The sequence below is a fragment of the Garra rufa genome, chromosome 15 (assembly GCF_049309525.1).
Source record: "Garra rufa chromosome 15, GarRuf1.0, whole genome shotgun sequence".
NCBI lineage: Eukaryota > Metazoa > Chordata > Actinopteri > Cypriniformes > Cyprinidae > Garra > Garra rufa.
Window position 1 is genome coordinate 21,789,475 of NC_133375.1, and position 72,089 is coordinate 21,861,563.

At 37.3% G+C, this 72,089-nt stretch overlaps 3 protein-coding genes across 3 annotated transcripts; 1 reads left to right on the forward strand and 2 right to left on the reverse strand.

Moving 5' to 3' along the window:
• Positions 1-14,453: 14,453 nt before the first annotated feature.
• ocstamp (osteoclast stimulatory transmembrane protein) lies at positions 14,454-18,478 on the reverse strand. The gene is made up of 3 exons (XM_073819830.1): positions 18,438-18,478; positions 15,141-16,140; positions 14,454-14,840 (listed from the first exon to the last, which is right to left on the reverse strand). The coding sequence occupies exons 1-3, from the start codon at positions 18,476-18,478 to the stop codon at positions 14,454-14,456; spliced, it is 1,428 nt and encodes a 475-aa protein (XP_073675931.1).
• Positions 18,479-18,979: 501 nt separating this feature from the next.
• LOC141286812 (Na(+)/dicarboxylate cotransporter 3-like) lies at positions 18,980-57,460 on the reverse strand. Its single transcript, XM_073818917.1, has 13 exons — positions 57,178-57,460; positions 54,545-54,810; positions 53,899-54,062; positions 53,490-53,556; positions 53,026-53,205; positions 33,148-33,273; positions 31,229-31,321; positions 31,023-31,127; positions 28,578-28,675; positions 24,051-24,163; positions 23,758-23,919; positions 19,703-19,840; positions 18,980-19,620 (listed from the first exon to the last, which is right to left on the reverse strand). Exons 1-13 carry the CDS (start codon positions 57,283-57,285, stop codon positions 19,444-19,446), a joined length of 1,797 nt encoding a protein of 598 aa, XP_073675018.1. The 5' UTR covers positions 57,286-57,460; the 3' UTR covers positions 18,980-19,443.
• An 8,493-nt stretch (positions 57,461-65,953) lies between these two features.
• Positions 65,954-67,350, forward strand: LOC141286830 (melanocortin receptor 3-like). The gene has a single exon (XM_073818938.1). The coding sequence runs from the start codon at positions 65,954-65,956 to the stop codon at positions 66,929-66,931; it is 978 nt and encodes a 325-aa protein (XP_073675039.1). The 3' UTR covers positions 66,932-67,350.
• The last annotated feature ends 4,739 nt before the right edge of the window (positions 67,351-72,089 follow it).

Sequence of the window (72,089 nt, forward strand, 5' to 3'; positions counted from 1 at the left end):
TGTACTTTAGGGTATCAGCATCAGCCAATTAAAAAGTTGATTAATTAATTAATTAAAAACATTAATAAACCAATATTCGAAAACATGACTGCAATTTAGAGCTGGGCGGTATGACCAAAAATTTATATCACGGTATTTTTCAAAATTATACGGTATCACGGTATATGACGGTATTTTTTTTTTCATGCATGACTAGGTGTTAACCACATTTCCTAATAAATTAGAGAATAATTACTGCAGTATATTGGCTTACATTGACCGGACTAGTATTAACCCAGGTTTGATCGGTCTCACAAAATGCTGCTGTTCACAAAGAAGTGACAGTGGCACTCATAATTGTAATGAGGTGAAGAAATCAGAATTCATGATTTGCAGTCAAAATACACAACACTTTATTGTGCATTCTTCACAAGTTCACATTTACAAGTCTACGCGTTTCTCTTCCAGCAGGAGGCGCTGTCAGAATGGTAGTATACAAAGTAGCGCAACAAATGATTTTGAAACGTGCAGCGCTCATATTTATTCAATGGATAGCCTTTTGAAGTTTCATCGCAATTCTTGTCTTTCAGTCCCCACATTTTAGACCACCTGAAATCATAATTATGACTTTCATAACCCCCTAATAACACTGCAGTCATCAATGAAAATTAAGAGACTTTCAAAAACAAACCTTACACAAAATACGTTTCTTTTTTATTTTATTTTCCCACCATGTTCGGGGCACAAGAAAAATATTAAGGGACTAAATTAATATCAGCATATGAAGTATAATCGTCTCTCATTGTCTGAAAGAATGCACATCAGATGCTGAAAGTCAGTTTTTACTTTCACTTTAACATATTGATCAGTTTCCACGTTGCTTGTGTGATATCCATTGGCTTTAAAACATAAATATTAATAAAAATACAGTATATAGAAAAGACATATCTTTAAAATATTGCGACGTAACACCAACGTAAAGCCATTGTTTTTCTCTCACTGAAAGCTACATCTGTCTGCGCACAATGCGCCGATCTCTGCTCTGCAGACACACCCCCTCTTGAAATTTCGGCATTACAAGTTTTGCAAATCGCTAACCCTGGGTCTTTCTCAGATATACTGAAATACATCCACACCTCAGATGTGTTGCTTCAGACAAGCACGTGCAAGCTGCGGTTTCTGTTTGCGTCAACATACGTGTTCCTAGCGCTTTGTACGCACACACTCACCGGTATTGGGGTATATGAAAAATGAATATCATTAAAAAAAAAAAACACCGGTATTCGGTATGAAAAGGTATACCGCCCAGCCCTACTGCAATTACAACTATTAAAGCACTGCATGCTCACTTCTGCAAAATTCCAAATGGGTTTAAATATTTGTGACCCTGGACCACAAAACCAGTCTTAGGTAGCACGGGTATATTTAAAATGTAAAATACATTCTATGGGTAAAAATTATTGATTTTTATTTTATGCCAAAAATCATTAGAATATTAAGTAAAGATCATGTTCCATTAAGATATTTTGTAAATTGCATACTGTAAATATATCACAACTTAATTTTTGATTAGTAATATGCATTGCTAAAAACTTCATTTGGACAACTTTAAATGCAATTTTCTCAATATTTAGATTTTTTTGCACCCTCAAATTCCAGATTTTCAAATAGTTGTATTTCAGCCAAATGTTGACCTTTCCTAAACCATACATCAATGGAAAGCTTATTTATTCAGCTTTCAGATGATGTATAAATCCCTACTTTGAAACATTTACACTTATGACTGGTTTTGTAGTCCAGGGTCACATTTGTCAAAAATAAAAAAAATAAATAAAATAATAAATAAAAAAATAAATAATAATAATAATAATAATAATAATAATAATAATAATAATAATAAAGGAAAGAACATGTTTTAGAGCAATATTTAATTTGTTATATTCTTTAAAGAACAATATTTAATTTGTTTTATTCTTATTAACCATTTTTGTATTATTCTTGTATTTTGGGGGAAAGGAAAGATAAAATGAAGTGTTCAGTAACAAAAAAAATCTTAGTGCCATTTGAAATTTTCTTCTAAAATTAGCATTTTTATCAGGCTCCTAAGTGTAGGTTCAGTAATTTCACTTTATTGGCAATTAATAGGTTTTTTCCAAAGCCATTAAAGTGAAATAACTGAAAATAAACTTAGGAGCCTGTTAAAGGATAACTATTGCCAAAATGCAACCTGGGCTGTTTTTGTTTTTTTTACTGAAAACGAGACAAACTTTTTGAGATTGACCGTGATTTCGTTTTGTGGTCAATGGCCGGTGAATGGGAATACTAGGGGCATACATTTGAGCGCATCAAAATCGATATTTTCACAACACTAAGAAGGCTCGACACACCATGAAACTTTGCTCGAAGTATCGCCTGGGTCTCTACACATGAACTCGAGCATTGAGAACATTGTTTGTGTACACAGAGTTTACTAAAAAGAAAGTTTTTGAACAACTCACTTTCACTGTTTGAGTTTCCGCTCGCGGCCGTCTTGCCAGTCCAGAGGTGTCGATCTCCGAATGGGAGGATGGATAGCTCCTAAAGCATATTTCCATATAAATGCACGGCTAATTCGTTGTTTTGTCGCAAGTGAAAAACAATATTAACCTTCTAGTTGTAAAAAGAGCCTCATATAAGCCTAATATTTCGTCCTATGGAGTCCATTCATTCGCATTCGGAGATCGACACTTCTTGACTGGCAAGACGGCTGCGAGCGGAAACACAAACAGTGTAAGTGAGTTGTTCAAATACTTTCTTTTTAGTAAACTCTGTGTACACAAACAATGTTCTCAATGCTCGAGTTCACGTTTAGAGACCCAGGCGATACTTCGAGCAAAGTTTCATGGTGTGTCGAGCTGCCTTAGTGCTGTAAAAATATCAATTTTGATGCGGTCAAATTTATGCCCCTTGTACTCCCATTCACTGGCCATTGACCACAAAACGAAATCACGGTCAATCTCAAAAACGGCTCGTTTGTCGTAATTATGCTTTTAGATACATGTTTGTCTCATTTACAGTAAAAAAAAACAGCCCAGGTTGCATTTTGGCAATAGTTATCCTTTAAAATAAACGCTCATTTTAGAAGAAAATTTCAAACAGCACTTAGAGGCTTTTGCATCTGAGCTCTTCAAACAGTCTAACAACTTTAGATCTATTATTTTAAAGATATCCACTTGTCAGCCACAGTGACACTTTTTGGTCCTCAAATGTGTGAATTAAATATCAATTTAACACTTACTTAAAAATAAAAACATCTGTTAAAAACTGAAAGGCTTGTAAAAACCTTTATTCTTTGTGTCTAAGAGGCAAAAAATTTATTTGCCACCACAGGCACAACGATCCCGATTCACAAGGGAAAAATCCAGGAGGGCAGCATTACTGTTTGCTGAGCACAATTAATTACAGCACATTAAGCATATTGTGCTGACCTACTGCCAAAAAAAATATACCATACCGAAATCACAGCGAATCAGTAAAGGTGATGTCAAGGTGTTCCCTCTGACAAATTTACACAACATGTACACACCCCATAACATTGTTGTGACAGTTGGAGATACACCCTTAACAGCATTACTTAGCTTGCTTATCCTGACATGTTTTAATGTCTAATAACAGTCTAAGGCACATTTAATTACTTTAAGATATTTAACTTAATCATGACAATGCCAATGTAATAAACAACAGACCAACTCATTCAACTTATATGCAAGTTAAAAATGATGGCACACGAGCTATAATAATAAGGGTTTTGTTGGAAACAGGTACGTTACATTAGATTTGACGAACATTTGAGGCATTACACGAAAGCAAAAACGAAATAAGTAATTTAGCTATCTAGCTATGAAAATCTAAAGTGTGGTGTGAATCTATGAATCAAAGCAAAAAAAGGCCCATAACCAACAATCTAATGTGATCTGCCTCTCAAAAGCATTTTGGGACATCATAAGCTTGTACATCTTATTTGAGAATAGGAGCACTGCTACAGAGCCCAAAAATGATGTTTAGGTATCTCGCTATGTTTTGAGACACAGCAATTGCGCAATACAGACGTATTCATATATTATATATATATATATAGCCATCATATCACCTACACTGATGGACACACGGCGTCAGGAAGCACGGAATAACCAATAACACAGCGACATACAGCAGCCGCCTGCTGTAAGCGGTCTGCCCGCAGTACAGCTCCGCACACAAACATTACCTTGAGATGAAACCTCTGTTTACAACCCGCTGATATTCCGTTCGCTGTCAGGTTGAGCGTGAAGCCAGAATGACCGTGGCATCACATCCGGCAAGTTTCACGTCAAAGCGCTAAATTGTCATGTCAGAATCCTGGCTCGCTCGCGCTAAATCCACCTCAAGTGACGTGGAATGTGCTCGGGCTTTGCTTCCGCGTTCAGCCTCTGCGCATGACGCAAGGTACCTGCGTGAGCGTCATTTAAAGACGGCACACAGGTGCAGTGGCCCTGGGATGGTGAAAGAAAAGAGTGTAATTAGACAATTACCAGTATCATTATTGAAATTCCATGTATATGAAGAAAAAAACTGTAGTTTATAAATAGAGTTTCACGTTTCACGACAGTGAAGTAGTAAGATTTTCCTCTTTGTTTTTTTGTTTTTTTATTTTATTTTTTATACTCTGGCAGTATTTAAATGTATTGTTTGCACAAAAACTGTTGTTTATTGTGAATTTTTTAATGCTTATTATAAATAAAATTTATTTTGATGTTGTTTATGTTAATATGCGTATATAATCAGGTTGTTTCATTTTTACTTTATTTTCAAGGACACCTCAGACATATGGGCCCGGTTTCACAGACAGGGTTTAGACTAAGCCAAGATTAGGCCAAAGTTCAATTAGGACATTTAAGCAATTTTCATAAACGTGGTTAGAATAAAAACATTACTGGTGTGCATCTTGAGACAAAACAAAGGCACTAATATATTAAAGGATCAATCAGTGCAATTTTATTTTAGTTGAAACAGCTCAGATTTACATTTTAGTCTAGGACTAGGCTTAAGCCTTGTCTGTGAAACCGGGGGATGATGTTTTACACATTGAACACTACCAGTCAAAACGTTTTTTTAGAGAAATCTGCTCACCAAGCCTGCATTTATTTATTCCAAAGTACAGCAAAACAGTACAATTTTGAAATATATGTACGATTTAAAACAACTCTTTTCTATTTTAATATATTTTAAAATGTAATTTATTCCTGTGATCAAAGCTAAATTTTCAGTACCATTACTCCAGTCTTCGGTGTCACATGATCCTTAAAAAATCAATAATATGCTGATTTGCTGCTCAAGAAACATTTATTATTATTATTATTATTATTATTATTATTATTATTATTAAAATATTTATTTTCTCAAGAATCATTGATGAATAGAAAGATCAAAATCTGAAATAAAAAGCTATGTTTTCAACATAATAATAATAATAATAATAATAATAATAATAATAGCATTTCAGAATCATTATCCTTTCGGATGGATTATGTGACTGGAGTCATGGTGCTAAATAAATCAGCTTTAAATCACAGGAAATAATTACATTTAAAATATATTTAAATAGAAAAACGTTTTTTAAAAATACTAAAAATAAATGCAGGCTTGGTGAGCAGAAAATCTTTTGACTAAAAAAACTTTTGACTTTGAAAGTTTTGAGAATGACACAAATATTAGTTTTCACAAAGTTTGCTGTTAAACTGCTTTTAGATCTTTGTTTCAGTTGTTTCTGTGATGTACTGAAATATAATTACAAGAAATTCATACATTTCAAAGGCTTTTATTGACAATTGCATGACATTTATGCAAAGAGTCAGTATTTGCAGTGTTGGCCCTTCTTTTTCAGGATCTCTGCAATTCGACTGGGCATGCTCTCAATCAACTTCTGGGCCAAATCTTGACTGATAGCAACCCATTCTTTCATAATCACTTCTTGGATCTAGTCAGAATTAGTGGGTTTTTGTTTGTCCACCCGCCTCTTGAGGATTGACCACAAGTTCTCAATGGGATTAATATCTGGGGAGTTTCCAGGCCATGGACCCAAAATTTCAACGTTTTAGTCCCCGAGCCACTTAGTTATCACTTTTGCCTTATGGCACGGTGCTCCATCGTGCTGGAAAATGCATTGTTCTTCACCAAACTGTTGTTGGATTGTTGGAAGAAGTTGTTGTTGGAGGGTGTTTTGGTACCATTCTTTATTCATGGCTGTGTTTTTGGGCAAAATTGTGAGTGAGCCCACTCCCTTGGATGAGAAGCAACCCCACACATGAATGGTCTCAGGATGCTTTACTGTTGGCATGACACAGGACTGATGGTAGCGCTCACCTTTTCCACTCTTCATAACATTCTGGAGTATGCAAATTGCTATTATAAAAACTTAAGCAGCAACAGCAAATATTTCCAATATTTATGTAATTCTCAAAACTTTTGGCCACGACTGTATATGTATATGAGTAAATGCCGATCAGTTAATTAACTTTCTTTTTTAATACAATTAAAATAGTTCGCCCAATATTATTATATATAACTCATTAGCTGACTGAGCGAGGAAATACGAAAGTGCATGACTTAAATCACTCCTGCGAAATGAGCAACAACTTATGTAGGCTAAAATTCCTCCATAGCCTCCTGCAATTCCTTTGAATACCACGTGGTGTCCCTGTTGCAACAAAAATGAGCTTCTTAAGCAGCACGTTTATGGAAAAATAAGAAAGTTATGTTTGAGAAGCAGCTAATGTTTGGCATTTGAGACTATACTGGTTTTTCATTTATGATAACATTAAGTCTAAAAGGAAGAGTTCAGCCAAAAATGAAAGTTCATTCAGCATTTTACATAAAAAATGCAGTTAATCTGAATTCAACTCATATTGTGTAAAAGCAACTAATCATCGGTGTAAACTGAGTAATCCTATGTGTAATCCTATGCCTCATTCCTAGTGAATGCAAAGGCTTGTGCACAGAAAAGTAAAATTTTGCAGACACGTGTTAATCTCATAAACAGTGTAGGCTGTGTGCAAAACCGAGGCAGCTATGTATTAAAACAGACAGTAAATGTGTTATATAAAGAAATACCATTATGAAATCTGCTCAGACTTTTACGAAGTTAATTGTAAAGTGATCTGAACCGAGTGTCAGTACAATGAGTATTTTTGAATGTAATCTAGATAGTATCACCAGACTGCGTCACTACCTGTGTCACTCACTGCAGCAGTAATAAACCCAATCTGAATCAACTCAACCTGTGTGTGTCCGCTGATTCATTCAATTCCACACTAATATGTGGATAATAAAAGCTCTTCCCTCTTTGGATCCATTTTATTATTATATAAAAGAAATCTGGTAATGTTCTTGTTTTGTATTTATGTGGTGTATTACTGTTTCTTCATTTGTAGTGAAAGAGTTATATGCTATTTAAAGGACAGCATGTTGGGGTGTATTGTATGAGGAAATGGATTTGTAATCCATATTATTGAGGAAAGTGAGTTGGCTTTCAGAAACAATAAAAACCATGTGTTTTGTCAAATTTTCTTAAATGACAAAACAGTCAAGGTTATGATTGATGTATAGGGGTGAGCGGGGCACAAACTAACGCGGGGTTAATTGTAACACGCGTGGTTTAAATATTTCCACACACGCTAGCATAACCAAATTTATGGTGTTTACTAGTTGCCATAGCAACACTATGCAGAGAAAAAAGAGCGCCAGAATTCAAACGCCTTTTGAAGATATCGCTGAATATTTATTTTACCATAGTAAAAGTACATTTCTGGCTGAAGTAAACTTTTCATTTCAGTTTTAAATATTCATTTAAAATTAGACAAATCTGCTATTATTTTAATCTCCAATTTGTTATTTATCAGTTTAGATAGTTTATTAATGCTTGACAAACCGGCAGAAGACACTAACCTGTTTTAAACTCCAGTCGCGCAGATGGGGAAAGATGTAACACTGTGTTACAATATTCCCCGCTGTTATTAAACTATGCTATTCTATGACATTAGCGGTGCAGTTTACACGATTTACTTCTAAGGATTTCGATAAGATACCTCAAGAAACAGGTGAATAAAGGCTGAAAATCAATGTTTAATGTTCAGAAGTTATTATTTCAAGTAATGTAAAGCATTTTTGCTCGTTTATGTGTGTTGTGTTCTATGAGAGCTGTGTGTGGAGGAGTGGAGTGTTCTTCTGAATGTCTAAATGTGTTTCATCTATCTGTCCACATTGTTTTGAACTACTGTACAGCTGTGTGTTGCGATCAGGGCCGTTCAAAGCATTGTTGCAATGTGTTCATTTTCAAACTCCAAAATTAGATCATTTTTATTTTTTTTAAAAAAACGTCATTACTTCATTTGAAAAAGTTAACTCATGTATTTTACTGACAAAATATTTTAGTTTGTTGTGTATATTTTTTTCATTCGATCAGATAACATTTTAAGCTGTCATATGGTCGTGTTACAACGTGTCCCTCAGATGTTACAATGTACCCCACCTACGGGGCATGTTGTCACGTTTCGCTTCCTTTCTTTTGAGGCAAATAACGAAAAACATATACACTGTAAATATGAAACAAAGCGATATATTTGTACTAGACAAGTGTGAAAATAACGTGGATAAAAAATTGTACTCTGAACCCCACGTGGATTTACATAAACCGCGAAATTCAAAAAGTGTTAGGTTGTGCCCCGCTCTCCCCTAAATATTTAGTTTTACGTTGATAAGATGAAATATGTTTGTGACTAAAAACGAAATAGACTTATATGAACAGTTAACTATAATATGAAATGGTCAATATGAAAATGGTCATTATGCTTCAGGCTCAGCTCCTTTTCAGTGAAACTGGATGAAAAAAAGGGACATTCTAAAGACGTTCAGAAGAAAAGAAAAAAAAAAGATGGACTGACAAAAATCTTTAGAGTGTATTTTTGTTTCATCCAGTTTCACTGAATGGGAACTGGAGCTTTCTAAAACACACAAAAGCACATTAAAATCATCATAATAGTACTCCAATACAGTTGAAGCAAAAAGTTTACATGACCTTCTTTTTGCAGAATCTGCCAAATATTAAGTATTTAAATAAGAGGGATCATACAAAATGCATTTTGCTTTTTATTTAGTAGCCTACTGACCTGAATAAGATATTTCACATAACAGATGTTTAACTATAGTCCACAAGAGAAAATAGTATATTTAAATTTATAAAAATGACCCTGTTCAAAAGTTTACATAAACTTGATTCTTAATACTGTGCTGTTATACCTAAACACAGTTGTGTTTATGTTGTTTAGTGATAGTTGTTCATGAGTCCCTTGTTTGTCCTGAACAGTTAAACTGCCTGCTGTTCTTCAGAAAAGTCCTTCAGATTCCACAGTTTCTTTTGTTTTTCAGCATTTTTGTGTATTTGAACTTTTCCAACAATGACTGTATGATTTTGAGATCCATCTTCTCACACTGAGGACATCCTCCAAAATTCACTTGTAGAGGCCAATTTTCAATAAGATTTAAAGGAACACAGATATGGAATAGATTTTCTCATATGGCGAGACAATGCACCTCAATTGAGAGCTTTTAAAAGAGTTTTAAGAGGTCTGTTGATGAACTAGCTTCTGCAATTTGTTGATTCTATATTTTTCAGTATATTTTCATTTTATTGAGAAAAGCTTGTTGTTTTATCACCAGTATTACCAGGACATTTTTTTGTATTATATTGTGTTTGTATTCTTTGGCTATTTTTTAATTTTTCTTTGGTGGAGGCTTTAGATAAGCCATACTGGCTTTTTGCCTTCTCCGGCACTGAATATGCATCAGTATGTCTTTGGTGTTGTATTTCTTTTAATTGTGCAAATAAATAAATTGAACTGAGGGACTTATAAGTAACTATTACAAAAGGTTCAAAAACTGATGCTTCAGAAGGAAAAAAACATGCATTAAGAGCTGAGGGTGTAAACTTCTGAACCAAATGAGGATGTGTACATTTCTTATTTTACCTAAATATCTTTTTTGAGCTGTGAATCATTCATGTAACAAAACAGTATTAAGAATCAAATGTTAACTTTTGAACAGGGTTATTTTTATAAATTCATCTATTATTTTCTCTTGTGGACTATATGTAAACATCTTTCATTTTAAATATTTTATTCAGCTCAGTACTAAATAAATGACATGCATTTTGTATGATCCCCTTATTTTGGTGGTTCTGCAACTTATAGTGAATACAATACAATAGGACTTATCATAGTTTTATAGTATATCCTTTTTGAAGCTCGAAAGTTTTACTGTCCATCCATTGCAAAATGGAGTAAAAATTTCTCCTTCTGGCTTTCACAGATGAAAGAAACCATCTTTCATTACTGGGTAGCATTCTCTGGTATATTGCCCTGAAAGTCTTATTTTCAGAATCAGAATCATTCAAATCTACTTTCTCATGACCTGTTCCTCCATTTTCTGTGGGAGACTTCATTTTCTGCCTTTCATTTCTTGTTTTGGTCTGAGATGCTACAAATTTCCATTATCATCCATTATGTGAACTTATTAAGGTCTCTCGCTGGCTTTCCTCTTAAACATTTGAATGCTAAGAATTACTGTACCTTTTCAAGATCTGGCTCTGAATGTCTATCTTTGTTGTTGTTGTTGTTGTTGTTTTTTGACTAATGCTTGCAGTTTCTTTTGCTGAAAATGGTTTTATCTGTGTATTAGCTTTAAAATGTCACAGCGATGCGGATGGCTTAAAGCGGCAGTTGCTATGAGACAGATGATAGTGGCTCTGTAGCGGAGCTTTAAGTGTGCTGTGACAGAGGCAGGAATAATGTGCCGCTCATGAAAGTGACCACTGAACTTACCCAATGGAGTTGGACAAAGCTACAAATTGTAAAGGTATTTTTTTCTCTCATATGCACTTTTTGAAGGACTTGAAAAAGCTGTTTATAAAGTCTAGATAAAGTGGCAGCTATTGTAGCCATAGGCCTTATGGCAAATATCCCACCTCCACAAACACACAAGAATATGGTGTTCACCTCTGACAGTTTCCAACAGACATTTAGAGGCTGAAAGAGGGGACACAAACGAAGAATCATTCTTTGGATACCTTGACACTTGCTCTCTATTTCTGAGTTTGTTTAAGACTGACCACATGTGTTAAAGTAATTAAAAATATATCAGTTGAGTCAGTATGTGGAGTTGCTGTGAGTCATATAAAATGACATTAATGAAATCACATTTTGCTTCAAAGAAACCCCGGGTATTAAGACTTTCATGGCTTAATATATCGTAAATGATCATAAATTACTGAAATATGTAGTAGAAATACTATGAAATATTTACACTATTTTAAACAAACATGTTATTTTATACATATTTCGGACTATGGGAGGGTGCTAGTATTTTAATTATGTCAAATGGTTGCACTCAGCGAGCTACTGGCGCTACCTTTTCCTATTTTTACTGCAACACAACTTGGAAAATAAAATACTGACAGATGACCACAGCTACTGAAAGAGCTTACAGGTGATGATGGATATAAGCCTAGGCTTAAACTAAATGCCATACCATCAATTGGTCTAAAAGTCCCAGATATCGAGTAAAATCTGTGCTGAGAAACTGCTTTAGTGCTGGCTGCTGCATTATGACAAGCGTTGACATGTTTACATCCTGCCAGGATGGCATCGTTTCTTGTCTGCCGTTTGTAAGCTCTTTCAGTAGCTGTGGTCTACTAAATGCCTCAAAGGCATGAGGGCTGACGTGGAGAGAACAAAGACGCAGGTCTTTAGGAAGTTTTATTCGTCCACAGGCATCTTCCCATTCTTTTCTTCTCTTCTTATCGCTAGGAAAGCATTGAAGACTTACAGTGCTTTTTTGTTGCCCTTCGACTGAAAATTACAGTCAAAAGCTGCAATGTAGTACCAAATCACTATTTTATTTTCCTTAGTTTTGTTGCAGTAAAAACAATGACAGGTAGTGCCAGTAGCTCCCATTTGCAACCATTTGACATTATCAAAATAAATATATGTATAAAAACACGTGGATTTTTTTTTTAAATAACATAAATCTAACATAAATCGGGGCAGCCATGGCCTAATGGTTAGAGAGTCGGACTTGTAACCCAAAGGTTGCAGGTTCAAGTCTCAGGTCCGGCAGGGATTGTAGGTGGGGGGAGTGAATGTACAGCACTCTCTCCACCCTCAATACCACGACTGAGGTGAGTCCCTTGAGCAAGGCACCGATCCCCCAACTGCTCCCCGGGCGCCGCAGCAATGGCTGCCCACTGCTCCGGGTGTGTGTTCACGGTGTGTGTGTGTGTTCACTACTGTGTGTGTGCACTTGGATGGGTTAAATGCAGAGCACAAATTCCTTGTATGGGTCACCATACTTGGCCTCACTTCACCTCCTTTCCTTTCCTTTCCTTTCCATCTAAGAGACATTGTTTACGTTATATTAAGCCATATAAGTCTTAATACCCAGGGTTCCTTTTAAATGTGTGATAGCAAAACACTGTAGGTGTTATTGTTTTCTCTTCAATCAATTACCCTTAGTAAACCTAAACTTTCTTTCACCTGTGGAACAACAAAAAACAAGACATTTCAGTTGTTTTTGCTCATACAGTCCTAAACAACAATGGAAATCCATTGAATTTCATTGAATGGATATTGGAGACATTTTTCAAAAAATCTATTTGTGTGTTTTTTAAGTGACTCTTTACTTTAACCCTACAAATTAGATTAAGACAAAAATTGTTGTTTAATATGAGTCATTAGTTACTGTGAAATAATGCCAACACTGATATGTTGTTTAAAATGGACAAATTTAAAATCCAACAGTATGTGCCAAGAACACATAATGTAGCTTTGCATGACCATTTTCAACCTCTCTGTGCCTTTTCATTTTAACTGCAAATCTTATAATTTGCATGATACAAACTGCTAAAATCAGCCTGCAATCATCAGACCCTTATTAAAAATGAACCTCATTGTGGGTTCACATATTCAGATGTACCTGTTCAGTTTGACGTCAGTAAGACTTGAGATCTTTCTCACGTAAGAGAAGGAAAAACATTTTTTTTCTGACATAACACCTTATTATCTACCAGTTAGTCATATAATAAAATGCTAATAATATACAAATGGTATCTGAATTCAGTTTTCTGTATACAATATGCACATGCAGTGTAATATACACACATAATAACCACTGCAGTCCCCTAAGCATTTACAGTTCCTTCTTACTGTGCTGTGCTTTGATTTCCTGTCCATTAGTGTCATGTTTCCATCATCCAGTCCCTCTAGATCAGGCAGCACTAACCTGTACTCTATGTCACTAACACGGTCTCTTAATGGATTGTGAACTGTAAGGTAAAAGCAGAAAGCTGTTTTCACTCTGTTAAACACCAAGGTATTTTTTCCCGTTTATAGCGTCATAGGTCAGATCACAAACCACTTCACTGCAGTATCCACCTTTTTTTTTCTGAACACGTCAGTCTCGCCTCACTTGAACGAGGCTTTAACTTTCCAGTTTCTGGTGTTTATAGTCAAATTAACATTTTCCTAGCCGATAACATAATGTTAAACCTATGAAAATGTTTTTTTTTAAGCACATGGTGAAATGCAGTAGTTTAATTGCTTTACAGTGTTGCAATGACCGTCTTTTTGCAGTAACTCACCTGTCAAAGGTGACGCAAGGTTTAGCTGCGATGAAAACACGAGGGCACTTCTTTGGTTTTACAGCATTTTTGTGTATTTGAACCCTTTCCAACAATGACTGTATGATTTTGAAATCATCTTTTTACACTGAGGACAGCTGAGGGACTCATATGCAACTATTACAGAAAGTTCAAATATCTGATGCTCCTGAAGGGAAAACCATGCATTAAGAGTTACATCAACCTGTGTAGATTTTTCTTATTTTGCCTATATGAGATTTTCTAGAATCTTTATTTTTTTATTTAGTACTGCCCTTCAGAGGCTAGACAGAAAATAGTTACATATTTCCCAGAAGACACCATAGGTTCAATTTACCCTGATCTTCAAATTCAACACCCCCCTCCCCCGGGATCCACCCACCTCAGTTGTCCTCAGTGTAAAAAGATGGATCTCAAAATCATGAACAGTCAATTTAACTGTTCAGGACAATTAAGGGACTCATGAACAACTAAGGGAATAACACAGTATTAAGAATCAAGAGGATGTAAACTTTTGAATGGGTCATGTTTATAAATTCAACTATTATTTTCTCTTGTGGGCGATCCCTCTTATTTTGGTCAAATAATTAACATTCTAAAAGGGGATGTAAACTTTTGACCTCAACTGAAAATATGACAAAAAAAAGTTGTTGAACAAAATGTATAACTCACAAATTTGATTATGTACATTTATTATTTAAATACAGTATTTACAGTTCTGTAAAAATGTAGGATAACATGCACTCTAGTATTACGTGTATAGCTGATCTGTTATCCCAGAGAATTCTTTATCTTGATGGTTGGATTCTATAAAGAAAACTTTGTTTTGTCTGTCTTTTTGTTTAGTTTGAACTTTCTTAATAAGGAACTCAACCCTTCTTTCCTCCTGCTGCCGGAAGAAAGAAGCTGCTACCTTTCTCCGAAGGCGTCGTGCGTAGACCTCCAGGGGCAGCAAGGTGTAGCTGAACAGATATAGGAACACCAGTGCCGTCACTACACTTGGGTTCAGCTTGCTGGATTGGGCCTCGCACATGTTTGGATCAGAGTGAATGAGGGCTGTGTAAGTTCTGTTAAAATTGAACAAATCTACCTGACAGTCTGAGCTAAAGATTTGACAGAAGCCCACTTCAGTTCCAACCTGAGATGATTAGAAAGACAGAGGGCAAAAGAAAAGAGAATCGTTATTTTTCACAATGGTGAACAGTAACTTTGACAAGTACTTTGACTTTATCAGAGCTTTTTTGTTAACTTTTGCTTTAACTTAAAGGGATAGTTCACCCAAAAGTAATAATCCTGTCATTTACTTTGCATCAAAGTGTTCCAAACCTCCATAAAATTACTAAAAACTAAAAACTGTCAATGAAGTCTGACTTTGACTTCCATATGGAGTTACAATTCATCAGGATATATGTAAGAAGAAACTGGTGGAGTTGATTACCTTGAAGTTGACGTTGATGCTGATGTTGGTGGATGGCATGTTTGAAATCCAAGGACCACCTAATTTCACCAAGTAATACAAGAAATCGTCCAGCACTATCAAAAAGATTGTCATTAGCAGATACAGTGTGATCACCATTGCTGGAGCCAGACATTTGAAAAGTTCCCTTTTAGTTATTCTGAAACTGGTGGAGTTTACTCCATTTTTCACATCCTTCGCTTCAACCACAATCCCTTTTTCAGCTCCTTTCCTCCTGAGCCCACCAGTGACATATGTGTTGTCAAATCTTACAGACGTCAGATAAGACCGAAGGTACATGACAGACTCAGCGAACAAATACAGAACAAAAACAGCAGCGAAAATCCTGCTGAATAGCAGCTTCAGGTCCTGTACTTGACTTTTAACTTCAGAGAAATCCTCCTGCACCCGTTGACTCAACACATGCAACCGTCCCTTCACTTCAGAGACATTAATATGTGTAGTGTGATCAAAATCACGCAGCGTTTGGACTAAACTCCCATCCACTCTTTCCTCAGCTCTTCTGACTATGTTATCCTTAATGGTGTTGATGAGCCCTGAGCTGCTTAGAAGACTTTGAGAAAGTTTTTCTGATGCGCATTTCACAACATGTGTGAGTGTTGCGATGTTGGCGGCCATGTTGGGTAGGACGTACAGCACCACGATCATCACGGACGTGGACAGCAGCAGTTTACGGCCTTGTCGGGTGAACAACGTCGGGAAGATTAGCGTGAAGGCACATCGGAATGGATGAATGAGAGATGATAGGATAAACACAGCTGTGGCATAGATACCAGCTGCAACCAATGCTGTCTGGATGTCATATTTTAAAAGGTCTATGAGCCAGTGGAAAAGCAGTGAAGCAGTTATAGCAGCCAATGAGAGACAGAGAGCAAGTAGGGCGAGGAGGTGACTTGCACTTTGAGGAGTTGGAGAAGAGTAACACAACCACAGCGCCTCCATACTGCTTCTCATTGAGGCTCTAACACATACAAACACATAAATAGTGAAGACATGATCAATTAGTATCTAAAGTTTGAAATCAGATGAAAGGAAAATATTTTTCTCTATAGGAGAACTGAGTGAGTCTTCACTGGCTTATACAGCTTACTGCAGTTTTAATAGAATAAGAACCATTTAAGCCAATTAAACCACTTAAAGTAGACAGGGGGAAAAATCATATAATTTATTCACCTTCATGGCTTTTGAAACCTGTTTCACTTTATTTCTTTAGTGAAACAGAAAGGAAGAATTTACTTAAAAGGGTCATGAAATGGCTTTTTTATTATTTCGTACTGTTCTCTGAGGTCCACTTATTATGAAAGCCCATTTCCGCCACTGAATAATAAAATAAAAAAGTAGACTTTTTTCTCAGAATTGTGTGATTGGGATTTTGAGTTTATATCTCGAATTTCTGATGTTTTTTTTTTCAATTGTTTGATATGAACTTGCATTTGTAAGTTATAAAGTGAGAATTGCCAGAAACAATTCTGTGACATAAAGTCGCAATCCTAAAAAATAAAGTCTGAACTGTAAGATATAAACAAACAATTCTGACGTTTTTCTCAGAAATGCAAGTGTACACTTCAAAGAATTTTCTCGGGATTGCGAGTTCATATCTCAAAATTGTGACTTTTTTTTCCTAGGATTGCAATTCTCACTTTATAACATGCAATTTGCAATTCTGACTTTATAACATGCAATTGCAAGGTAAGTCAGAATTGTGCGATATAAACTCTGAGAACATATCAGTCATTTTTTTCCCTCACAAAATCACATTTTTACTTTTTATCTATTTTTTCTCATAACAATTGCGAGTTATAAAGTCATAAAAAATAGTTATAAAGAGAAATAAAGTCACAATTCTGAACTGCAAGATGTAGACTCACAATTCAGATTTTTTTTCTCTCAGAATTTCAAGTAAAAATGCCAGAATTGTATTTATATCACATATTTTTTATTTTTTTCATCAAATTTTTCTCAAAATTCTGACTTTATAACATGCAATTGTGAGTTAAGTCAGAATTGTGAGGAAAAAAAGCCATAATTGAGAGTTTATAACAATTGCGAGTGTTATAAGGAGAAATAAAGTCACAATTCTGAGAAATAAAGTCAGATCTGTGAGATATAAACTTAAACAGATATAAACAGAATTTGTATCTCAAAATTGTGACCTTTTTTCTCAGATTCGCAATTCTGACTATAACATGCAATTGCAAGTTATTAACTCAGAAGTGTGAGATTTAAACAGACATAATCTCACCATTCTGACTTTATAGCATGCAGTTCGCAATTATGACTTTATAACACGCTATTGCAAGTTATCAAGTCAGAATTGTGACAACACATCGTTTTTTTTTTCCTCTCAAAACTGGACTTTTACAATTCTGAAAAAAAAAAAAAAAACAGGATTGCGGGATATAAACTTGCATTTGTGAAAAGAAGTCAAAACTGAGTTTTTATCTTGAAATTCTGACTTTACAACTCACAATTGCGAGTTTATATCATGCAGTTCTGCCTTCAAATGTATAAACTCACAATTCTGAGGAGAAAAGTCCAAATTGTAAAAAGTCTCATTAACCTTTTTTATTCACTGGCGGAAATGGGCTTCCATAACTTGTAAAGTTCAAGATTAATCAACATTTTTACATAAAAAACATCATAATTTAGACGTGCTAGGCTATTTCCTGTCCTGTTTTAACTCCCCTCATCAGAACACTAAACAGACAGTGAGTCTGCTTTTTCCTTGCAATTAAAGTAAACGGTGACTATGACTGTCAAACAAGATGTTCTATGAATAACAAACCAAGTTACATTAACAACTTTTATGATACATTAATGGTTTATGGTATTTTTGCAGCATGTCTGCAAAAATTTTTGCAAAACAATTTTGTTGGGCAAAATCCTATTGAAGATGTTCGAAAATCTAAAATATCAACTGACAAAAAAGACAAACAAATCACAAGTTTCATTCTGGAACATCTGATTACTAAACCCATTCAACTTTACCTTACAGCATGTTACATTACACGGTATTGTAATGAACTGCTTTAGTAACAGCAGAAGCAAAATCAACAACTACAGATTTAACAAATATAGTTCAATAATATTTCTCAGTATTCACATGAGCACACAAACACTATAATATAAAATGCTACAGCTAAACTAATATATCCACTTTGTCAAGTTCCATTTGCTTCTTGCTCAATTATGGTGCTAATCAATAAATGTCTCTATTTAGAGCCGTATGTCTTTATAATTGCAGAAATATTGACATACCTGAGGGACAAAATAGAGAGATGGTTGTTTCTTAAAGGCATCATTACTGTTGGGTAAATAGAGGTTTGAATAAGATCATGGATTTATCTCAGCATTAAAAGGTCGGTCATCATCACAGGCCAGCTTCATATTGAGCTGGACACTGAACACACACATATTTATATGCACTCAATCCTATGACTCTGAGCTGGATGTTGAACACACATGCACACTGACTCATTCAGTTGCTCACATTCACATGAAACCCAAAAACACAGGTCACACTTGACATGGTCACTTACACAACACCACATGACATGGCGGAAACAAACAAAACTGCTCTTTTCGTGAACCTTAAAAGGAAGATATACAAAAAAATTTGATTAAAAGGGAAGTCCGTAAAAACTGTGCTTGCTGTTTTCAAGTGGTTTTCATAAAACTTAATAGTCTTCTGTGCTTTTACATGACCATTTTTCGTAATCCAACACAGTATTTCTTCCTGTTTTGTTCTGGCAGTCATATTTTCTTTCTATGGATTTTTTTTTAGTTTCGATTTTCATCAATAACTCTACATTATTTTGATGGATCAATGCTTTAATTGGGTCTTATGGATAATGAACAGAAGATCACAACAATGGAACATAAAAATGTTACATAATTAATAATTACTGGATATATGGCATAAATACAACAAATTTACAATACTATACAAATAACATTAATACAAATTTACAAAACAGATGAAGAGAATATTATTAAAAATATTGAGATTTGCAATTGAGATCCTGTTTCCTACCAGATTATATCTACATAAACATTATTTTTAAAAACATTTTTAATTTTCCTGCCCTAAATCGTTGAAGTGGCATCAAGGCACAAGAGGGCAGTGCTGAGCAGGAAGTGAGGTCATGATATTGTAGATCAATCCACAAAGGGAATCCCTCAGTTAAGCAATTTCTTCATTTCTTTTTAATCTTGTATCTACAGTATATACAGAACCTGGACAGAATGTGTCCATATTCGTCTTCTAGCCTGTCATGTTCATACCTGCTATAGTATGTGTAGCCACAGTTGCTGTGGAATCATTTAAAGATCTTGCCCAATCCGGGTATAAGTGTAGATCAAACATATGAAGACCCCATGTGTTCATGGCCAGAGACACACAAAGAATTCCCAGGATGTTCATCACAAACCCTGTTTTTACCTGTGAACATTACACACATCTTAACAACTGAAAACAACATCTGTTTGCAATGACGTAATCTTTTTTTGTAGTTGTTTCTCACCATATCTTTGACCATCAGGTGTCCGGAGGCAAAAGCGATTGAGTTTGGAGGTGTGGACACAGGAAGCATGAAAGCGTAAGAGCAACCGGTTGTTGCTGGGATCATGAAGTACAGTGGGTTGACATTCACACGGATGGCCTAAAAATAAAGTATTTGGTGGATATGATATCACTATGTAATGTTACATATGATTTTGTTTGTGTTTTATAAACTATGAAAACAAAATCATATAGGCTTAATATTGAGACATTTGTGTCACAGTGAGAAATGAAAAATGTATGAATTAGTGCTGTCAAAATTAGCGCAGGGGAAAACCCTTAAATGCATACCTCGGGTCTTTAGCGACCCGGGACGTCATTTACTACCCTCTCCCTCCTTCATTTTTTAAAAAAAGTTTGACATCAGCTTTGTTAGTGTTCCTCAATCTATTCATTTTAAACAATAAAACAAGAAAAAAATAATTAAATATAAAAGAATGTCTGTTTTCTGATTCATATTTTTTTGTAAAAAGTGTATAGGGTCGCTAGCAACCCGAGGTGTGTGATAGTGTAAGTGTATTTTTTTTGTGCGCAAAAATCTGTAAATATCTAATGACTTATGATCTAATGATAAGCTGCCAGCGATCAAAATAATGTTTTTGAAGTCATTGAAAAGGATAGTTTTGCGAATATGGTTGAGATGGTGAATATGAACCAGATGCTGAACGTACTGTGGAAGTGCGCCCTGACGATTAAAGCGATGGTAAAATCGTCTACTCAAATTGAACCCTTCTAAGTTTCAAAAGGTAACGAAATATGCTTTATTTTATTTTTCTGTAATTGTTCTTAATTTTTCAATTTTTTTTTTTTTTATATATATATTTGGGCTTTTATGCCTTTAATGGACAGGACCTCGAGACAGGACTCGAACTCTAGTTGCCGTGAGCACAGTTACCTTTTAAAGGTGCCATAGAATGGGAAACTGTATTTACCTTGGCATAGTTGAATAATAACAGTTCAGTACATGGACATGACATACTGTGAGTCTCAAACACCATCATTTCCTCCTTATATAAATCTGGTGTTTGCAAAAGACCACTGAAAAATAGGTCAATTCCAACATACCGACTATTACGCAATAGTCCCGATCGTTAATAGCTACGCCCCCAACATTTGCATCGCCCAATCATCAGTTACATCAGTAAAATAAGGCAGGCACTGAAGGGACATGGTTAGCTTAATGCTAGCGGTAGCCTCTTACATTGCAGTACATAAGATTTCACTTACCACATAAACAGAGAGATGACTGCGCTGATGATGCCGAATGATTTACAGATCCTGAGTATCACTGACAAGCACCTGAACTTGTGTGGTAAGTACTTGTGTCGCTGCATTATAATGTTACGCAGAGCACATGCGATCACAATAGTCAGAGTAAAATGTGGCCGATTCAAAACGGCAGATTCAACAAACCGCATATTAAAAGCGGCTAGAGCTCCGTAATTAAATATATATTTCCTCCATGTGCGAGCTACTGAGATGAGCCGCTCTGTGAAACAGCCAATCAGAGCAGAGCTCATTAAAATTCATGAACCTTCCAAATAAGGCAATAACAGAGCATTTCATTCTAGGGACAAATCCTAGGGTTGTAAATGGACCTGTAAAACCGTTTCTGGAGACTTTTTGCCCTTTCCTATGCCATATGCCTTCTATGTAGATATCCAAGAACAATTGTAAATATTGTTTCAATGCATTCTATGGCACCTTTAAAGTCTAGTAAATGTTAAAATTGATAGCTCTCAAATATGCTGTAATGTCGAATAGCTATAGTCAATGGTTAAATATTTGGGGGAAAAAATTTCTTAGAGACCTCAATAATATTTGTATCAGTGATAATCACCTTTAATCATAAAAAATATTTAATAAATATTAAAAATATACTTTCTTTATGTTGTTTCTACATTATTTGAAGATTGAATGTGAAATTATTGCCATATAAAAGTATGTTTAAAAACGTTTATTTTTTTTTCTTAAAAATTAATTGCGATTAATTTTAAGAAAACAAATTTTTGTGATTAATTAGTTACATTTTTTTTATCAATTGACAGCACTAGTATAAGTATAATTACATTAGATAAAACACCAAATTAAGTGCCATCTTTTAATAAATGATGATGGAAGCTTTTTAAGCAATTGTTGCAAATTGTTGTATTTTTATAATTGTTTCTTAACTTGTCCAATGGTAATTTATGGAAGCCCATTTCTGCCACTGAAAAAAAAGGTAATTGTGACTTTTTATCTTGCAATTCTGAGAAATGAAATCAGAATTGTGAGATATAAACTCGCAATTGCAAGTTATAAAGTCAAAATTGCGAGTTTATATCTAGATAAAAAGTTTTTACCTCACAATTCTGACTTTATTTCTTACAATTGTGAGTTTATATCTCCCAATTCTGAAAAAAAAGTCAGAATTGTGACTTTATATCTTGCAATTCTGACTTTATAACTCGCAAATGTAAGTTTTTATCTCATAATTCTGATTTTATAATACGCATTTGCGAGTTTATATCTCACAATTCCAAAAAAAAGTCAGAATTGCAAGTTTGTAAAATGCAATTCTAACAAATAAAGTCAGAATTGTGAGATAAAAAGTCACAATTAGCTGTTTTCGGAAAGCCGAATAGTAATTACTTCCATAGTAATTTCTTAGTGAAAAAAAAAGATAAAAAAATCTACATTTAAAATAAAGTCTTTTAAATAAATGACTACTTTTATTTAGTAAGGACGCATTAAATTGATTAAATTGATCCACAAAAATGTCATATAATAATAAAAAGAAACATTTCTTGATCCTTAAATCAGCATATTAGATATAGATTAGATAAGATTAGATATAGATTTCTTAAGATCAAGTGACAAAGTCTGAAGTAACGACTGCTGAAAATTCTGCTTTGCCATCCCAGGAATAAATTACGTCTTATAATATATTAAAATAGAAAGCATTATTATTATTTTTTTTTTTACTGTTTACTGTATCAAATAAATTCAGCCCTCGTGAGAAGTTCACGTCCAGAACAAAAATGTACAGGGAATGTACTCAAGATGTTCATGTCTTTCTTTCTTCAGTTGTAAAGAAATTATGTTTTTTGAGGCAAACATTTCACGATTTTTCTCCATATAGTGGACTTCTATGGTGCCCCCAGTTTGAACTTTCAAAAATGCAGTTTAAATGCAGCTTCAAACAATCTGAAAAACAGTCGTTTTTTTAATTATTATTATTATTACAATTTGTATACTTTTTAACCTCAAACAATCTTGTCTTGCTCTGCCTAAACTCTGTTTTTTCCAGTTCAAGACAGTTAGGGTATGTCGAAAAACTCTCATCTTATTTTCTCCCTCAACTTAAAAAAATCATCCTACATCGCTGCAGAAGTACCGACCCAATGTCTGCAAAGTAAACATGCAAAGAAGATCAAACACCCTTAACAAAAAAGGTAAAACACTGATGTGGGGCAATTTTGAAGTTGAGGGAGAAAATGAGATGGGAGTTTTTCGACATACCCCAACTGTCTTGAACCAGAAAAAAAAAACACAAGATGAGTGTTTGAAGTTAAAAAGTATATAAATTGTAATTTAAAAAGAAAATAAACGATCGTTTCGCAAGATAAGACCCTTCTTTTTGGCTGGGATCATTTACAACCGCATTTAGGATTGTTTGAAGTCGCATTTAAACTGCATTTTGGAAGTTCAAACTCAGGGCACCATAGAAGTCCACTATATAGAGAAAAATCCTGAAATGTTTTTTTTTTTCTCAAAAGACATAATTTCTTTATGAATGAAGAAAGAAAAACATTAACATCTTGGATGACAAAGGGGTGAGTACATTATCTGTAAATTTGTGTTCTGGAAGTGAACTTCTCCTTTACGAGAATTCTTATGTTTGTACACTGTGTGTGTGTGTGTGTGTGTGTGTGTGTGTGTGTGTGTGTGTGTGTGTGTGTGTGTGTGTGTGTGTGTGTGTGTGTGTGTGTGTGTATATATATATATATATACACAGGTATATCCATATGTCCATACCAGTTCAGCAATGACAGGGAGGAAGATAATGATGGTGGCTGTGTTACTGGCAAATTCAGTGAAGCAGGCAATGAAGGCAGTGATGAGGATGACTGCGACAGCAGAAGGGACCTGGACTAGAGGCTGCAAGTGATTTCCTATCCATGCTGCTAACCCTGACTCCTATTGCCAAAAAAAAAAATCATGGGTGACATGGGATTAAACAGTTTAACATTGCCTTCCAATTAATTATCAACAGATCGACTGAATTAGAAACTTTTAGGTATATAAGTGAAAAGCAGATAATAAGATACCTCACAGCCTTTGGCCATTGCAAATCCACCACCCAGCAGCAAAATAATATTCCATGGCACGCACTCTTGAGCTTTTCTCCATGACAACAGGGGCACATATGGTGTATTAGAGGCTGGAGAGGTAAAGACAGAAATGATCATTAATTATGACCTCAAGCTGACTGACCATCTCAATTGCAAACCATACGTGAAAGAAAGATTTAATAGTAGGATGTAAACAGATATTTAATTCGGAGGGGGTCAAGGAATCTGAATGATCCCCGGTTAATACACAAATATATTAAACATTTATAAATATATATAACACCAGACAGTTCCATTCTACAGCTCACTCAACATTCATGTTGTTGCACAAAACAGGAAATACTGTGTGTGCTTGACATCTGAATGTGATTACATCGTTTGAACTGCACAAGAGAAGAAAATTGATTTGGAACTGGTGAAAAACAAACTGCATCTGACAGGAGATGAAATGCAGATTTTTACTTCATTTGATTGCTACTAAAAGTGCTAAATGTGGACCAGAACACCTCATGCTGCCACTTTTCACAGCTTTCAATATAAAATACCGCCTATGAGCAACAGAGGGATTTATATTTTATAAATACGAATTAGACAAAATATTTACCCCCTAACACACACACACACACTCACACACAAGTCTATTATTACAATATTCATGTTTTACATGTGGTCTAAAATAAATAACTAGATGTGCACCATTCAAAATATCAAATAAATATGAAAAAAGTATTCACAATAAAGAAAAAAATGGTTTTATCAATCAATATTCACTTCATTATTGTTACTATGATGAATCAACATCTGAAGTTCAGCACAAAAACTATATTTGCAGAACATAAATGCACTGAGCCAAAAATACAACATTAAAAGCAGAAATAGTAGAAGAAATCTCACCAAAGCTGGTGACAGTAATAGTGCTACAGCTGTTTTTCTACTGCTCATCTAACCTAAGCAAGGTCATGGGGTTCAATTTCCAAGAAAACTACAGTATAATAAAAAATTGATAGAAAAAGCCTCTGCCAAACGGAAACTTCACACTACTGTTCCACATCTAGAATCAGTTTAAAGTTGCAGGGGGGTTTCATATCAATACCATAGAAGATAGGGCTGTGTAAAAAATATCAATTAGTCGATTTTAATCAGTTCTCATTTTTATGAAATGATATTGATTCTTAAATGCCAAGAATCAATTAGCCTAGTCTGTTTTCAGTTCATGAACAGGAATATTTTAGCGCGACTCCTATCTTATAAATCGTAATAAGTTTTGTGCTTTGTTACTTCTGATATGTGACCCTGGACCACAAAACCAGTCTTAAGTCGCTGGGGTAAATTTGTAGCAATAGCCAAAAATACATAGTATGGGTCAAAATTATTAATTTTTCTTTTATGCCAAAAATCATTAGGAAATTAAGTAAAGATCATGTTCCATGAAGATTTTTTGTAAAATTCCTACTATAAATATATCAAAATGTAATTTTTGATTAGTAATATGCATTGTTAAGAACTTAATTTGGATAACTTTAAAGGTGATTTTCTCAGTATTTTGATTTTTTTGCACCCTCAGATTCCAGATTTTCAAATAGATGTATCTCGGCCAAATATTGTCCTATCATAACAAACCATACATCAATAGAAAGCTTATTTATTGAGCTTTCATATGATGTATATATCTCAGTTTTGTAAAATTTAACCTTATGACTGGTTTTGTGGTCCAGGGTCACATATGAAACAAAGTCTCGTATTTAAAATTCTGTCCATTTTATTGCAATATTCAAACAATAAATTCGGTTTAGTTGCTGTTTAATGTGGAGTGACATAAACATGAATAAGCATCTGAAGGTACAGTTAAGCCCAAAATTATTCATACTCCTGGCAAATTCTGACTAAAAAAAAAATTTTTTAACCAATTTTTTTGACCGGAAATGACACAGACTACGTACAAGAGGCATCATTGTGGAAAAAAAAATATTTCTCAGCTTTTATTTACATTTGAACAAAAAGTGGCATGTCCAAAATTATTCATACCCTTTGCAAACTGCCAGTCTATGGGAAAATCCAAAGTTCTATACCATTCCAAATAGTCCAAGCTGTTCTGAAGCATCCTAATTACCCTGATTCATTGGGAACAGCTGTTTTAATCAACTCAACAGGTGAAAAACAGAAGCTCTCTGCTGCTGGTTTGTGGACAGTCATGGCTAAGACAAAGGAGCTCACTGAGGACCTGCTGCTGCGCATTGTGGCTGCTCACAATTCAGGAAAGGGCTATAAGACCATATCTAAATGTTTTGAAGTTCCAGTGGCTACAGTGCAAAGTATTATTAAAAAATGTCACACCTGTGCTGGCCAGGAGGATAGTGAGAGAGGTAAAAAAGAATCCAAGGATCACCACCAAGGCCATCCTGATGAATCTGGGCTCTGCTGGTGGCAACATCTCAAGGCAGACAGTCCAACGGACACTGTACACCGCTGGGTTCCACGGATGCAGACCAAGGAGGACACCACTTCTCCAGATAAGGCACACAAAAGTCTACTTGGCCTTTGCAAATGCTCATCTGGACAAAGAAGAAGACTTCTGGTCTTCTGTTTTATGGTCAGATTAAACAAAAATTGAATTGTTTGGCCACAATGATGTAGCCTTCATTTGACGTAAAAAAGGAGAATCCTTCAACCCTAAGAACACCATCCCCACTGTCAAACATGGTGGTGGGAAGCTAATGTTTTGGGGGTGTTTTTTTAGCCGGTGGACCAGGGAACCTAATTACAGTAAACGGCACCATAAAAAAAGGAGCAATACATCAAAATTCAAAACATCAGGCAGTCTGCAGAGAAACTTGGCCTTGGGCACCAGCGGACATTTCAGCACGACAACGAACCAAAACACACAGCAAAATTGGTGAAGAAATGGTTAGCAGACAAAAACATTAACGTTTTGCAGTGGCCCAGCCAGAATCCTGACTTAAATCCAATTGAGAATCTGTGGAGGGAGCTAAAGATCAGGGTGATGGCAAGGACACCCCCCAACCTGAAAGAATTGAAGCTCATCGCTAAAGATGAATGGGCAAAAATACCAGTGGAGACATGCAAAAAGCTGGTCAGCAATTATAGGAAGCGTTTGATTGCTGCAATAGCCAGTAAAGGCTTTTCTATTGATTATTAAGAAGGGTATGAATAATTTTGGACAGGCCACTTTTTTTTTTTCAAATGTAAATAAAAGATGAGTAATAATTTTTTTCACAATGATGCCTCTTGTACATCATCATATTATCTTCTGGAAGAAGTCTCTGTCATTTCTAATAAAAAAAAATTGCTGGTTGAATAAAAGTAACTTTAAGTCAGAATTTGCCAGGGGTATGAATAATTTCGGGCTTGACTGTATATAAAAAGAAACAGTACAATTTAGTGAAATCTGTATAACAGCTTATAAACAATGTCACATAACATCGCATTTAACTCAGAAAAAAACATATTTATATGTTACATAATATATAACATATTCATTATATTTTTCACTGTTCTTTAATGTTTCATTTATGTTTGAATGAATCCGCCAGCCACAATTTAAATGTTTATTTAAAAAAACAAACTAACTGGAGTAGTCATATAATTATTTAATTGTAACTTTTAATTATTATAAAAACTTAATTAAGTTTCATTTAAGCATTTGTATAGAAATCAGTCAATTTTAACCTTCAATATTGAAGTATTGTAGTACCAACTGACTCATGTATATTTTACAGCATTAAAATTTGCCATTGAATCGGAAGCTTGTGAATCAGAATTGACTCATAAATTTTGTGTTAAAACCTAGCCCTAATAGATGAACTATCTTGGGTTCTCCAAATAACCTTTCTGTGAACATTTCTTTAAAAACACTTTTTTTCTTGCGAAGAACATTTTAACAATCTGAAGATTATATATTTTCCACTATAAAGAACCTTTTGTGCAAAGAAAAGGTTCCATGGATGTTAAAGACTCTTTATGGAACTTTATTTTACTCTTTATTTGAATCAAAGAGATCTTTTTGCAGAGTAGATTATTAAAAAGCAGCAAACAGATTTTCCAAATTTAAATAAAGAATTGTACACAGTGTAAAAGAAACATAGTGATAGGTGGAGAGATTTGTTTGAGCTTATTATAATCTCTCTGCACACAGTTCTCTGCTGGATCTCTCTTAGACACGCTAATCTGAATCATTAACATTCCTCGTCTTATTCAACATTAACAACACTCACACATGCTCTAGAAACCTCTGCTACTGGAAAGTTACTGTGGTAACGGAATGCAGTGACAACGTTTGTCCTGCCAAAAAAATCACGACACAAAACAGTGTCCCAATTTACCAAAAATCAAGCCTAATATAAGTCTATTATGTTTTAGGGCCCTGATTTATTATTAAAATTAATAATACTGATTGCTTGTTAAGTTTCTTCAATTAAAAATTTATAATTCCACAGTTCTCAGCTGTTGTAAAACCAACAGAAAATCAATAAACCACCCACTGACCTCTTGAATCGAACCACCAGTGGAGAGAAGGACGCTGGGATGGAAAGAAAAAGAGGATGGAGATGATGATGACTCCAGTAACAGCATCAGAAACATAGCTGGAAGACAAACACAAGGAGAAGCAGTTCAGTGCTGCTTATTCAAGCTCCAGTTAGCAACATTGGGGCAAAGTGAAGTTATTCAGTGTGACCTTCAGATGGTGGATAGAAAAGCTGTTCTGCTACTTTAAATTGTTGAGCTGAGAATTCGTAAGTATAGAGTCCAAGACCACTGATGCTATTAGGATGAATACATTCTGTATGAACCATTGGCTGTATCTGAATATGCATTCTTCCCTACTACTGTATATGTGACCCTGGACCACAGAACCAGTCTTAAGTCGCTGGGGTATATTTGTAGCAATAGCCAGCAATACTTTGAATGGGTCAAAATTATTGATTTTTCTTTTATGCCAAAAATCATTAGGAAATTAAGTAAAGATCATGTTCCATGAAGATTTTTTGTAAAATTCCTACTATAAATATATTAAAATGTAATTATTTATTAGTAATATGCATTGTTAAGAACTTAATTTGGACAATTTTAAAGGTGATTTTCTCAGTATTTTGATTTTTTTGCACCCTCAGATTCCAGATTTTCAAATAGATGTATCTCGGCCAAATATTGTCCTATCCTAACAAACCATACATCAATAGAAAGCTTATTTATTTAGCTTTTATATGATGTATACATCTCAGTTTAACCTTATGACTGGTTTTGTGGTCCAGGGTCACATATACAGTTAAACTATTAAACTATTGTTTTCTCTTGTGGACTATTTGTAAATGTCTTTTATGTGAAATATCTTATTCAGGTCTGTACTAAATAAAAAATAACATGCATTTTGCATGATCCCTCTTATTTTAGTAATATAATTAACATTTTGCAGATTCTGCAAGGTGTATGAAAACTTTTGACTTCAACTGTAGTGGTTTAAAAACGGTATGCTATTTTAGAAATCAGTGTTATTTGGCTGACTACTGTAGATGATTTTTAAGGAATTTACAATTGAAATAATAGTCAATTCCCTTGTGAAATGTTTTAAAGTGAAGTCACTAGGTCGCAAAAATGCTCTTCCAAAAAAGGTCCTTGAAAACTCTTCCACATTCGATGAATTTTCAACTTTGCTGGAAAGACATCAATCAAAACAAAGCAAAATGTTTACTGAAAATTACTGAAGTACAAGCATAATGGAAATGATCAGAGGTCCTTGTCAACTATAAAAAGACATTACAGAAAACATAAAGTCGTCCTTTTATGCATGTATAATCAACAAAAGTCTGACTTATAGTTGCAACTAAAAAAAACTCACTTTGTGTGGAAATGTCAAAACAATTGTGCAGACAAGACATTAATGCAAGCAGCAATCCTGATTTCTCATCTCAGCACATTAATTTGAACCACTGAATCAATTTAACTGCCATAACCCTGCTAACCTATTCATCACCTCATGTTTAGGAACAGCGTGCTTTCAGTCTTGTTCCTCTCATCTACAGATGTTGAATCACCATTTGCACCCATACAATGCACAATTCTGTTCTCTCTCTGTTTCTATTTGTCTGTAAGCTGTGGGTTTGTCTTATTATCTTGGGTGACTCGAGGTGAACAGAGATCCTGCAGATAGAGAAAGGTCAATTCTGTGGAGGGAGCAGATAAACTAGTCCATATTTTTGAACCTCTCTGTCTAAGTGCATTAGTGTGATGGACCAGAAAAAAAAAAAAGGGGGGGGGGGGGGGAGGAGGAAGTCTTTATATCTGGATGCACATATTTACATACTGTATGTACAGACTCATTTTCTTCATTTTAAGTGGAAACCTGCCTAAATTTAATCATAGTATACATATTTCATAAAAATTAATAAATAAAACGAATTACTTTAATTGGTTAAATGACTGACATTAACATAAACAGCCCTATTTAAATGTATATTTGAATCAGATTTTTCAAAACTAATTAAAGTAACTCCTAATTGCATACATTTTTCATTGTGAAGAATAAATAAAATCCTGATAGGTTCGTTGTAGCACTAGTGAAAAGCATTTGCTTTACATAGAGCTATAAATATAAATTATACAGATTATTAGTTGGGTGAACAATGTTGTTAAAAGAGTTTAATGAAGTTGTTTGTTTTTAGTCTCTTAGGACCTTGATATTTACTTTTCAAAGATAGAAATTTCGAAATATATTATCTTTAAAGGTCAACCAAATCATAACCTATGAATAAACACCTATATAAACTGCTATTCTAAAAACCAAAACATAAAAAAAGGACTTTTAACGAAACGCTCGGTCAGAATATGACAGTTTTGATATTTCATTCATCTTATATGAATCTACATGTAAAAATGTGACAGTCAAAATACCTCCATCATTTTTCAATACCTGCCTGTCACTGGGTGTCTTACCCTTTGGGAAAGAAAACCGACCATCCTGTTACAAACTTTGGATCTCTCGTAAACAGAAGGATGGCAAATATAATGAAGAAGAAAGCAATAGATCCTTCTGCAAATCTAGAAGCAGAGAAAAATATTTACTCTCAATTTATTTCAGAAAGCACGACGAAGAGAAACAGAAAAGTGTTTTTGATATTTTCAAATGCTCCACGGCTTACTTTATTGGGCCCAGTTTCTTGTAGTCTTCATCAATAACAGCTTTTGCTTTTGCTTCTGCGGCTTCCCGTGCATCATGTTTGCTAATACAAAGCCTATATAAAAACAAACACATTTTTGATATAAAATACAGTACAGGGGGTTTCAAACTGTGGTCTAAGAAAAAAGAAAAAAACTACATACATTTGATTAAAATAAATTAACTAAATAAAAAATAAAAAAGTGTTGGTTTCTGTATACTCAAATATATAGCTGCCTTTTCATTTTTTAGAATGAGAAATCCATGAGGATGATCATATTTGTGGGTCTGTGGCATATAAAAGATTGAAACCCCCTGCTATAGTATACAGCGGGGATAATCATTTTTGATCCCCTGCTGATTTTGTTTGCCCACTGACAAAGAAATGATTTTAATGGTAGGTATATTTTAACAGTGAGAGACAGAATAACAACAAAAAAAAATCCAGAAAAATACATTTCAAAAAAGTTATAAATTGATTGCATTTTAATGAGTAAAATAAGTATTTGATCCCTTATCAATCCCAGGTGTCATATATACAGTTATTGACCTGAGATTAGGAGCACTCTCTTAAAGGGAATGCTCCTAATCCCATGTTGTTACCTGTTTTAAAGACACCTGTCCACAGAAGCAATCAATCAATCAGATTCCAAGCTCCACCATGGCCAAAACCCAAAGAGCTGTCCAAGGATGTCAGGGACAAGATTGTGGACCTACACAAGGCTGTAATGGGCCACAAATCCATCACTAAGCAGCTTGGTGAGAAGGTGACAACAGTTGGTGCGATTATTTGCAAATGGAAGAAACACAAAATAACTGTCAATCTCCCTTGGTCTGAGGCTCCATGCAAGATCTCACCTCATGGAGTTTCAATAATCATGAGAACAGTAAGGAATCAGCCCAGAACTACACGGGAGGATCTTGTCAATGATCTCAAGGAAGCTGGGACCATAGTCATCAAGAAAACAATTAGTAACACACTACACCGTGAAGGACTGAAATCCTGCAGCACCCACAAGGTCCCCCTGCTCAAGAAAGCACATGTACACGCCCAATGAACATCTGAATGATTCAGAGGAGAACTGGGCGAAAATGTTGTGGTCAGATGAGACCAAAATCGACCTCTTTGGCATTAACTCAACTCACCGTGTTTTTAAGGAGAAGGAATGCTGCCTATGACCCCAAGAACTCCATCCCAACCTTAAACATGGCGGTGGAAACATTATGCTTTGGGGGTGTTTTTCTGCTAAAGGGACAGGACAACTGCACCGTATTAAAGGGATGATGGACGGGGCCATGTACCATCAAATGTTGGGTGAGAAACTCCTTCCCTCATTGAAAATAGGTTGTGGATGGGTATTCCAGCATGACAATGACCCAAAACTCATGGCCAAGGCAACAAAGGAGTGGCTTAAGAACAAGCACATTAAGGTTCTGGAGTGGCCTAGCCTGTTTCCAGACCTTAATCCCATAGAAAATCTGTGGTGGAAGCTGAAGGTTTGAGTTGCCAAACGACAGCCTTGAAACCTTATTGACTTTGAGAGGATCTGCAAAGAGGAGTGGGACAAAATCCCTCCTGAGATGTGTGCAAACCTGGTCGCCAACTACAAGAAACGTCTGACCTCTGTGATTACCAACAAGGGTTTTCCCACCAAGTACTAAGTGATGTTTTGCAAAGGGGTCAAATACTTATTTCACTCATTAAAATGCAAATCAATTTTGAAATGCGTTTTTCTGGACTTTTTGTTGTTATTCTGTCTCTCACTGTTCAAATAAACCTACCATTAAAATTATAGACCGATCATTTCTTAGTCAGTGGTCAAATGTACAAAATTAGCAGGGGATCAAATAATTATTTTCCCCACTGTACGTGTCATATGCATTTAGGTCGCATATATTTACCGTGTATTGAGTCCGCCATAGAGAAAAGCAATCCAGATCCAACTCAGAATGAGGAAGAGAAGCATGAGCGGGAACGCAAAGACAAACCATGAGCCAAAGTTTATGAGGTCACATTCAGGGAAGTAGCTACAGACACAAACAAAGAAATTATAGGAATTAATACTTTTATATATCAAGGATGCTTTAAATGGATCAAATGTGATTAAAGACATTTATAATGTTAGAAAAGATTTCTATGTCAGATAAATGCTGTTCTTCTGAACTTTTATTCCTCAAAGAACCCTTAAAAAAATCTACTCGGCTGTTTTCAACATCATAATAATTATATATTTTTTTAATTCTGAATTTAAAGGAACTGTATGTAAGAAATTATTTATTTTAGTTAATCATAAAATGGCCCTGACATGTCACTAGACATTAAGAAATCATGTTCATTTCAAATACTTATATCACTGACAACAGTGGTCCGGCCAGGATATTGTCATTTAAAAGTGAAAGTTGCAGCCCACGACTGATGTTATTGTTGTCATTTTGTGTTTTGGTCTGAGGCTCCACCCTCCAGCTATCTACCAATCACAAAGTCAATAGAGTTTTGTCATTCGGGTTGCCAGCTCTGTTACAGCTGCAGCTATGAACATGTCGGATAAAACATGTATAATGTTACGAAACTTAAAAGACCTCGTTATGAATCCGAAATACGTCGTGACAAAGTCTAAAGTACATAATTACTTCGCAAAACATCTCTCGTGAAGCAACAGAAGAAAAAAAATACTGTGTAGGCAGTACCGCCGCTCCCTATACGCAGAGTACGCAGTCTGCGTAGGGCACCAACTCCCAGGGGGGCATCATCCCAGCTGCTAAAAAAAAAAAATCGTTTTTATATATTATAGTAATATATTAATATTAATAATATACATATACAAATAAGCAAAAATATAAATGTATATATTGCATTTTACGGTTAACGCAGAGTAGGCTGGTATTCTAGTCTTTGCTAATAAGCACACGTGATGATGCGCAGCATCTGCGCCGCGACGCGCCCTCACCACTGTTTACGGCTGCCAGTGCCTATTTGGCCACAAATGATGATAATAATTGATGAACAATATGCCTGGTCCTGGAAAGAGACATCAACAGTCCGGCGCCGAGAAACGAAAGAAAAAAGAGCTTAAGGTGAAGCCCGTGCATCACTTTCAGGTGCATTCATAATCCTGTGAAACTTTATTTTATTCTGTCGACGTTAATAATGTGTTGTAATGTCGGTAATAATTTCACGACTAACGCATCTTTTTTAATATGAATACAAGCAGATCTAAGTAAACAAAATGACTTCAAATTCATTATATTAAAACACAAAGGCAATTATGATTATTGATTAATAATGACCATATGGTGTCATTAAATAAAATTAAAATTAAAGTACATAATTAAAATACATAATCTAACACAAAATTAACAGTTTACATTACAATTTTAATAGAAATGCCTGAAAAGGGCACCAAAGGCCTGGTAAATGCAGTTGTTACACTTACATGATGATCGAATTCCTTGTTTAACATTGACCAAATATTTAATTAAAATAGCCACATAATCTTTCCTATATTTTCCTCAACAAAAATATGTGGACATCATAACCCTTGTCTGTTTTATTGTCAAAGTCTGCCACATGTACAGTGCATACAAGAGTTTTGAAGTTTCGTTTCTCTCACACCCTTGGTGCAAACAGGTAAAAACACAGAATAAAAATATATTTAAAAAATGCAGACAAATACAATATTATATATTCTATAAAACACAATTTACAAGCATGGATATGATAGAAAGATAGATAAAAAGGCAGATAACCATGGTTTTATCATAGTAAAACTGCTTAATTTCCTTTTGTATGATTCTGATACTATTAAATCAATCAGACAACTGTATTAATTAAATCATAGCCATTGGAGGTAACTCTTTGTTGTTGATAAAACTGTTTTATAACACCGATCTTGCTATTTCGCTCTTTATTTACCTTTTTGACCAAAAATAACTGTTTATTTCAAAGTGCGCTCAGTGTTGATTTTAATTCAGTTTATTATTGTTTATTTTATTAAGATTTCACATTTTTAAATGTTTTATTTGAAGTGTAATTTTAGTTTGTATTTTTTGCTGTAGAGCTACAATTGTAATTTATAAATGATACAATTTATTTATGTATTTACTTTTATTTGAATAAAGTTCTATTTTGGCCCATAGTAGGTGTTTTTTTAATTATTTTATTTTTTACTTCCGTAATATTTGGGGGAGGGGGCACAAAAGTAAATTTCTGCTTAGGGCACCCATTTGGCCAGCAGCGGCCCTGTGTGTAGGACTCGTCACTTGCCATTGGAAGCTCCTTGTAGCAGCCTAGGTTCCTGCGGGATCCTGCAGCTTAGCTGGCAACCTCGAGTCAGGGGGGAGAGGGAGGGGATACACCGTTCTACAGTATTTTGAAAGTGATTGCAGTACCAGTTTTGGCCACAATCCTACATACGGTTCCTTTAAGCAGCAATTTTGGTTTACATTTTAAAATATATTCAAATAGATAACAGTTATTTTAAATAGTTAAAATATTTTAAAAATTGAACTTTTTTTTGCTGTACTTTGGATTAAATGATTGCAGGCTTCTTGAAGCATTTCATTTCTGAATAAAAACGAATCAAATTGAATTCAAACTAATCATTTGAGTAAATTATTCAATTACCCACTCATAACTATAGGCTTATCAATGTAACCTGCAGAAATAGTTACTGAATTAAAAAAAACACAAATGCATTAGTGTTAACTTTAAGCAGACCTTAATATATGTGACCCTGGACCACAAAACCAGTCATAAGGTTACATTTTACAAAACTGAGATGTATACATCATATGAAAGCTCAATAATTAAGCTTTCCATGGATGAATGGTTTGTCAGGATAGGACAATATTTGACCGAGATACAACTATTTGAAAATCTGGAATCTGAGGGTGCAAAAAAATCAAAATACTGAGAAAATCACCTTTAAAGTTGTCCAAATTAAGTTCTTAACAATGCATATTACTAATCAAAAATTACATTTTGATATATTAACAGTAGGAATTTTACAAAAAATCTTCATGGAATATGATTTTTACATAATTTCCTAATGATTTTTGGCATAAAATAAAAATCAATAATTTTGACCCATGCAATGTATTTTTGGCTATTGCTACAAATATACCCCAGCGACTTAAGACTGGTTTTGTGGTCCAGGGTCACATATATAAAATATATAAATAATTTTGCTTCACTTTTATCCTTATCACAACTTTAAGGTAAGCATGTGCAGACAACATGAAAACATAAAAGTTTTAATTAGATATTCACAGTCATCACCTCCTCAGAAACTGAAGAGTAATAATTGAGCGTCAGCTGTTTTGTATCTAAGTGCTGCCCTGATCGATATTTTTTTACAGAATCAGATTGATTAATTATTTAAAATGTTAATTTTCTTACTCATTCTAATAGATTTTTTCAATTATAGGCCACGTACTGGTGATCAAATCAGCTGTAAAGCACATTTTGTGTAACTTCAGCACTGCCTTTGTCTCTTTTTTTTTTTTTGTCTAGTCATTATGAGACAAGATGTTCTAAGCTGATTAAACATCAGTGATGAATTATGGTAAATGATTGGTGCCTGCTTCTGAATGAGTTACTGGAGAAAATGTTTCCCAGACTGATGATGGAAACACTGTCCATATTACATTCACTAAGCTTCATTTAATTGCATTTTAAAGTATGCAAGAAACAGTAAAGTACACTGCATCAGTCTCTCAGGCAGTAAGTTTCCATTTGAGCTCACCTTCAGGTTTTTTCACAGAGAATCAACCTCTGAAATGATAAAGGTTGAACCACAACACTGCATTGTTTTGATTTCAACAAAACAGTACATACCTTTGATCTCTCACTTTATGACATTTATGGATTACATGTGTAAACCAAACCTAAGGACAATCAGTTCAATCTGAGGTCTTCTGGGTTCATGTTTAACCCCACCCCTAAACATAACATCACAGAGGGATAAGCAGATTGTATGAAAACTGAGAATTCATACAAATTCATATGAAGTAGCCACCCATTCACCCAAAATTAAAATCCAAATTGTTCCAAATTGCCATGAGATAATATGGAAGCTGTTTCCGTCACTGAAAAAAAAAAATTAAAAACTTGCTTTCAGTCTTACATTTCTGACTTTTTTTCTTGAAATTGCGAGTTTACATCTCGCAATTTTAAACATTTTTTCTCAGTACTGTGTGATGCAAACTTGCAATTCTAACTTTTTTTCTCAGAATTGTGATATATAAACTTGCAATTTTAAGAATTGAAGTCAGAATTGTCTGATATACAGTAAACTCATAATTGAGTTATAAGGTCAGAATTGCGAGACATAAACTCTCATAATATCTCGCAATAGTGACTTTTTCCTCAGAATTGTGAATCACAGTTCTGACTTTATAACATGCAACTGCAATTTGTGAGTCAGAATTGTGAGATATAAACTCAATTCTGAGAACATTGAACTCTATCCCCCGGTTTCACAGACGAGGCTTAAGCCTAGTTCTAGACTAAATTGTAATTCTGAGCTGTTTCAACAGAAAAAAAAAAAAAAAACTTGCACTGACTGGTCTTAAAATATATCAGTGCCTTTATTTTGTCTTAAAATGCACAAAAGTAGTGTTTTTTTTCTAAGCACGTTTATAAAAAAAAAAAAAAATCACTTAAATGTGCTAATTGAACTATGGCCTAATCCTGGTTTAGTCTAAGCCCTCACAATTCTGAGTAAAAAAAATTTCTGAATTAGGAGAAATAAAAATGTTATATTGTGAGATACAAACCCGCAACTGCGAGAAAAACTGTCTTTATTTCTTGCACTTGTGAGTTTCACGCAAGTCAGAAAAAAAAGTCAGAACTGTGGCTATATCTCACAATTTTGACTTTATAACTCAAGTTTATTTCTGTGAATTGTCAGTTTATATCTCACAATTCTGAGTAAAAAAATTTTGGAATTACGAGATACAAACTCGCATTTGCGAATTTCACGATTCTGACTATTTCTCGCACTTATGTGTTTATATCATGCAATTCTGAGAAAAAAAAATTCAGAACTGTGACTCGCAATTCTGACAATTATTTCTCACAATTGCAAGTTTATATCTCAAAACTCTGACTTATAACGCACAATTACGAGTTTATATCTCACAATTCTGAGAAAAAATCTGGATTTTAAGTTTGTATCATGTAATTCTGAGAAAAAAGGTCACAACTGCGGGACGTAAACTCATAATTGTGAGGAAAAAAGACACAATTGACCATATGCACTGACAGTTCTTTAGAGCTTCCGCATAATGATAAACCAGATCGTAAACTTCATGCTCTTTTTATATGTGCTTTATTTTGGTGGACACTCTTGAGCCTCGTTCTTATGAGAAACTAAGAAAAATAATTGCTACAATAATTGCGGCATGAACATTCAGTTTCATATTATTTATCAACATATAATTCAAATGCCAAGCCTGGAAATCCCAGGAGACCTGCATAGTTGTGCACATAAATGCTGACAGGTTAACGTTAGCTAGCTAGCGATACTTCTCTTCAAGGACATCTTAATCGTATTCTTGATAATCAGTAACTTACCTTTATAGTCATGAACATATTTTTTAAATCTTGTAATATTTTAAAGCCTTTATTATTTTTCAACTTTACAACTGTGCAATAAAATTCACTTCAAAGTTTCACTTTTCATTCTTAAAGATGACATGGAACAAAATCTCACGGAAAACAACATCTTTTTAAGATAAAAATTAGACGAAATTACCCATATAACCAAAAGATGGCAGCACAGGATCAATCATTGGCTGCAGTTACCATTTCAACTCCCTAGTTTATATAGTTCACTACAAATTAAATAATTTAATAACTACACTTGAACTGTAAAATCTATTAATTAAATAGCCTATATTTAACCAACACAAACTTGTTACTGCTGTAGTTTTGTTACTCTGAATTTAGTCTGAATCATTTAATGCATAGCCCTTTTTTTTGACATTAGCTTGTCAGATGTTTCGTCCAGTTATTTCTGTCAATCATAGCAATGACTCACGCATATTTAGCCGATTTGTGTATTTTTTTAAACTCACGTTTGTCATTCCTGAAACAGTATACACTGACGTTTGGTCCTCTTAGACAAACAAAACTTTTCTTCGATTGTGAATGGATTATGCAGAGAAAACGAGCAAAGTACACTCTTATTATGGCAAAATACAGTTGACTGGAAATGACTTAGCTGGCTTGTCTAAAACATGGAACTAATCCGTGCATATGGTCAATTGTGAGATAAAAAGCTGCAATTATTATTTTATTCAGTGGCGGAAACAGGCATCCATAGATTGTGTTGGCTTATTCAGTCACTGAGTTAAAGCAAGACAAATACATATAATTTAATGTGGTTAATTGTTTTTGTGCTCATCTCTCCCTCTCTATTTGTACAATCTGATTACAATGCATCATTTACATGCAAGTCATGAACAAACAAGCTCAACAGCTGCAATAAACTACATCCACTAAACGTGCTCTCCGGTCTTTTCACACAGCAGGTGCTATACTTTCAGACCCATATGTGCTCAATCTTTTTCCCGATGGCAGCACAGTTACTTTTATGTAGATAAAGGGGCCTCAAAATCTGGATTTTAGGAAGTTAGAAACTGGAAGTTTTGAATGCTTACAGTATATCTTCTAAATGCGAATTTTGTCATTGTTTTGGAGCACACTATCTTATAGATAATCTTAAAGCTAACATAAAAGCCTATAAACTTCAATTTTGATTTCATGGGGACTTAAAACTCTCAGTTTGTTCTACAAATATGATAATGACATATCACATGCAATGTATTTGTGTCATCTTTATCAGCTACTAAAAGTTAATTATTTTGGAAATTTAAAACAAAATCTGTTTTGTCTGAGAAACCTGTTTAAATGTAGCTGGGAATTGAGGCATCTCAAACTCTGTGGCACTCCTGAGTGGAAATCAAATCATGTTCTATTTTGGATTGTTGTTGGTGACCTAATTACTAAACAGCTTTTTCAAAAGCCTGTGCCATTCAGAATTCTTATTAGCATGCATTAGTTGACACAGGGCAGTGCATGTCACAAGCACAATCAGCTGAAGTGCCAGATGACTGTTCAACATTGTGGTTGAACAGTGTAGGATTGTTTGTCACATATTAGAGCTCATATATGAAGGTAGGCTACAAAAATACATACACTAGAGAAAAAATGAGCAATGAATAGACCTTTGTATTACACCTTTCAGTAGCATAAAGACAAATTAAGTTCATACAGTGGTAATGAAAAATAAAATGTTATTCCTGCTAGTGTTTAATTAAGGCTAATGCACTTATTAGGACTGCATTAGCTTTAATTGTGCGAACTGAAGCCTGATCTGAATACAAATTTTCATCTTGACTGCAGACTGCAGATGACAGCACCATGGTGTCATCCAGCATTGATACTGACATGATATAATGCTAATGGTGCCTGCACATTAGTGCACTGTCTGACACTTTTAAAATCAGGGCCGGAGTGGGACTCCTTTTCAGCCCTGGAGTTTCAAGCCTTAGACCGGCCCACTTTAGTTCAAGACTGACTATATTAAAATGACGTCATTTCCAATTCAGTGCAAATACAGTAGCCTAAGTGTTGCTTCACAGTGAAGATTTATTTGAACAGTTAACACAATATAATGTTTAACAGTATCAGTATCTATTTTCTGTTAGAATTAGTGCTCATAAATATCCAAACCTTGAAATGAAAAAATATCAAATAAATACAAATGTATATTAAGCTATATGTATAAAATAAAGATTAAAATAAAATGTATTAAACTTTCTAATGACACTATCATGTCTTTTTCAAGTAAACAGCTGCTTTATAAGTTCAAATATTTTTCATAAATGAGAACATTAAAGGGTAAATGTCTAACACTATTCTTTTAAACATCACAATGTCCTTTTCTGCAATATCTGAATATATATTCTGTGCAAAATTGTTCAGTCCTTAAACACAAATAAAGAATAGAACAAGTATTGCACTGTCCTACCTGCCCATTCTAGTGTGTTGGGCTCATGACTGGTGCTTGGTAATGTTACGGGGCCTGGCTTTTCACTCTTAGCAGCAAACTGGACTAGAGGCTGCTGCTGCTGAAGAGCAACAGTACAAGAAAAGGTTTGATACATAAACATGAACGGTGATTTGCAGACATCGTTGTTTTGCACTGCTCCTAACTAGCTTGACGTTAACCAGGGGCGGACTGAGACAAAATTTCAGGCCGGGAAATCTCACACTTATCCAGGCCATCCCACACCAAAATTTGAAACCCTGGACAACAATATTTTTCATCATCACATAAAGAAAAGTTGAAATCAACTGGGTAAAATAATTAAATGCTATCTCTTGAACTTCCAATTTGCCTTTTAATCTCTTTTAATCTCTCTGTCTCTCATGTGTGTTTACTTTTTAAACAAATTTTCTTGTATCTGTCACTTTTTTCATAAACACATCTCGACCTTTACAACCACCTATACAGTACAGATCTAAGGTTGGTCTTTTTTAAAGAAGACAATCAGCAGATTATTGCAGAAATACTGAGACCTTTTTAAAGACATGTTTTTGTCAAGATTGTAAAAAGTTGTGATTTTGTAAAATGACACTTGACATTGCTGCTAAGGGGGAGGAGACAGCCACCAGGATGGTTCTTGAGCTTCTAAGCTTTCAAAATTATATATAATTTATGATTAGTACTAAAACATTTGACAGAAAAAAGGGCAACAGAAAAAAGAGGGCCACTACATTAGGACCATGTGTTATTGTCGTAATGTTAAAATTAAAACAACAAAAATTAGCTACATCTTGAATATATCTTTATTAAAAAATCTTAAAACTAAACATGTTTTGCATTATCATGGGTCATGTTTGGCCCTAAGGAAAATTAACCATGATATTATTGAGCCTATGGTAAACATAGTAACCATGTTTTTTTGGTTTTTTTTTTTAGGATTGATTCCCATTAGTATAATCATAATTTTATACCATGGTGAAAGTATAGTGTAGCAAAACCATTGTATATTGTATAATTATTGTATAACTATAGTAAACATGTTTTGTAAAACCACAGTTAATTTTTATAAGGGTAGCTCCCTAAACCTGTTTTAAAACGATATTTTTTATAGATTAACATTTGTTAGCAGTTCAATACTTAAGTAAACAAAGACAAAACTACAATAGTCTGTTTACAGATGTAACAGACCTGCGCTTTAGGTCCTAAACAGGACAGATTTGCAGTGTTGGGCAGTAGCGTCGCTACAAGTAGTGACGCTACTAGCTTAACTACATTTCTCAGTAGCGTGGTGGTAGCGTCGCTGTTTTCTGAATCAAATAGCTTTTCAGTAGCTAAGCTATTATTTTGATCAAGTAACGCGGTAGCGTCAACAAAAGCTACACGCTATATATTGTTCTATACTTTAAGCTCAAATCGGAAATATAACTGCTACGGATCACTGATCCTGGGTCAGTAAGCGACGCCACCGCCACTAAACCTCGTGATGCCATTGGCTCATTAAACTGTCAGTCAAACCGTATTATTCCTCCCGCCTCTCTCGTGAATGAAGTGCGGCACGCAGTTTGAAGCATCTCAGCGTGTTTGCAGACTTGAGGTAAATAAAGAAGTGTTGATTGAAAGTACATTTATAAAGGCTAATGTTTTTTTTTTTTTTTTTTTTTTGCATTCGAAGATATGAGAAAAGTGTGTCTTAGTCTAGCACTGGTTGTCGAGACTTTTGTTGTCGATATTTTAGCTAAATGTCAGAAAAAAACTGAGCGCCCACATAGCAACAGAAAACGTCTCGGTTACGTATTGTAACCCTCGTTCCCTGAAGGAGGGAACGGAGACGTCTCGTCGAGACCGACGAATTGGGATATCGCCTGGATAGACCAATCTACTTCGTGTGTATACAAACGAGCCAATGAATATTGGCATGCATGATTGCAGCCAGCTGCGGCTGATCACAGCGTGAGCATATAATGCGCAGCAGGTGCATGCATCATCAAGGTTTCGCTGAGGAGCTGGGACAGGCCCGGCCGTACAGCGGTGGTACAGGAGCCGCGGCGACGGGACGAGACGTCTCCGTTCCCTCCTTCAGGGAACGAGGGTTACAATACGTAACCGAGACGTTCCCTATCAGTCGGTCTCTTCGACGTCTCGTCGAGACCGACGAATTGGGATCCCTAACAAAGCGCCGTGGCTGCTGTCCCTTCCAGTGTCCTGAGCGGGCCCCCCTGGGACCTGTTACTGGCTTTGGCCAGGGGCTCGCATCAAGGAGAGCCAGTCACTGTATAACTCAGCACCATCCATTTCAGTGAAACTGGAGCACTGGGAATATGCGGAGCTCACGTCCTTCCGATAGGAGGTTCGGAGCAATACACATATAACTCGATTCCGGTTTATATGGAAGATTGGAGGTGATTGAACCCTCGTATACTGGTAGAAGTACTACCGGGGAAACACACAGCCTCTAGGGCGCAATGTGGAATTGTAAGAGATGCAATTGAGTCTCTACGTAGAGCCTAGCCCTCTATCGGTTCTGAAGGATTCATCGAATGAGGGCCTGACGCCTGACGTTCCGCTACGTCGGCTGTCAAGCTAGCGGAGGAGCTCGACAGAGCTACTCTCAGGTTACTCTGGAGCAGTATAGCAAGCCGACCCGAGGCCTCTCTGTGCCTACCCGTTTGAGGTAAGAACACAGGAGGAAACTGTGTCTACACGAAGGCTATAGAACCTTGTGAACGTGTTAGGGGTCGCCCAGCCCGCCGCTCTACAAATGTCATTTAGCGAGGCGCCACGAGCCAATGCCCAGGAGGATGCGACACTCCTAGTCGAGTGCGCTCTCAGCCTGAGGGGGCAGGGCACACCCTGAACCTGATAGGCCAGGGTAATGGCATCCACTATCCAGTGGGCCATCCTCTGCTTGGAGACGGCATTCCCCTTCTGCCTGCCTCCATGACACACAAAGAGCTGGTCTGAGGTCCTGAAGCTTTGTGTCCGGTCAACGTAGCATCTAAGTGCTCGGACGGGGCAAAGCAAAGCTAGGGCTGGGTCTGCCTCCTCCGAGGGCAGCGCTTGCAGGCTCACCACTTGGTCCCTGAAGGGAGTCGTGGGAACCTTGGGCACATAACCTGGCCGGGGCCTCAGTGTTACCTGGGAATCCGCCGGGCCAAACTCTAGGCACGAATCGTTGACCGAAAATGCATGCAGGTCTCCTACCCTCTTGATGGAAGCCAATGCAAGCAGGAGCAGAGTTTTCATTGAGAGAAACTTCAGCTCAACTGACTGCAAAGGCTCAAAGGGAGCCTGCTGCAGTGCTGAGAGCACTAGCGACAGGTCCCAAGAGGGCACGGAAGGGGGCCTAGTGGGATTCAACCTCCTGGCTCCCCTAAGAAACCTGGTGACCAGGTCGTGCTTCCCTACCGACCTTCCTTCTATGAGGTCGTGGTTGGCAGCTATAGCAGCCACATAGACTTTAAGGGTTGAGGGGGACAGCCTACGCTCCAACCCTTGCTGCAAAAAGGAGAGCACGGTTCTGATCGGGCATCTTCGGGGGTCCTCTCCCCGGGAGGAACACCAATCAACGAACAGGTTCCATTTAAGGGCGTAGGCATGTCTAGTAGACTGCGCTCGCGCCGAAGTAATAGTGTCAACTACCCCTTGGGGTAGGTCACTTAGAACCTCCGCGTCCCGTCCAGGGACCAGACATGTAATTTCCAGAGGTCTGGACGCGGGTGCCATAAGGTGCCCCGTCTCTGAGTCAGAAGATCCTTCCTCAGAGGAATTTGCCAGGGAGGGGCTGTCGCGAGGAGCATGAGTTCGGGGAACCAGGTCCGAGTGGGCCAATAAGGGGCTACCAGAAGGACCTGCTCCTCGTCCTCCCTGATCTTGCACAATGTCTGTGCGAGAAGGCTCACTGGGGGAAACGCATATTTGCGGGGGCCCCGCGGCCAGCTGCATGCCAGTGCATCCGTGCCGAGTGTGCCCTCGGTCAGGGAGAAAAAGAGCTGGCAGTGGGCTGTCTCCGGGGAGGCGAACAGATCTACTTGAGCCTCGCCGAAGCGTCTCCAAATCAGCTGAACCGACTGGGGGTGGAGTCTCCACTCTCCGGGAAGCGCAGCTCGTGAGAGCTCGTCGGCCGCACGGTTGAGCAACCCGGGAATGTGAATGGCACGAAGCGACCTCAGATGCTTCTGACTCCACAAGAGGAGATGACGGGCGAGTTGCGACATGCGACGGGAGCGTGGACCGCCTTGCCGGTTGATGTACGCAACGGTCGCAATATTGTCTGTACGGACCAGCACGTGTTTGCCACGTAGGTGCCCCTTGAGGCGGAGCAGGGCGAGACGTACTGCAAGCAACTCGAGGCAGTTGATGTGCCAAGTCAGCTGGGGGCCCGTCCAAACCCCTGAAACTGCCTGTCCGTCGTACGTGGCTCCCCACCCGGTGGCGGAGGCATCCGTGTGAACCACAGCATGCCTGGAGACCTGTTCCATGGGTACTCCAGCCCGTAGGAATGAGAGGTCTGACCACGGGGTGAAAGTCTGGCGGCAAGCCGGAGTTATCTGAACCCGGTGAGAGCCGCGAAGCCACGCTCTCCTCGGGACTCGGCCATGGAGCCAGTGTTGAAGCGGTCTCATATGGAGCAGCCCGAGCGGTGTCACCGCCGAAGCTGCTGCCATATGCCCCAGGAGCCTCTGAAATTGTTTCAGTGGGACCGCTGTCCTGCTCTTGAATGTGTCTAGGCAGTTCAACACCGACTGAGCACGTTCCTGCGTGAGGCGTGCTGTCTGGCTGACCGAGTCCAGTTCCATACCGAGAAAAGAGATTCTCTGTGTTGGAGAGAGTTTGCTCTTTTCCCAGTTGACCCGAAGACCCAACTGGCTGAGGTGTGCGAGCACCAGGTCCCTGTGTTCGCATAACTGAGCCCGAGACTGTGCTAGGGTGAGCCAGTCGTCGAGGTAGTTGAGAATGCGAATGCCCTGTTCTCTGAGGGGAACAAGGGCCGCCTCCGCGACCTTCGTGAAGACACGGGGGGAGAGGGACAGCCCGAAGGGCAGGACCCTGTACTGATATGCCCTGCCTTCGAACGCGAACCGCAGAAAGGGTCTGTGGCGCGGAAGGATTGAGACATGAAAGTACGCGTCCTTCAGGTCGATCGCTGCAAACCAATCTTGGGGACGGACACATCTGAAAATGTGTTTCTGAGTGAGCATTTTGAACGGTAGCCTGTGAAGGGCCCTGTTCAAGACGCGCAGATCCAAGATCGGTCGAAGCCCGCCGCTTTTCTTGGGTACTATGAAGTACGGGCTGTAAAAGCCTGTCCTCATATCGGCTGGAGGGACCGGCTGTATCGCTTCCTTCGCCAGCAAGGAAGCGATCTCTGCACGCAAGATGGGAGCATCTGCGGCCCTGACAGAGGTGAAGTGAATCCCTCTGAATTTGGGAGGGCGCCGGGCAAACTGAATTGCATAGCCGGAAGTGATGGTCCGAAGGAGCCAGCAAGATGGGCTGGGAAGCTCTTTCCAGGCTCCCAGAAAATGAACAAGCGGCACAAGGGGGACCATCGGCGTACCCGCGGGGGAGCAGCGATGAGGGGGGCAGGGCCCCTGCCACACAGTCTCGTTGCCGGACCGGGGCGGGGTCAGAGCGTCTGTATGTTGAGTGTGTGAGACGCTTACCTGCGTATGAGCCGATGGTGCGTGAGTAGTCCGTCTCGCCGTACTCTCGAACCGCCCATCGTCGCTCGCTGGCGAGGGGGGAGGACGGGTGAGGCGCAGGGATGACCTGCGCACTCCCCGTAGTCCCACATGGGGACCCAGAGATAGAGAAATTTGCTCTTTTGTCGAGTATTTGGGTACCGCCGACCTGACGGTCGGTGGCGGGGAAAAAAACAAACAAAAGATTCTCCGCCCGGCCCTCCTCCGGGGGAGGGAGTGGTGCGGTCACCATCTCCCGAAGAGCAGCATCCTCCATCTCTGGGTCGCCCGTCTCAGGGTCTCTTGCTCTTACGCTTCCCACTGGTCTTTGTGGGGGCCTGGACGGGCTGGGCGGCTGCCCGGCGACCGGCTCCACGGCGCCGTTGTGAAGGCTGCTGCGGTGGCTGCTGTGGAGCGGAGGCGGAAGCCGGGGGCCGCCCTCGGCGACGAGCAGACTGGGGTGCCGCCGGCGGACGGGTGGAGGCAGCAGCTGTACGCCGGGGCAGGATGTGACTGATGGCCTCAGTCTGCTGCTTGGCCGCGGAAAACTGCTGGGCGAAGTTCTCCACAGCGTCGCCGAAGAGGCCGGTCTGGGACACCGGAGCGTCGAGGAACCTGGTCTTATCACAGTCCCTCATATCAGCCAGACACAGCCAGAGATGGCGTTCCTGGACCACCATGGTGGACATGGCACGACCCAGAGACCGCGCGGTCACCTTCGTCGCACGTAGCGCGAGGTCCGTGGCGATACGAAGTTCACGGAGAACTTCTGGGTCGTGACCACCCTCGTACAGGTCTTTCAGTGCCTGGGCCTGATGCACCTGTAGCAACGCCATAGCGTGAAGGGCGGAACCAGCGGAGCCGCAGGCCGCATAGGCACTGCCGATCAGAGCCGACGAGTGCCTACAGGCCCGGGACGCGAGCGACGGATTGTTGCCCCGCCAGGTGGAAGCGGCGCCCGGACACAGTTGCATCGCAACCGCACGCTCCACCGGCGGGACGGCCGTGTATCCCCGCGCTGGTCCGCCATCAAGGGTGGTTAGGGAGGAAGTCCCACTCGAGCGGTTTCGGGCAGTGAAAGGTGCCGTCCACGTTCGGGTGAGTTCTTCATGCACCTCCGGGAAGAAAGGCACTGGGGTGGGGCGCTGAGAACCAGCGCGGGCCACCTCGAGATACCAGTCGTCCAGCCGGGAGGGGTCGGGACGTGATGGAGGATTCCATTCAAGCCCTACCCTCTCGGCGGCCCGGGCAAGCATAGCCATCATCTCCGGGTCAGTATCGGGCACCGCTGATCGCCCAGTGGACGACAGTGTGCCGTCCTCCTCCTCAGAGAGGTCTGGCTCTCCCCCCGATGCTGCGACCGACATCTGTTCGTCGGGGGGGGCCCCAAAAGTAACGGGTGGTACCCCTAAGGGAGGTCCAACCCGCTCTTCTGAGAGCCCCGGTGGCGACGGAGCGTCGGTGGAAGGAGGAGCCCCCGCCGATGGAATGGGCGGGGAATTCCTCACCATCACCGTCAGACCGGGCAGCCCTCTGCTTCCAGCGACAACGCCCCCCCGGCGTTTGCCTGGAGGAACGTTCGTTCTGGGCAGAGGGACTGGAACCCCGCCCCTTTGCAGGAAACGGAGTCTGGTCCGCAACTCCGCGACGGTCATATTCCCACAATGGGGACATGACTCATCCACGAACGCTGCCTCAGCGTGTTGTAAGCCCAGACACGTGAGGCAGTGTGCGTGGCCATCACCCGGCGCCAGGAAACGGCCGCACCCAGAAACGCACGGGGAGAAAGGCATGACGCCTCGTCTTTAAAAAGACGCTCAACCCGCGGAGCTCCTTTAGAAATTCACTCTTTTAAGAAAATTGCTCTTAGGAATTTGCTCTTTTAGTGCTGAGGCGCACAGGGGAAATGGCCGCAGCAACACAGAAGGTGGATGGTGAAAACCAGCTGTGTGCTTCCACTCGACACGGAAGACCACGCCGCTGAAGCGCCGTGCCGCCAACACAAAAGAGAAGAAAAGGAGGTAAGTGTTGCTTCTGACTCGTTCCACACAGAATGGTCCCGCTCCGAAGCGAAAGCTTGATGATGCATGCACCTGCTGCGCATTATATGCTCACGCTGTGATCAGCCGCAGCTGGCTGCAATCATGCATGCCAATATTCATTGGCTCGTTTGTATACACACGAAGTAGATTGGTCTATCCAGGCGATATCCCAATTCGTCGGTCTCGACGAGACGTCGAAGAGACCGACTGATAGGGAACTGTATAATCTGCAATGCTAGTGATGGGCGCCTTGATTTTAGTATTTGAAGCAGGCTAGTGCTCTGGGAAGATCTCAAACTCAGAAGTACAAGATGGGCAGAGAGTGGGTGTCAAATTCATGGCGAAAGGCAAAATATTTCGGTTCGTTAGTAAAAACAAACAAACAAAAAACGTCCAGGTTCCATAGCAAAATAAGAATGAAACCGTGTTCTAGTCTAAACGAATTATAATAATCTTTGCTAATATTCTGAATACTTCAAACTGCTTTGGACTTTGCAGTAGCAAATTATGCCTTTACTATGACCAACATGACAGAATATGATATTCAGCTGTTTGGTCGCGCTGGTGTCTTACGCGCACACTATGTTCATTTGAAAAATAAAACACAGTCACCCAAAAGTTACACTAGTCAATTTAAATAGTGTGTATAACATGCAGTTCAGCATGACCACCGGTCCTGTGGCACATTTTTGCTCATCATGATATTTTCCGTCGACGTGCATGAAGTACAAAGCTTACCCAATGCATAATAATTTTGCTTCAAATACATTGCAGATATGGAAACATTTGTATTTGTGGCAAGAGAGGTAGTCTACATAAGCCCATCTTTACTTTCACATTTAATTTGTTTTGGATTGTTTGGGCAAATTTATTTATTTATTTATTTCATAATTGTTCTGTTCTGAATAAGATTAAAGTTAAAGGATTTGTTGTGGAGTGAGGGAAATAATGTCATAACATTATGCTGTAGGCCTGTTTATTTCAGAATATAATAAAATGTGACCCTGGACCACAAAACCAGTCTTAAGTCGCTGGGGTATACTTGTAGCAATAGCCAAAAATACATTGTATGGGTCAAAATTATTGATTTTTCTTTTATGTCAAAAATCATTAGGAAATTAAGTAAAGATCAAGTTACATTAAGATTTTTTGTAAAATTCCTACTGTAAACCTATCAAAATGTAATTTTTGATTAGTAATATGCATTTTTAAGAACTTAATTTGGGCAACTTTAAAGGTGATTTTCTCAGTATTCTGATTTTTTTGCACCCTTAGATTCCAGATTTTCAAATAGATGTATCTCGGCCAAATATTGTCCTATCCTAACAAACTATACATCAATAGAAAGCTTATTTATTGAGCTTTCATATGATGTATATATCTCAGTTTTGTAAAATTTAACCTTATGACTGGTTTTGTGGTCCAGGGTCACAAATGTGACTTATAGGCCTAGCCGCTGTGACCTGTCGGTTAAATTTTTACGTTAATGCATTTTACCTTCTGCAATCGAAAATAGCCGCTTGATTCGGTTATATATTCTTACTGTCAGTTAACAAATTTACAATAGAATTTAGCTTTGCTTCCCAGATAGTAACAGAGTCTGGGCCAAATCTGGCTTACATTCCACACTTGTCTTTTATTCACAGTCTTGACTGCAAAAGTTTGTGATTTGTTTTTATTTTTGTATTTGTTATGTACTATAGATTCTGACAATTAAAAAAATCAGGCTCCTGTATTCATGAAATCAATCACTATCTTTGTTCAAACACGGCAGTAAATTAAAGTGCTGTTTTTGTGCGGTCTGTCATATTTTAGTCGCTATATACAACAAATCTACAGCGCTTCCTTTAGGCTATTTATTACGAAGCTGTCAACACTGTAAACTCTGACGACATGCAATCAGTTGACGAACACCCATCCATATATAGACTATGTTATTCAATAATATGTATAAAATTATTTTATTTACAAATTTTGTGTTTTCCCTGTTTTATTCGTTTAATATTGTGAGACTGGTGCCATTGCTTTTTTGTTTTTATTTTTTTCAAGAAAGAATTCAACCCCCCAGAATATGAGATAAATCCAGCCCTGTACATGATACAGATTTTTGTTGCCAAATTGGTTTGGAAGAGTGGTTGAATAAACAATTAAACTGAACTTGCATGCCTGTATGACTGACAATTTAATTGATCACTGAGAGAGCACTGACTTTGTATGATGTTGGTTCAATAGAAAAATGAAATTTTAAAAAATAGCTTAGATGTAGTGAACTACTTTTGCCATGATGCTGTAGCTTAGCTTGCTACATTACCAAAGGCTGTAGCTTTAGTGTAGTTAAGCTTCATTTAATGAAGAGTAACTGTTAGCTTAGCTCACTACATTTTCCAAGTAGCTTGCCCATCACTGCAGATTTGTCTCTCTGCTCCACCTGGGCACTTCTACTTCAGTCTCGCGTCGTTTTGGCGGACGGCGGACGCGCGGATGCGCGGAGCGCGAGCGAGACGAAACGCGTGCCAGTCAAGACTAACCGATTTATGATTTATTAGAGTTTTATTATTGAATGGCTAATTCTGAAATAACCACTTTAGTACATTAGGCCGGCAACAAAAACAACAACAACAATATTAAATAATAATAATAAAAATTGGAGGGTAGCGGGCCAAAAATTCTCCCGATGGACAGTCCGCCCCTGGCGACTGCTATGAGTGTAGGCAGCTAGGGACACCGGCCCTCGCGGCCAAAAAAACGGACCGGCCCACCGGGAATTCTCCCGGTCCTCCCGATTAGCCAATCCGGGCCTGTTTAAAATATATGAATGTCCAGGACTTTCCATTCATGCATGATTACTGAACAGGATTTTTTAAAGTGAAATATCATTAAAATCAGACATTTTTCATGTTTAAGTGCTTTAAGCAAGTTCCCTGTGCATCTACCAATCCAGAAAATGTGAAAAAAAACAACAACCAGTAAATCTTTTTGGCAAGTCTCAACACAGAAAGGGAATCTTATTATAATATTACTGCCTCATGTTTCCAACCACATTGTGGTTTCGCAAGTGACAACGGTCAACCAGTTAAGTACACAGAACATTATTTAGAGTCTCAGCCTCAGAGGAGACAAGAGAGCAGTGGATTTATTGATTCATTTACTGTATATTACACTGCTGCCACACAGATCTAATATAAACACGCAATTTTTTCCCCAGCTGTTTACCTTCACAGACTTAACCGACTGTTTTTGTAACTAATGTGTGTTTTTAACATAAACTTGTGTGTATTTGACAGTTTAAGCGCAATAAGACTTGAAAGAGAACTTAGTTTAGTACTCGCATGCCACGTGACAGCCGTTTTCTGTGCACGTGCTTCGGATGTGTGCGCTCGGAAAACGGTATATCAGAACTTTAAACTGATTTTGTTTAAAACGCATGATTTCAGCATGATAGACACGACTATCAAAACCACAAATGTTTTTAGCAGAGTATCTGAGCTACGAGATGTAAACGCACAGCAGCTGATTTGCATTTAAAGAGCCATGCATGAGAACAGCGTATTTCTGCTTTCACTCAAAATAGGCTTTTTTAAAATGATTTAATTAGTGATCTGTGGGGTATTTTGTGCTGAAACTTCACAGACAAATTCTGGGAACACCTGAGACTTATCTTACATCTTGTAAAAAGGTGCATAATAGGTCTCCTTTAAGTAATATAATAGACATTGCACAAATTAATATCCACATCTCTGCTGTAAGCACTTAAAGTGGTTTTTCTTGTTATCCGTTTACAGTTCTTTCACTGTCTTTACTTACTTGTCTAGCATGTACTCTTCAGAGCAATTTGCAACTTTGTATTGCAGCACTTTTCATGTTATTGTCAAGTCACTTACATTGTATTCCTCAGTAACTTTAGATAAAAGCATCTGGTAAATGAATGTAGTTGAATAAAAGAATGAATTCAAAAGTATGACTATGGTAATTTACCACAGCAATCATGAAAAAAAGGTATACCTCTTGAGCTGACCCACCAGGATCAGATTTGGGGCAGTGCCGGTGAGGGTTGCAGTTCCTCCGATGCTTGCAGCATAAGGTATACAGATCAGAAATCCTTTCCACACCTTCATCTGATATTCAGCCTCTCTTCTGACTTCTTCTAGATTCTTTTGCTCGGTTTTGTCTGTCCAATCCGGTCTGTGAATTACAGAGGGGATTGGATCTCTTAATGACAATTCAGACTTTATTGTATGAAAAGATGATAAGCTTGTGTATTCATAAGAACATTCATAAGGTTGTCCACATGGCATTTGGCTCGGAAAATACAAGAGAAATACAAGAGTCCAGATTATTAATACTATTTTGACACTACATTTGCTGCTTGCATTTGACCTTTAGTGGCGAATTTATATCAAATCTTTAAGCTCATTGATCTTGTTTGCTTGTTTAAAGAAAGTCACAGATGAATTCTTCTCACTTACCTGTTGTTTTCTGTGGTCAGCATCTGTTTTTCACAAGGAAGCACATTCATCTTCACCTGAGAATCACCTGCAATGGAATGTTTATTTATTAATTACAAATACCTCTCTAATATAAAATAAATTTCAAGCTTCTGTCTGAATTTTTAAAAAGAAAAAAAAAAGCATTCTCAATCTCTTTGTACATTTAAGGAATTTTGACAAAGCACTTTGTTTGGAAAAATTCAGTTCAAAGTTCTCCATTCAGGTTGTATATTATATTTTCATGTGTGCAGGTTGAATTCATACACAAACAATTCTAAAACCACATAAATCATTGATAGTATTGCAAAAAAAAAAAAACTTTCAAAATAAGGACTTTCATTTCCTAATTAGCTTGCAACACATGCAATATGAATTTCTCCCCACCCACCCTCTGGATCACTCTTGTCCTTGCAGTTCTCTTTTAAAGTCTCTAGATTGCCAAAAAGGCTTTCCAGTATGGCATTAGCAATGGGCAGCATCATGGCTGTCGTGGCTGTATTACTCAACCACATTGACAGGAAAGAGGAAGTGACCATCATGCCTAAAATCAGCCTGGAAACGAAAGAAAGACAAGTAGAGTCAAACCTAATAAACTATGACGCAACCATTCCTACAATAACCTAAGAAAACAATTAAATCAGTGCTAAAATCTAAACATTTAGAAATACATTCAATAATAAAGTTCAGAAACACATTCAGAAAAAAAAAAACTAGAGACTTTAAAAAAAGAAAAAATACATTTGTCAAAGTTGAAAGCTAAAGGAGCTAATTAAATTTATTTTTGAGTAGATTACCATATACTTCCATTGCACTTTTTGCACCAGTGCATATCTTCAGACTCCTATTGTAAACATTACATCAGGAGTCTGAAGGTATGTGCTGGGGCAAAAAGTGCAATAAAAGTATGGTAATGTTTACAATAGGTAAGGTGTGTACTCAGCTAAAATTGTCAGTGTGTTTACCTTCTACAACTGCTAAAACATAAGACTGTAAAATTAAAATATCTCCTAATTTTAATGCAGAATCTTGCTCACCAGGCAGGTTTCACTCCAACGATCTTCAGCACCTTAAGGGCTATTCGGCGATGGAGACCCCACTCCTCTATAGCAGATGCCATGACCAAACCACTCAGGAACAGGAAGTTAGTCTCAAGAAAGTACTGTGGACAGACCTTCTTAGAAGGCAGGATTCCCATGGTGGGGAAGAGGCACACGGGAAGCATGGCAGTCACCGCCAGCGGGAGCGCTTCGGTACACCAGTACACTGCCATTAGAAGCACCACATACAAACATTTGCCCTCCTGATAAAGAAACAGATGAATGTGTGAATACAGGGAAGAACTGAATTGCTGTGCCTGAAGCATGTAGGCATCAGCAAAGTTCTCACAGAGCAGAAAATTAATTTTAGTATAAACCTACCTGAGAGCTAAATCACTTTGGTGTTGTTTTAAATATGATAAATCAAGTGGAATTATTTAACTTTACAAGTCACACACGCTTTCTAAAACCTTTGGAGGGCAATAATAAATATGCCATTTGCAAATAAATGAAGTTACAATTATTTTCACTTGTCTAAGTCATTTTGCAGTTAGTTTTATTTACAAATTAATTTGTGTTCCGGAGATGAGGTTTGGAACGACATAAAGAGAAGTACTTAATTATTGACTATAAATATATTTAAAACACTATGGCAAACAGAAAATTTTGGCTTCATTTTAGACAATAGAGAATGGGAACGCAAGGCATTCTGGGATTTAGGGACACGGGCAATACTGTAGAGACTGGGTAATAGTGGAGGTAGATGTTAAAATTTATATGAAACTGTTAAAAACACATTAGAATGGAGAACGCCCACTGTGTTATGAACTGCCATCTGCTCTCATGCATGGAAACCGGATCTAAAATTAAGCGCAATTTTCTGCTTTTCTGCTTGAAACAACACAATGGTGAAAGCAGCTCAATGAAAATAAACAACTTGACCAAAATCTGGCTTTGTCTTTTGTATTTATTAGTTATAACAGATTCATAATCCCTGACCCACTTAAATGTTTAAGTGCTCACGCTATGAATAATGTACAAAACACGTTTGGGAATGTTATGCTTGATACAGCTCATTACGATCACTCTCCATGTTCATAAAGCAACCGCTGATTCATAGTTCTAGTATTTGTTCCATTTAAGTCCAGTAAAAGTTATTTGGTGTAGTGCTTTCACAATAACATTGATTTCAGAACTGCAAGTTTACTTCACTTCAGAACATTCATTCATGGATTTGCGCTGCGCTATGACCTGCAGCGTCTTCACAAACAGACAAAACTTACTATAGAAGTGTGTCATTATATAGCTCTGTAAATAATTAAAAGTTAAATTCACGTCTCACACACTTAATGCACTATGAATAGAACATATATGCACCTTTCGAACTGGAATCATTTTGGAAAAACCTGTGATGTCCACTTCGCAGGGCACATACTTACGGTCGAATAGCAAAAATGTATGAAGTAGTAAGAGATACACGAAATGTGCAGAACGGTGGGTCGCTTACACGATCAACTGGCTGAGATCAAGCTATAGTGTGTTTATTTTATCTAGTAGATATATCGTTCCACTTAATTATTAAAAACTGCAAAAAAGAGAAATCAGTTTGGTCCTGTGTGTGGTACGATAGAAGGCGGACATATGATTTCTATTAGTGTGTATCATGTTGTGTATGTGTCATGTTCTGGCAAGAAAAAGCAAGAAATTCAATATTAGTCCATTTATTCTAAGCAAATACAAGCAGCTCTTTAAAATATTAACGCCAATGTAGCCATTTTTACTCTAGTGATTTATATTTGTTGTCATTGTACGCTATTTGGCGTGTCCCCAAACATGGTCGCGACTACCCAAGATGCAGTGCGCAGTGACGTAGATTCCCATTCTCTACATGTGTGTTTATCATTCAAAACCTCACAAACAAAATTCTCTGCTCAAAAGGTGCCCTCTTTGCCTTTTTTTATTTGCCAAAAACAAATTTTTTTTAAAAATTTAACGTGTGACTGTGTTTAAAATAGTTTTTCGGGTTTCTGTTTATAATACATAACAGTGTTGTTAAAGTTAAAGGGATAGTTTACCCTGGAAATCCTGGTTCAGTTTAGGCAACCACAAACGCCTTTTGTTCCTCAGACAGTTTTTCTGCTTGATTTGTTATAACTCTTGGCAGTCTATAGCACTCCAAATGTCTTTCCTGGTCTGACTGATTAGTACAGCCCAAAACATTGACAATAATTTACCATTTTCAGCAGCAATAATCAGCAAAATACACAAGTTTCGTTTGGTTCAGTGGCATTGTTTACAATGACGCATGGTGAAAACGGTCTAAAGGCACCAAAACTGGTTACCAGCAATCTTTAAAATATCTTATTCTTTGTTCCACAGAATAAAGTCATACAGGTTTAGAAGGACAAAAACAAGTAAATGATGACAGAATTGTAATTTTAGGGTTGAACTGTCCCTTTAAGAACCTTTCCACGTGCCAACTCTGCTTTTTAAAATAGGTCAATGTCTGCATACATTTACATTACTTTAATCAACTGAGTGGCACAATTATGCTGCTTTAACGCATATTAAACGACCCTCTGGGTTCAAAAGGCCAAAGCAGCAGGTGACTGATTTTAACACCGTTTTACCTTTGGTGGCACGACGAAGAGCAGCGGGAGCAACAGTAGCGGAGCAAGCATCAAGATGAGCTGTTTGCGCGCGCTCCAGAGCTTCCTGGAAAACTTTGCAGGGTCCATACCGGCATAAAACCTGTTTCCTTCCCTTTGTCTTTGCACTGGGAGATGCTGCCGCTCTAGCGCTTGGTCCCCAACTTTATTACTTTTGCTTTATTATTTTTTAGCACAGCGGGAGAAGATTAACTATTGGCTTACTCGTTAACTCCCTTAAAGACCCCTCGACTTTAGACTTCAACGTGAGTCGGTCTACAGCGCCAGCAAAGATGAAGAGCAAAGTGTTCTGCTTCACACAGGCTACACAGAAAGAGTAAGCATTAAAAAAGTGGACTCTGTTTACTAAAGAAGTGTTTACAAAGCGATGATATTGGTAGTGCTGTTGACTTAACGTGTTTCTTGAGATGTATAGTGTGATGCAGAATAATTATCGCAATATCAGTGATATATTTGTATTTTGGTTTCCACTTAGGTTTTACTAGGCTACATAGTTTTACCTTGACTACTTTTAGTTAGACTACTGGGCTATTATTTTTGATTTTGAAAATTTATTATACTCAGAACAGTCCCTGTGGCCTCTGATATTTTTTTCTGGTTTGCTTAACTACACTGAAAAAAAACACACATTTTAAGGTAAAATATTGCTAGCTGTGGTTGTCATGAATTTAAAATAGATAAATAGATGCTGACAGCATTTCAAACACTATTAGATGGTATTTTAGTGGCTGTATTTCATTCAACTATTAAAATTAGTACATACTAACCTACTTAACCAAATCTGTTTTGGCCCCTTAAAATGTACTGATAATAACTCTCATAACAGTGCAGGTGCTTTAAAACAACCACGTGATGAATCAAAGTTCATTACATTGACCTAAACCTAAACCGTGAATGATATTTGTATATTGTAAAAGCAGTGCAAATACAAAAAAGACAAATCAGTAACACACAAAGCTAAATGAATGCAGTAAACATTAACCAAACATCATAAAATGTAACATAAAACACCCTAATGTACATAAATAAAAAAAATACGAAGCAATATAACTACGAAATACTGGAATTCTGAGAACTAGCTCAGATTTTGTGAGCTTTAAGGTTTGATTGCATAAGGTTTTCACTTTGTGAGTTCTTTTCATTAATGATAAAAGCCATGGTGTAGAGAGGAAGAAGTTTGATTCATTTTTTCAGTGAATGAAACATGTATAAATCTTAATTTAATACTCGTTCCCTGGAAACACACACTGACCCAAACCTCTGTTACCGGGGCTCTCACGTCATTCTGATAATGGCTTCCAGAATACACACATTTTTTAATTTAGTCCACTTATATTCCTTGCAGGGTAAAATGGCATCCTGCCACCAGCACAAATAAACTGTCTGACCCTGTCATTTATAAAAGAAAATGCTTATTTCAGCTGACGCAGCTCCTGTTTGCAGCAGTTTTGCATAAAAAAGATTCAGATTTCCTGTGTGTCATGTGTTTCAAAGTCAGATGGGTTACAATGAACTAAATACACAATTGATTACTGATTTTCTCTGTTGCTACATAGATTATTGACTATAGGAGTATTTATTAGCTAAAAAGGTTGTCCTTCCCCTGGGAATACATCAGTAACCGTCTGGTGGAGTGTGCATGTTTTCGTTTAAACCCTAAATGATTAACTGCAAATTATCACTTTCAACATTGGTAAGAAGAATTGTTAGTTGAGCATTAGATCAGCATATTAGAATGATTTTTTTGAAAGATCAGCTGACACTGAAGACTAATGGATGCTGAAAATTCAGCTCTGCCATCACTTGAATAAACATCTTTCAAAATATATTAGAATATATTAATATATTTGAATAGAACAGTGCTTTTCACTTTTTAGGGAATCAACCTACAGATAGCTGATGTGTGCATAATAAGCTGAATTCTTTATTTTACATGAAAAAATAATCCGCTTCAAGGCTTTTTCACAAACATTCATATTTTTCATCCTTTATGATTCTGTTAAGATGACCAGCAATTGCAGAGTGAGTTCTCATCTCATTTATATCAGCTGAGCCTCAAAGCTTTGTCTCACTGTCTGTTTTTTTATTTTTATTATATTGTATAGTCTCCTGGTATATGATCACTAAATGAACGATAAATGCTGTTTGGAATTACGAGAAATGTTTCTTTCCAGATAGCGAAATCTTATTGTTTTAATCTAATATTGCATCCTCATCATTTGCCAGCAAAACATAAGCAACAACAAACACACAGTTATATGACAGACAGTGCAAAACATTACAAAACAGCATATGTAAGCTGCACATGTGAGTATATCCATGAGACCTGCATGGACTAAATCTGAAAGTAAAAATAAATTTGAGTGCAAGAGAAAAAGAAACATTTTTCTTAGAAGCTCTTAGAAGTGAATATGTGCTGCAGAAAAACCTAGGTGAAGAGGATGTGCTGAATTTTCGATTATAGACCATCATAATCTTCTCTTATTAAGCTACAAAGACCCTTCTAGCAAGTATCATTTGTTTGATTAGGAATATAAAAAACCTGACAGACAGCCAATGTGGAGAAAAACAGATGAGAAGAGGAGGAAAAATATGATTCCATTTCATGTTTGCGTCACTTTCTTCGAAAAACAATGACATTTTATTTAAATGTCACTGTCACGGCTCTCTTCATATTTACACAGATCGACATCTATTTTGCTCTAAAGGGCACATATGACAATTCTCTTTTACTCATGAGATATAAAAATAGGTCATATTTAAGATCAGGTTATGCATCCTCGGGCATTATTATGATATGTGGTCTGCAACTTTTATTACATTTGTTGTCTATTATTATCGTTAACTAAAACTAAAACCATAAAACATTAATTTGTTGTTGAAACATTAAAATTGCTAAAACTAAATACATTTGTATAAAAAAACTATTGACTAAAATGACAAAACTTAAAACTAAAACTTATTAGAATTAAAATGAATATATAAAAGCAAAATGTAATTCAAAATATTAACAAACAAAAAAACTATTATTGTATATCAATAATACTAAAACAACACTGGTCTTTAAAATGAATGGTTAGAGTCTGGTGCTCAATTTTAATGACAAATTCACATTTGCCCCATGTACTGCACTTACACCCTCTAGTGGACAAATGATCAACACTGTTTGATCTCCCATAAGTGATATGTCCTTATTAAAATAAAACAGCTTGAGAAATTTGATCCAGATGGCTAAATTTAGTATGTAAGTATAAGGAAAAAACATCAGAACTATTGTACATTTCATTGTTGGATAGTTCATAACTATAACTGAATAAAGCACATGCACTGCTGCTTAAACGACTTAAATGTTTTTTAAAGAAAAGGTGATTTGTGTATGAACAATGTCTCAAGCGGCTTTAATTCACAAAGAACATTTAACAAAGTCTATCTGGATCTGTATTTTTGCAGGTTTTTGTGTGGGCACAGAGCAAGGGTCATGGAACTAACTAATAATGTGAAGAAACTGTTAAATACACCCACATATGTTTTAGACTTTATGTAAAAACTTTGTAAAGTAAATTTTTTAGGGTTTGAAATACCGTGGCACTGTATTAGCAAAAACACTCTGCAACACTCCATCATTATATGTTTATTGACAAATACATTTTATACACTTACGAACATACAAGTGTACTTTTAGCCTAAATGGTTTATATTTAGGGAAGCGTTTTTAATTCTTGTAATATTAAATAGTGTTGTTGCTCACTGTAAAAAGTGAACAGTTGGATCAACTTAAAAAAATTACTTCAATTGGTAACACCTAAAAAAATTTAAATTGATTGAACTAAGATTATTTAAGTGTGATTGACCACAACTTAATCAACTTAATTTTTTTAGGGGTTACCAATTGAAGTAATTTTTTGAGTTGATCCAACTGTTCACTTTTTACAGTGCTGTTTTATTACCCAGAGTAAATGTGATTAAAATGATGCAGACATTGCAGGTAAATAGCCACAGCTAATCTTCTTATGAAATGACGCGACAGCTGTCAGAGCGCGTTAATATTGTGAAATTATGTAATATGGGTAATGTCAGAAGGATCTTAGTGAAATCCGTCCTCTAGAAAATTATGCCTTTGACTGCAGAAATTATGCACAGTAATTCTCAATAGCTTTAACAGTGGAAGCGTGCATGTATGAAAACAAGGAAATTGGTCTCATTTGATGAAGCTATTCAGCTTTAAAAACACTCAATGAAAATAAGCCACAGGAATAGTTAACCTAAAAATAAATATGTCCTTAAACATACTCTTCATCAGGCCATCTAAAATGTAGATGAGTTAGTTACTTCATCTCAGATTTGGAGAAATTTGCAGTCGCTGGCATAAAATTTTGATTTTGAGTAATCCACTGTTTTGTAGAGGGGGGTCAAAATTCAGCTTTTTTCAATACAATAAGCTTACAAAGTGGCCAGCATTTGGTTTTCAACCACTGAAAATGGCTTATATTTAACAATCTGGAAAATAAAGCCTCATTGAGGTCTCCATATCCCTGGGACTGAGCGATGTAGGGCCTTGAAAATGAAAATTCTGAAAGAACAGTTTATTAAGAACTAGAATCATATTGTGTTATTGTCAATACTGTTTGAGTAATAGGCACTCAAACTTTGAAAAAATAATATTTATGGCACTCAAACAGGTATGTTCAATGCTGTTGTTTTGACAGACGGAAACAAGGTACACTCTTTAAAAATAAAGGTGCCTTAAAAGGCTCTTCACACCTATGCCACAGAAGAACCATTTTTGGTTCCACAATGAACCATTCAGTCAAAGGTTCTTTAAAGAACCATCTCTTTATTACCTTTTTAAAATCTGAAGAACTTTCTTTCATCACAAAGAACCTTTGAAAGTTCTGAAAGATGCTTCATATGTTCGGGGTTCTTTATGGAGCCATTTGGACAAAAAAGATTCTTCTATGCATCGTGAAGCACCTTTATTTTTAAGAGTGTACATCTCTAGTTTCAACAATATTTGTTCTTCAGACATTCTTCTTTAAAAGAAAAGAAGCATCATATTTTTGCAAAATGGCCCATATTTGGTTTTTGATTACTGAAAATGTGTCATTTAATGATTTACCCCTGGAGCCATATTGAAATTCCAATATCTCTGAAAATGAACCATACAGTGCCTTAAACATGAAGATGCTAAAAGGAAAGTTTGTTAAGACCCAATATCTTAAAGGGCATTAAGATATCTTTAATACGGCTTGAGTTACAGGCATGCAAACTTTGGAGAAAAAACTTGAAAAGAGCTGTTCCACCATTTTTGAATGTCACTATTGGCACATAATGCAACAAAGATTGCTAAAGTCAGTAGATTTTACTAACAGACATACCAATCTCTGTGTAAAAATTACATTATGATGCTGCCATCGATCTGAAGTCATTTTTACTCTCTTGCAATTTGGTTCTGAATTTCAGGATGGAAATTGCCATTTTGACCCTTCTTTACAAAATAGTTACAAAAAAGATTTTGGCTTTCCTCAATATACATGTCTATCTTTCTTCAGAAAATAATATTAGCAAAATCAAAAATTGAGCCGGGTAAGTTTTTGAAATTTGGTTGGTTTGACACGGAATGACCCATTACATCTCTTGTTCATCAATGGATATAGTAAATGGGTGCTGTCAGAATGAGAGTCCAAACAGCTGATAAAAACATTACTTCACAAGATGTAATTGATGGACTAGGAGTGGGTTACTTAAGGATAATTATAATGTTTTTATGAGCTGTTGAAACTCTCCTTCTGACTGCACCCATTCACTGCACCATTGGTGAGCAAGTAATGTAATGCTAAATTTCTCCAAATCTGTTCTGATGAAGAAACTCATCTACATTTTGAAAAGCCTGAGGGCGATGAAATTGTTCGGCAAATGTTCATTTTTGGGTGAACTGTTACTCTGAAGCTTCGTTATAATTCCAAAGTACCAGTTACAAAACCGAGTACATCTTTGGAGAGTGGGTATATTGTTATACAGTATGGCACTGTGGGCATAAGTAAAACCCCAAAGGAGCCCTGTGTATGAACTATTCCATATCCCCAGGAGACAAAAGCTTTACTGTGCGCCATATGATTCAGAGAGAGGTGCAAGTCAAGGGGATTTGATTAAGACTCGAATAGACTCCTGAGCAAAGGTTATATTCTTCCCCACAGCTACAGCTAGTTCTGACAGGTATGCAATGATGAGCAGGAATTTACATTGGGCTGAGAATTACAGTATATGGCTTTTTCTTTGCTTTTAATGTCAAGGTGATTTTTGTCGCCTCTGTAGTTTCCAGCAATTCGTCCACCATTCAATAGCGAAACGGTATGAGAAACTGAAAGTAAAAGTCCAAGGTTTTCTGTGTACTCTGAAGCCTGCGGTTTCAAAACAAAATTATTATTAAAGGAAGAGCATGAAAACTCTGTGTGTGGAGGGGATTGTAAGAAACAAAGAGCGTCTAGGCATTTTTAAAGTGAAGATGGTGTTTACTGCATTGTGAGAAAATACTTTGGTCTTTTGGTCATCACTTATTCAGTGTATTTACAATGATATAATTTAAAAATGTTATTAATTATTAGGGTGTGCAACAAATGCTATCAGTGATTACATACTTAAATATACAAATTAGCTTAATTTACTTGAAAACAGTGTCTTAGATGTAATTTAATTTCTATATATAATTTTTACTATTATTATTATTGGGGTAAAATGTGACTTGGGAACCTCTTTGTTGGGTTGCATTGAAGGGGGCGAGCACTGAGATTAATTTTTGTTTGAATCTGAATTTGTATTCCACAGGCAATAGTGAACTTACTCCAGTGTGCACTATGTTGAAGTAAGTTTACTACATTGCCTGTGAAATACAAAACTGTGTTTAAACACCAGCAGTATTCTTTAACCCTGACACTGTTGTACTCTTGGACTTCCAGTTAGTTACATATTCAGATGTTGTTGATGCTGGTATGTCCTTGATTTATCAAGCGGAAATGTACAAACAAAGAAAATGTCAAAAACGAATTCATATCTCATGGCCAAGCTCCACTTATGACTGTATCACTGTGTGTTGGTTTGATGGTCAGGTTTATTTATTCATTTCAATTTAACATGCTTCTTATCTCTTGTCGGCAATAAATTACGCTTAGATAAAATGATAAATTTAGTTCTTGTTTTTTTTTTTTTTTTTTTGCCGTTTCTTGAGAAGGCACCAAACGGAGTGGGATGTATTGATAAATGATTATCTGCTGGAGTGTGAACCGAGCATGATGTGAAACAGTCTGGTCTAGAACTTTTCACAAAGTCACTGAAGCAGGTGATGAGGTGTGAAAAAATCAATCAATATCCTGAGGGAATAGACTCATCACACAGACCCACACTAAAATCCTTTTCACATTTACACATACGCACACACACAGGAATAAACATGCTCAGACTCAATTATTCACTTCAAATAGACTAGTTTGTCTTGTGGTGTTTCATGCGTTGTAAAACTTTTCATTTCTCAAGGTTTCACAATTACAGAAAAAAAATGCTTAAGTTACCCTTGATACTGTTGCATGGAATGAGAGTCTCAAGTGCAGAAAATGACTGTGCAGTTCTGCAAGGACATTTCTTTATCAAAACAAGCCTATGCAAAATGAAGTAATTACAAAATCACTTCACAAAATTATGTATTTTATTATTAACACTTTAACCCACTTTAATTATTAAACTGCAAAACAAGGTTTTAATGTAAAAGCATGAATATAAACTCTCCCAGTTTTTCCCCCCAAAATATTGAGGGAGTTAAAGGAATAGTTAACCCAAAAAATTAAAATTTGATTTGGAACAGATTTGAAGAAATTTAGCATAACCTCTCTTGCTCACCAATGGGTGGATAGATGCCATCAGAATTAGAGTCCAAACTGCTCATAAAAACAACCCAGGCTCATGAAAATACATGCCTCTATATACATCTAACACTTATTTACCTTACTGCATTTTTTCTACTGCACATTAGAAATACGTGCCTCTACACATTTCTGCAAAATGGAAAAAATTTACATATTGACGACGGATGTTATTGACCCTTGCTCGGTGTTTCGTACATGAACACTACATTTTTAAGATGCAGTGTCAAGTTAAAAAAAAATCAGGACTCTAGACACAGTACTTCACAACTTTCATTAATCATTTCGTCAGCACAATGACATATAAAGATGACACATCTATGCCCCATAGTGTATGAGCATTAGAAGGTTCATATAAAATAAAATAAAAACTAATAAAAACTTAAAGCAAGACAAATAGCTTTTGAAAATAAATAAATTACTAATTGGATCCCAGAAAGCACCTGCCTGTTGCCATGCACTATGAATGTGTGTGTTTGTGGGAGTACGTACCCACATCTTTCATTTAAAATCTTGAGCAAACACACAAAGAGCAGGCGGAGGCTGCATCTGCTGACGTACAGCCAGTGGCTGTGAGAGAGTCCGATTGCTCAGAGCCTCTGAATCACACAGCATCTCTAGCAAACAGAGGAGCAGCAGAGCATTTTTCCAGCCAACATCTGGAGAACTGCAACATCTGATTTGTTGACTACACCTGCAGCTTTCAGATTCCTTGATTGTTATTTATCCCATCATCTAAATCAGTTTTTTACTCTTTAAATTTTTTTCTTCATTCTTTTCTTCCATCCCTTATCTTCTTCCCCATCTCTTTATCTCCACAAATCCTGATGAACGACTCGTACCTGCAGTTTTCTAAAGGGCAGAAACCTGCAAACAGCACATCTTTGCCTCCAAATGGCAGCACGGTCGATCCTCCAGCAGGGGCGCTGTGCGAGCAGGTTCAGATCCAGGCGGAGGTTTTTCTCACCTTGGGTATTGTGAGTCTTCTGGAGAACATCCTGGTCATTTTGGCCGTGGTCAAAAACAAGAACCTCCACTCTCCGATGTATTTTTTCCTGTGCAGCCTGGCTGCCGCGGACATGCTGGTGAGTGTTTCGAACTCTTTGGAGACCATTGTCATTGCTGTACTAAACAGTCGCCTTTTAGTGGCTAGTGACCATTTTGTGCGTTTGATGGACAATGTGTTTGATTCAATGATCTGCATTTCTCTCGTGGCATCAATCTGCAACCTCTTGGCGATCGCCATCGACCGCTATGTCACGATTTTTTATGCCTTACGCTACCACAGCATAGTGACCGTACGCAGAGCACTAGTGGCCATTGCTGCGATCTGGTTGGTGTGCGTGGTTTGTGGGATCGTCTTCATCGTTTACTCTGAGAGCAAGACCGTGATTGTTTGTCTAATCACAATGTTCTTTGCCATGCTGGTGCTTATGGCCACTCTCTACGTGCACATGTTTCTTCTCGCCAGACTTCACGTCCAAAGAATTGCAGCATTACCCCCAGCAGCCGCTGGCAACCCGGCTCCACGTCAACGCAGTTGCATGAAGGGAGCCGTGACAATCTCCATCCTCCTCGGCGTGTTTGTGTGTTGCTGGGCGCCATTTTTCCTCCACCTCATTCTGCTGGTGTCCTGTCCGCACCATCCACTCTGCCTCTGCTACATGTCTCACTTCACCACGTATCTGGTCCTCATCATGTGCAACTCTGTGATTGACCCCCTCATCTACGCCTGTCGCAGTCTGGAAATGAGGAAGACCTTTAAGGAGATACTCTGCTGTTTTGGCTGTCAGCCTCCACTTTAGATGAACATCTTATTGAAAGGAATTGGCAAAGAAAAAGTTTACCTTGATGAAAGCTGCCAAAGCGTGGAGGACATAATGATGCTATATATCAAGATGTGGATAAGGACAAAAGCAGACACGTAGCATTCAGAAAAAATTGGACTGGAAATTTGTCGAGCACAATCAGCTCAGGTTCTGCAAGAAAATCGGAGAACTGGAGAGTGGATTGAATGTGACCTATCGCTTGCTGAAAGGGCAGATCAATTATCGTGTCTATTATGTGCATTCATTATGCAGCGGGGTCTGACAGTCTGAAACTGCACTGGAATTTAAACAGTTTTAGGATTTAACAAAATATAGAACAAAAATTTCCTATTCTCATGATGTTTCTCAAATGTACCTGTGGGAACTTTTTCGCAAGGCACAAAATGCGTACCAATAAGTACATATCACTGCGGTTTCCAACAGAAATCAACACTAGAGGCGGTAAAACAGCAAGCGCTTGTAATCGTTTTTGTGCACAAAACCGGGTGTAACAAGCTTGCTCGGTAACTTAACTGCCACGGAATTGGTCTTAGGATGTGGAATCCTTGGGTACGAATCATGTGAAAAAATCACGATGAAAGAGCTAAAAGATGAGAGATTGAAATACAAGCTAAAATGGCATGCTTGTGATTGCGTTTTTACGTCACATTGCTTTTGTTCATACTATCGGGTAGGTTGAGGTGTAGTGCAGATGGTACGTTATTTTAAAATGTCACAGCAAGTTAGAGTTATAGCGCCACTCAACAGACATTTGAAGTCAGAACTGTGGTGACATGTACAAAACCAGCGTCACATAAAACGTACCATATGTTTGTTCATCTGTTCCGGGGAAAAAAAACAAACACTCTTTCAGCGCCACTCAGTGGACATTTCAAGTCAGAACTGCGGTGACACGTACAAAACCAGCGTCACAAACATATATTCATCTGTTCTAGGGAAAAAAACCAAACACTCTTTTAGCGCCACTCAGTGGACATGTCACAAAACAGACATGCCGCTACATGTTTCGCGTCTGTTATAACGCCACTCAATGGACAATTCAAGTCAAAACTGCAGTGACTCGTACAAAACCAGCGTCACAAACATATGTTCATCTGTTCTGGGGGAAAAACAAACACTCTATTAGTACCACTCAGTGGACATTTCACATTGAATATGTCACAAAACATACGTGCTGCTACGTGTTTCATGTCTGTTATAGCACCACTGAACGGACATTTCAAGTCAGAACTGCTAACATGTACAAAAGCAACATCACATAAAATGTACCATATGTACGTTCATCTGTTCTGGGGAAAAAAACTGAACACTTTTTTAGCTCCACTCAGTGGACATTTCACATTGAATGTGTCACGAACATTAATGCCACTGTGTTTCTCATCTGTTATAGCGACACGCAAAGGACATTTCAAGTCAGAACTGCGGTGACACATACAAAACCAATGTTACATAAAACATACCATATGTTCGTTCATCTGTTCAGGGGGGAAAAACACTCTTTTAGCGCCACTCAGTGGACATTTCACATATGCCACAAATATGTCAAAAATGCACATGGTGCTACGTGTTTCATGTCTTGCAAAAAGTTTTCACAGGTACATTTTTATCATGAGATCAGGTTGACAAAAAGACAGTATGATAACATTAATATGAAATATTTGAAATTCTGCATTATTTTTAGGTAACAATTAAAAAAGTTAATTAGTGACACTGATTGCTTGATTGTTTTTTTCAATGAAGCCTATACAATCTTATGGCACTTTGTAACTGCTTTATGACACAAAAGAGATACATTTTATTATGAAATTGGATTAAGCATATGCACTTTGGATCATCTCAATTGATGTTGGATCACATGATCAACAAATTCATGCAGTTCATGCAGATGAAGTGTTTATTACCAAATAATAAAGTTGATTTTGAAAATCATCAAATTTTCATTTTATGAAAAGGTGAAAATTAGTGAAATGTGGCTTCTAGTCTCATCCGCGTCCAGCTATTTGTAGCTCTATTGCAAATTGGTGTGTCTTACCATGTCATCTTAATGTATTATCTTAATAATGAACACACTGGTTTGTAGTGCAAACAGTTCTACAGTTTACAGCATGTTGTTATTCTTCTCATTATTTCTCGAAAGCGGCTTATGAAGTGGAAGTCTCGCTCATAGGAGTACTTCTGCAATGAGAAATAAGGTGAATAAAAAAATGTGAAAAACCTTTACATTACAGTATGTTTAAAATGTGTATATAGTATATTTTAGGTATCTGTGACAGTGTTCCATTTTGGTGTGTAAATGCCTCTGTTCAAAGCTGCTAAAGTGAAATCTTACTAACAGTCAGTGGTAACTTGCTTGTTAACATCAAAAACGTCTATCTGTCTTTTTGAGTTGTCTCAGCCTTACTTCTGCAGTCAGCATATGAGGATTATTTAGCTGTCAAAGTCTCAAATTTCCACAATTTTGCCTTTTAGTGGTGGAATGTAAGTGAGGTCTCGCCAATTTTTTGTCAGAGACTTAAGACGGCAACACCCAACTAAACATGTCAGTTCCAACACCAAATATCCCTCATATCTGAGGTTTTTGCCTTTTATTCAGAAGTGTAAAAGAGAGAGGTGGACAACATCAAAGTCCACAAACTAGAAGTCAAACTCAGGTCGCCCAAAGCACAACCTCACTGTGTGTCAGAGCACTACCTACATATTAGCTCTGATTATTTATCCCTCTTATTCCAGCATCATAGTTTAGCTTTTTTATGGGTGCCTAGTGGTTAAAGTTAGATATTCTGCTTATTTAGCTGACTTGAGTCTCACTGCAATGTATTTAGATTTGTGCTTGCCACTTTATGAACACTTGAAGCGCATGAGCTTATCACTTGACTTGTATCTGTGGCCACAAACTCCAATATCTGCAAAAAAATTTAAATAAAATGTTAGCTTAATCTTGGCATATGTTCTCTGTTTCTTCATGCATGAATGCCAGTTTGTGTCTCTATAAAAATATTTTTGTGTGTGGATCTGTGTGATCTTTTCAGATCAGATTGAAATCCTCTCCCTTCTCATTCTCACCACAAATGCTTTTGAGTGGCATTCTGTTATCAGCATTTAACTTAAACTGCAAGGTTAAGTCTTAGTACAAAGAACTCCATGTACTTATCACTTCTGAGTTGCTCAAAGATGAACTATAAAATAAAAAAGTGGTCAAAGTCCTTTCATAATGATCCGTTAATGGTTACCTGTATGAATGCAGCATACAGTAGAATTCATAAAACATCGGATCATATGAAAACCTGTTCAATGTGCAGTTAAAGGTTGAATTAAAAATCTATGTTCTTCCCCAAGCGTATTATAAGAACTACACTATGAAATCATGTGAAATTTATGAATGACACATACTATAACTTAGCCTGTTATGCATTTAAACATACCAAATAAATAGAAAGAACACCTGTGAACGTTTTTTTTTTTTTTTTTTTTTTGGCAGATACTGTTATCAATCAAACCCATGTCCTTGCTATTGCTTGTGCTGAGCTCTGTCAGTCAAACAGAAACACTTGAAACCTGAACGACCCTCAAGGCTGCTAGTGTACATACCAACAGAGACTCGAGAGACAATCCATCAGTAATAAAGTTGGAGGGCAAAACAACAACGTAATACAGGACAGGAATGTTTATCACTTATCAACGAGGCCAGTAGCTAATGACGCTAATGATCTTGCCTTCACACTTTCTGGACCTTAATTGTTAGTCCTGAAGGGAGAGCGGGCTGCATCCAGTCACGGTGATTCACATGATGTCTTGGAGTTCAGCGTGTGTAATTGGTATCCATTATGCTATGATGCAAACCCCAAAGCAAATGTACGACTGACAACCACAGGGGTCAATAATGAAACAAAATGCTTAACGTGTTGTTCTGGATATTCTGTTCCTTTAACAGACAACACCACCTCCATTGCATGGCTAGGGGAAGGTCACTGGGTACTTACAGTACACACATCAGCAATGTAACTGAGCACATGAGAGTTGGCAGAAATCCTATGGCAGTGATCTGAAAGCTTCTCAACGGGAAAGAAATATTGGAGAACGCATATGAATGAGTCATTACTGTGTGTTTTGGGGCCCCCTGCAGCTTAATGGAAGAATCGCGTTAGAGAGAAAATCTCAGTGTGATTATTAACGTACATAGTACCTGGGAAAAACATCAGCTCACGGACACTCAAAGTGGTTTGGTTACCAGCATTCCTCAGAATGTGTTATTTTGTCCTCTGCAGAAGAAATGAATTGAAGATGATGACGACAATTTTCATGTAAACTTTAATGTAAACTGTCCCAGAAAAGAAGGCGAGTTCGTTCAGCGCTCAACAGTCCTTGACATTCTCTTTCTCTCTCGGTTCTCTGCTTTCGGAAATTTTTGAGATGCGAAATCTCTTTTTCTACTCTTCAGAAGGAAGCAACCCGTCAAATTAAACTCTTAGTTGCCTTTCTGGTTCGAGCTCTGTGGAACTAATTCATTTTCTGATTCAAAGTTGTTGTGAACCCTTCCTCAATTTGCCGGAACAGCGTATTCAATTTGGAAAACATGTAGTGAACAATTGTATTTTTGGGAGGAAACATACCTGAATGGAATCTGCACGAATGTGGGTTTGCTAAAAACAAAACCTGAACAGCTTTATGTTGGGTGACAATACGTCTTTTCACTGACATGTCTGACCGAGCTTTCTAATGTCCGGGTTTTGGCTTTGTTTTTCCGCTTGTTTTCATATTTGTTGAAGGTAATAACTGAGAAGTAGTTTAACCAATAGCAGATATTGTATATAATCTACTACTTGTGGCGTACAAAAAGTGCATGGGATCCATCCACTTTATTTTTCAAGATCCTTATTTTTCGCGGGCATTTGTAAATTGTATGGGTATGGCCTCCGGTCTCAACCACGTCCAGCTTTTTTTTTTTGCTGTACAAAGCAGCTCATTTTGCTGCAATATTTTGCAAATTGGTGTGTCCATATTAATGTATTATCTTTATTATGAACACACTGGATTGTTGTGCAGTTTTATAGGCTACTATTTTGCTGGACATTCTTCGGCTAATGAATCGGAAGTCTCGCCCATATTCGCGCTAAAGAATAAGGTGGCAATGCAA

Coding starts and splice junctions, on each gene's coding strand:
- ocstamp (XM_073819830.1), bottom strand. CDS start 18,478: ATGCCTTTAAGAAACAACCATCTCTCTATTTTGTCCCTCAG. Junction 16,141..18,437: donor CTCTCTATTTTGTCCCTCAG/GTATGTCAATAT, acceptor TGTATGTGTTAG/AGCCTCAATGAGAAGCAGTA. Junction 14,841..15,140: donor GCATCAACGTCAACTTCAAG/GTAATCAACTCC, acceptor TAATCATCTCAG/GTTGGAACTGAAGTGGGCTT.
- LOC141286812 (XM_073818917.1), bottom strand. CDS start 57,285: ATGGACCCTGCAAAGTTTTCCAGGAAGCTCTGGAGCGCGCGCAAACAG. Junction 53,206..53,489: donor CTGACCACAGAAAACAACAG/GTAAGTGAGAAG, acceptor TGTAATTCACAG/ACCGGATTGGACAGACAAAA. Junction 33,274..53,025: donor CTGGTGGGTCAGCTCAAGAG/GTATACCTTTTT, acceptor TTGTGTCTGTAG/CTACTTCCCTGAATGTGACC.
- LOC141286830 (XM_073818938.1), top strand. CDS start 65,954: ATGAACGACTCGTACCTGCAGTTTTCTAAAGGGCAGAAACCTGCAAAC.